Genomic DNA, 72,089 nt, shown 5'->3' on the forward strand with positions numbered 1-72,089 from the left:
AATTCAATGTGTTAAACGCATTGAAGTTCTCTGACGAAGTAGAGCCTTGTCAACCCATTAGCTCAATTCAACTATTTGAGGAAGAGGATGAAGAAGTGCACCAAGTTTGTGAGGTCCATGCATCGAGTAAAAACACAAGGAAATTCAAGCCACTAAGTTTGGATGAGCAACAGTCAAAACCAACGCTTCTATCTCTAAAAGAGTCGCTAATGCTTGAACTCAAACCTCTTCCAGATCACTTGAAATATGCTTTTCTTGAAAACAATAATACTTTACCTATCATATTTTCAGCTATACTTTCTCATTTTAACGAGTAGCTTTTGTTGCAGATACTAAAAAAGCATATATGCGCAATTGGATGGAACCTGGTTGATATTCGAATGATCAACCCAACTTATTATATGCATAAAATTAGATTGGAGGAAGAGAAAACTAGATCGATTGAGCCCCAATGCAAGCTCAACCCCATAATGAAAGAAGTGGTGAAGAAAGAAATTATTAAGTGACTCGACACAGGGGTGATCTACCCTATTTCTGATAGAAGCTAGGTAAGTCTAGTTCAATGTGTGCCAAAGAAAGATGACACAACTGTAGTAGTCAATAGCAACAACGAGTTCATCCCATCCAGAACTATTATTGGGTGGCATATTTATAAGGACTACATGTAACAACCCCGCCTCCTAGGTCTACTAAAAAGGGATCATTATTGCATGCATGCATAAATATTTGCATTGAGGAAAATAAAGTAAAAATAAAATAGAATAATCGTGATTTTGAACTGCTTTAAGTATGTAAGAAACTGTTCTGCCATTATCTCAAGATCTTAAATCATTCAACCTGGGTAACCTTTTAACATGAAATAAATTATATAAAAAAATTATAATAAAATCAAAACATGAGAAAACATAAACGTTCAAATGTGGAAGCAGTTTTAGTTCCTTTGGCACTGTCACGAATTCCTCTTATCAGTCGCCCGAGTATCCTTGCCCTTTCTTGAAAAAAAAAATAAAGATAAAGGTTGAGTATAAAATACTCAGTAAGTGATCCCATTATCGAGATCAGGCTAATGCATCCATGAGTAGATAATGATAGCTCGTGGCTCATACAGCTACATCGATTTTTTATGATGAAAGGAAAACCAAAAGACGTACTATCTTGCCTTGATACGCATGTCTAATGGCCCGTAGGCACACCGTCAAACATGAAAATAATATGAACGTGCACCTTTCGACTCACGCATGTCTAGCGGCCCGTAGGCATATCGTCAAACATGGTAATAACATGAACATAAACTTGTCAGCTCACGCATGTCTAGTAGCCCATAGGCACACCGTCAAACATGAAAATAACATGGACGTAAACATGTCAGCTCACGCATGTCTAACGGCCCGTAGGCTCACCATCAAACATGAAACATGAAAAAAAAATAACATGAACGTAAATCTATCGACTCACGCATGTCTAGCGGCCCGTAGGCACACCGTCAAACATGGAAAAATAACATGAACAGGAGCCTTTTGACTCACGCATGTCTAGTGGCCTGTAGACACATCGTCAAACATGAAACTAGACCTGTAGGTCCTCTGAAATAAAACGAGCGTCAAGGCGAGACGATAAATTGCCCTAATCTATTCATGCATCACATACATAATTTCAGTACTTATTAGAAATTCGAACATGCTTATAATACTCATAACTGTCATGCAACAAGTAAAACATAATGACAAAAATCATGCTTCGAGAGTCCATTAATAAATTTATAAATCTAATCTATGCCGTCTTGAGGAGAGAGAGAGAGAATAAAGAAGAAGGGGGGTCACGCGGTCTTGAGGAGAGAGAGAATAAAGAAAATCTATTTTATTTTTTTTTCTACCTTTCCCACATGCATATATAAAAAAAAAAAAAAAAAAATTAATCCTTTTCCTTTTCCCTTTAAAAAACAAATTCCCCAATCCTTTTTCAAAATATATATACTTATATATTTTTTTTCTTTTAAAAACTCCAACAAACAAATTTAATTATCTCCATAGATAATCAAATCTCCACATGCAAGTCAAAATAAAACTTAATTAATTCCAAGTAATTAAATCATATTTTAGCTTAGCCAAATACTAAATCTCATATTCCAATTTATCCAAGTAGTCCAACATAAAAAAAAATAAAGCTTAATTACAAAATAAATCGGGATGTTACATTCTACCCCCTTAAGAAACTTTCGTCCTCGAAAGTTCTAATCCTGAAAAAGCTTGGGATAATGTGCCCTCACATCGTCCTTGCACTCCCACATTGCTTCCTCGAAATGATGATACTACCAAAGGACCTTCATCGAAGCTATCTCCTTGTTGCGCAAAACTTTCACTTCCCTAGCTAAGATTTAAATGGGCTTCTCTTCGTAACTCAGGTTCTCATTCAAATGCAAAGGCTCATAATCCACAACATGAGATGAGTCTGCTACGTACTTTCTCAACATGGAAACGTGGAAAACATTCTGAACTGCAGAAAAGGATAGGGGCAAGGCCAGCCGGTAAGCCAACCCGCTCTAGGATCTTCGTAACTCAGGTTCTCATCCTATTTTGTATGCGTCCAAGACACTCAATGAATCCCAAGAACATTATACAACTACTGAAAAGGAAATGTTAGTGGTAGTGTTTGCTATAGAGAAATTCTGAGCTTATTTGGTTCATACGTCAGCAACCATTTACACCAATCACTTCGCTATTAAGTTCTTGATGGATTAAAAGCATGCAAAACTCAAGCTCATTCGCTAGGTACTACTACTTCAAGAATTTGACCTAGAAATCAAAGATAGAAAATGTATAGAAAATCAAGTGGTTGACCACATACGAGATTGGAGAATAAGGAAATGCAGCTGGGTCAGGCTAAAATAGAAGAAGAATTCCTTGATGAATGCCTGCTTATGGTTGAATATAGGGAGATGTGGTACGCTGATATTGTTAATTACTTGACGACAAAATAGCTTCCAGAAGAATTCAACGCCTATCAAAAAAATTGGCTTATGCATGACAATAAGTTCTACATTTTGGATGAGTCATTCCTCTACAAACAAGGCCCAGATCTAGTTATGCAAATTATAGTCCTCTTAAAGTTAGAATAAATAGGATCTTTAGTGATGTATACGCACTCATTATGAAGGAAAACGCATGAAATTTCAAATATGTAGTAAACTCATACAAAAGTATCCTTTTTAGTAAAAGGCTACTTCACTAACGCATTTTAACACATGAATCAGAGAAATTTACTAAGTTTTTCTGTGAAAGCCAATGCAAGGGTATGTGTCTCAGACTGTTTGACGCATGAAGGATGCAGTTGGCTCGTACATTTCATGTCAAATCACCACTTGTAGGCATAGGCATCTGACTGGCGGTGTCTGAGCAATCCAGAAGTGGCAACCGGCTGTTTCAAGGTATGGAAATTAATGCAATCAAATCACCAAGTTGTTGAGAGATAGCCTATAAAAAGAGAAGTCACCTGTAGAATCAAGACTTAGACATTTTGAGCTTAAACAGTTAGAATTTTCATAAGAAGCCAGTAGTTATAGTTCTCTGCCGTCTGCAAGAAAGAAGTAGGAGGAAAAACCACCATTCCACCGTTGATTAAGAGGAGCTGCCAGAGAGAAGCTCGAGAGAGATACCTTCTTCAACTCCTCCACCAAGTTGGTCATAGCAAGAATTGAAAACAAGCCAAAGAGGACAAGAGATTGAACTCTGCAGCTTGACTTCTTCCTTTTCATCTTACATTTTCATTCATCATTTTATTTCACTAAGTTGAGATTGTTTGTAAAAACATTCATTATCTTTAATTCAATATTATCTTCGACAATTCATCACTTCTCCATTTGTTTATTTTCAAAGTTGTTCTGTTTGTGAACTTTCTAGCTTGATAAGAGCATGAAAACTGTTGCTTAAGTCTTCTTGATCAGTTAAAGTAGTTAAGTCACTCGAGAGAGCAGTTTAACTATTGAACGCATCAAGTTAGAGTGTGAAGTAATTTTAGAGATAAAATTGCTCATGTCTTTTGTCTGTTCTTTGTAACTAACGCATGCACCCTAGAGATAGGATTTTGTATGGCATTCGCATCAAGAGATGTGAACTTAGCATAAACTAAAGAACGGAATTCCCAATGCATAGCACAAACACTTAGGTTGTAAACAAACATTTGCACCATCTTCATTATGCTCATATAGGCTTGTTATTCTTGCTAGGAAGTCAATGCATACCACTTACACTTAAAATTATTTATACATAAATCTCTCTCTCCCTCTGAACTTTTATTTCTTCTTGCATGTGTGCCATTAGTCTAGTATAAATAACTAATGCCTCACAATTAATTAGGAAACCTCTGCATTAGATATGAGAACAATTCCCGCGTTAATACATCCTAGAGTCCCTACATTCAACCTTGGACTTACCACGAAACTTAGGTTAGATTTATACTTAGGTCTAACTTAAGAGAACTTGTACGCATTAACAAGGTGTGCACGCATCTATCACCAATGCATTGCCTATTTTCATATCAAGAGATAGATCAATCCTTCATCCATCTTCACTTATCATAATCATTCATCACCATTTTCCTTCATCTTCATAAGCACAATTAAAACTTAAATTATGGTCAAACAATAGAATACATGTATTCTAATTGAAATCTATCAATGATATCCATCTGTCATTGATAGAATTCAATCAAGACATGTGTAGTTTATCTGTGGTAGAAGTCTAACATTGATAAACTACATGCACAAGCTTTATATTTTTCCGTGATTCAATAGGTGGAGATGAAAAAAGCTAAATTCAACAATGCGACAATTTTTTTCATAACAATTGTTATAATTCTATTGTCTACCATGAATTAAACTCTAGGAAGTTTAACCACGATTTCAAATTATTGCAAAAAACAAAAAAAAGAAAAAGAAACATTATGTGGGTTAATTATATCGATAGTTGACTATTTATAAAATTAAATGTTATAGTATAATATATCAATGGTAGACTAATGTTAATTTTTAATATCAGTCTATCAATGATAGACTTTATTCATATATTCAATTCTATCATTGATAGAATGATATCCATCTATGATATTTTAATAGAATATCATAATGATAGAATGTGCATGTGTGCGCATGCACACGTGCGTGCGTGTGTGTACGTGCACGTGCACGCGCGTGTGCATGTGCATGTGTGCATGCGTGTGCGTATGTGCGTCGTGCATCGTGCATGCACGCGTGCGTGTATGCATGTGTGTGTGCGTGTGCATATGTGTGTATGTGTGTGTGCGTGTGCGCGTGTGCGTATGGGTATGGGTGTGGGTGTGTATGGGTGTGGGTGTGGGTGCGTGCATGCGTGCGTTTGTGCGTGTGTGTGTGAGAATTTGGAACTAGCCAAAATAAATTCTAAAAAAATAACCCTTTTTATCTCACACAAAAAAAAAGGATAATTTAGCAAAAATGCCAAAGGCACTATTATCTAGAGCATATAGAATCATATTTAAAGCTTTAATCTACAAGGTGGTGACATATTGAAAAATAATGATTGGAAATTTGCTTCTTGTAATTAAAAGAAATTTTAGGATTTTTAAAAAGTAATTTTAAGACCTTTTTCATTTTATTCCTATGCTTATAATGTTGAAAATGTATTAACTTTCGTTCCTATGCTTATTCCTATGGTTGTGATATTAAAAAGGTACTAATTTTTGTTCCTATACTTATTCCTATGTTTATATTTTCTTCATTGTGGAATTTATGTCATATTAGAGATATTCTTTGTATAAATAAAAACAGATTTTGTTTATTCTATATCCAATTGCAATTTTCTTTTTAATTTTATAGAAAATTGTAAGACAAAAATAAAATGAAACAAAAATTGAATCAGTTCAAAGTTATAAATGAAATTATAAATTAAAAATTAGGGAATATTTTCTTTTTTATTTTCTGTATGTACAACTATTTTTATAAAGATTAATTTTACATATTTACAACTATTCTTTGTATAAATAAAAACAGATTTTTTTAATTTTATACTCATTTGCAATTTTCTTTTTGGTTTTACAAAAAATTGTTAGATAAAATAAACTAAAATAAAAATTGAACCAATTTAAAATTATAAATGGAATTATAAATTGAAATTTATATATTAAAAATTAAAATGAACCTCAAACTATTTACAACAAATCAAAGTCCACAAAGAAAAAAGTCTCCAACAATGTTAATATACAAGTGAAAAAATACAAAACTTTCATAAACATGCAAGCCAAAAAGATGCCCAAAATGATGGGAAGCTAAATCAAAACAAAATTATCCGACGAAGTATAGAGCAAACAACAATCGAGAAATCAAACCTGCACGGACGAATTGGTATATGAGAGAATTTGAACGAGAGCATATAAATCTTAAGCAATAAATGATAAAAAAAAAAAAAAAAAAAAAAAAAAAAAGAGTTAGTTCTAACAAATCGTTTATATCTACCAAAAAAAAATAGTTAGATCTACCAGAAAAATAGTTAGAACAACAAAAAAAAAATAGATCTACCAAAAAATTATTCATATCTACTAGATCTAAAAAATAGTCATACAAAAAAAAATCGAAGAAGAGAAACACAACGTCTAGCAAGAAAATGCAAATATAGAATGAAGTTTGAGGAGAATACAACCCATACGAGTCAAAAAGAGAAAGAAGAGGCGAGATAAAGGAAGACAAATCGAACAATGAAAGAAGAGAAAATGAGAAGGGAGAGAGGTGAGTAATGAAAATACGTGATGGAAAGAGAGAGAGGGAATGGGGGAGTAATTAAAAGAAAAAATAGAGAGAAAAGGGCTATAGTAAAACAATGGGTTCACAACCCATCATTTTCTTTTAAACGGCCAACAAACACAAAGCCCACCCAACCCAACTCAACTCTGTTGAGCTATCAAACAGCCCCTTAGAGTTTCATTGATATGTCGGTCAAACTAGGGTCTAGGATAAAAGTCTATCACTAATAAATTTAATTGATTATAAATTTACATGATAAATCAATGATAGGCTTCAATCAATGATACATGTACATGAAAAGTCAATCATTAACGACATAAAAGTCTATCACTTAAAATGATAGTTCATCAGTGATAGATTTTAATATCTGCCTAAGGTCTATCATCAATAGACTGGCATCACATATAAATATGAGTCTATCACTAATTTACTACAAATATTTTATTTAATAAGAATTGTTTAGGTTGAAAAAATTCACAACTCGAATAATTGGGCTAGGTTTAAAATGTGTCTCAACTAGAGATGTCTATTTTCTTTGCAAGAGTGAGGCTCCGCAGGAACCTATTCCTAATATAGAGAAGGGAATGGAAGGAAAAACTCTTCGTAAGCTAAATAGAGATAGAAACGGAGAATATATAATTTTATTTTAACATCCTCTAAAACTCGTCGACAAAAATTAACACAAATCAAGAGATATCTTCATTCCTACTAACTGTGACCATTTTGACACATTTTTCTTTAAATTATGCTTAATTCTTCGAAGAGCCTTAAATTCAATAGAAGAAAAATAAACACCATACACATCAATAATTCATAAACACTTGGTAATATACACTAAGAGAATATAATGAAATAAAATGAATAAAAAAAACATGCAGGCTGTGGGGTTCGAACCCACGCGCACTTATGTGCAGAAGATCTTAAGTCTTCCCCCTTAACCTCTCGGGCAAACCTGCCAACTTTAGTATAAAAGTTTAATATGTAATACCAAAAGTCTTTTACCTTTTTTTTTTTTAGGACCTGTCACTATTTTTCATATAATTTACATAATAAGAAAAAGATTATATATCATTTTGTCACTGTTAATTTGGGGGGAAAAAAGATTTATTGCAGAAGAAATTTTATATTATAGGAAAATCCATTATATATTGCAAGGAAATCTTGCTTGAATATGCATTATTGATCTTTAAGAACAAGAGTAGTTTTCATTTAACATATCATGAATTAATAATATTTGCTCCTAAATCCAACAAAAAGGTGTTGGGTTGTTCTTCTTTTTCCACTAGCTTCCTTGGAATCTCGTTTGAGTTTTTTAAACTTGATTCTTCAACGTTGACAGATTAGATAGAGTTTAATTATACTTATCCCAAATTTACTTTTGTGTTAGTTTATTTTTTTCTGAATCTTTTTGTGGATGTTTTTCCTACGTCCAAAATTAGATGTGTTTGGGAGCGATTTTGAAAAAGTTAAATGTCATTTTCAAAATTACTCTAAACATGTTTTTAATAAGGGGTTTTCAAAAATAGAAAAATAAATAAAACTATTTACATAAGATAGCAAAATTTAATTTTCTTCGATAGAGACTGATAGAAGTCTATCGATATCTATCAGTGATAGAAACTGATAGAAGTCTATCATTAATACTATGTGATAGATATTAATAGAAATATATCAGTATTCATCAATTTTTTTTTTTTTTTTTTTTTTTACTATTTCTATAAATAATTTGACTTTTTTTATTTGTGAAAATTTCTTTTTCTAATAATCCAAAATTGATTTATATGGTATGAAATCACATTTAAATTTTGTGGAACCAAACACTAAATTGGATTTGAATTGAATAATTTTCAATACAATGAAAATGATTTAAACAATGTTAAATTCACTCACACATTAATATTTATAATTAATTATAACCACATTTTCATTATTAAAAAAAAAACAAGCATCTCTAAATGGCACTCATGTCATTTCCAAAAAAAAAAAATGGCACTCATGTCTTTGATTAACAATGCTTAATATAGTAAAGAGTAATGATTTAAATAATCATTATAAAGGGTGCAATTAAAGTTTAGAGAGTGTCAAAGTCAAGATAACAAATATTTAAACAATTACATTTGTCTAACCTTTGGGAAGTCTTAAACAAATGTCTTAGCTTTTAAAATTACATAAATAATTAAAACTTATTTGTGAATTTGAGTGCCCACCTTGCTTCCATTCCTTGACAAGTATTGCTATGAAAGCAACTTATGGTCCACCATTCAGATTCAAAACAAATCTATTGGGCCCCACAAACCTTTTTTTTTTATTTTTTTAACTTCCAAAAGACATTCTTACCCTTTCTTCTTCCCAATTTTCTTCCCCTCTCTTTTCATTATTCTTTTTCTCTCTTTTTGTTTGGTGAATAAAATTTTCTCATTGAACATGTGAAGTACTTTTATTCACATTTTCCCTAATTAAAATAATGAAGATAATATCTATGAGTAAAATATATAATAATTTCTTGTCAAGTATGCTATTTTTCTCATTGAAATTAATTCATTTTTGTGAATTTTTTTTTTAACTACATGATTATTATAATTGATATCTATCCATGTGTTGTGTTATATTATTTTATTAAGATGCACATGAATAAGACTAACAATATAAAAGAGTTATTGAATTTCATTAGTTTTGGTGATTAAAAAGTTTTTAAAACTAGAATATAATTTATATTATGGTGGTTGTCTTCCATCCGTCAATCGAATATATTGGTAGAATCTAATTGCTGGGAGGTAATCACTCTACTGAATGATGCTGATGTGACTTTTCTGAATTCTCTTTCTTTATTAAGGAGGTTAAGAATAGAGGCAGAGAGCTGGGAGTCGTCTCATTTCCTCAGATTCATCGTAGTCAGAACGTGTTGACACGTTGTATTGCACATAATACTTTGGAGAATCGAAGGTCTTCAATTTTTTCGACTCCTTATTCTGAGTGGTTCACACTGATTATGTCTTTTACAACATAGTTGTTTGGTTTAGGTTATATTGTCTTTTATCTAAAAAAAAGTTTAAAAACTAAAATATAATTAGTTTTTGTATTAAAACGTATTTATTATATGGGATATATGGTAATTAATAAATTTATCTTTGTAATCATTTATAATATCATATAATTTAATTTAGAATTTAATTTCCTTTCTATTATAAATAAATTTTATAAATTTTTTATTAATTTTAAAAACAATGTTTCAATTTTATCCATTTCTTTTGTATCTCGTTAAGAAATTTATAATTGTCAATAAGAGCATAGTTCAATTAGTATAGTATTCATATTTTTAATCTCGTGGTTTGAGGTTCGACTCTCCACTCTACACTTTAATTACAATACCTTTAAAAAAATATATATTTTTTTTTCACATTTAAGAAGTTGTAATGGATTTTATAATGAATTTCATTTTAAATAAGTTAGATTGAAAAAAATAAAAGTATTTTCAATTATAAATTTACAGAAAATGTTGAACGTGGACATTGATATAATATTTTTAAAAAAATAATTAATAAAAGAAGGATAACCTATTTACATTATTACAAGAGCAAAATAATATCATACTAATTCTCTTCAATAATGTCATTCAATGCCTCAAAATGATTACAAAGAATTTATTTTTGCATCATACAATCGTTTTTAATATTTTTAGAGTTAAAATACTATTATAATCTTCATATTTTTTTTATTTTATTCTATTTTATCTTTTGTATTTTTTCTAAAATTGTTTCAAAATTAATAATGATTTTCATCTAAGAAAAAACACATGGTATATGTTAATAAAATTTATAAAGAAATACTAATAAATATTATTTTTGGAAAAAAAAAATAAAGAAAAGCTAACAATAAACCAACATAAATACTATTCTTAAGATTTATTAAATTGGTTAATTTAAAAGTACAAGAACTAAAATATGATAAATATTGATATAGAGGAATCAAAATGATATTGATTTTAAACACCTCGTTAACGTGAGTATATTTTTCAACCAAGAAACTAGATGTTCGTATCTCTGACCCTGCATACATATTGTTGAACTCGAAATAATAATGATAATAACACTACATCTCATATTTGAATTCAAATGATTTTATAGGTTTAAATACTATTTTTGTTCCTATAGTTTTGGTTTTAGTTCTTTTTGGTCTCTATATTTTAATATTTTTATCTTTGTATAATTAATAACGGTTTCGATTATTATATTTGTAAAAAGTGATTGTTTTGGTTTCTTCGTTTTCATTTTACTATATATATATATATAATAATCAAAATAGTATTTAAACTATTTTTATAACAGGGACATATATATTTGAGATTAGAGGTTGAAATTATAGCATCCCATTAATTTACATTAAAAAAACGTAAACAACTTCCAAAATGAAAGGCATGAAATAAACATATTATCCCAAAGAAAGATCATGATCACATGGGAAAAGAGAGAGAGAACAAAAAGGGTGATGTGCCTGATTTGCATTTAGTTACCAGATTTAATCAATGATTGAGGCTAATTTGGGTGAAATCGGTTATTTTAGGGTTAGATGGGAACGAGATTGAAGATGAAGATGAGGATGGTGACCCATTTTTGCATTTGAAGAACAGAACAAACAGGTGTAATCCAAATTTGGTGAGTTGTAAAACAGAAACAGCGAGTTTCCAAACATACCCATTTCTCTCTATTACCCTTTTCACCAAAATTTATCTCTCATTTCTCAGTCGGCGCTTTTCTGTCCTTCTCCTTTCTGGGGTCTCGCAAATCACTGACCCCATTCGTTTTCCTTCACACACTTTGCCTTCCCTATTGCTCTCCCACCAAGAAAGATATTGATCCCTTTTCTTCTCTTCTGTTCTAGTTGAAACTTTTGTTTTAGAGTCAAAAAGTTATTCCCCCATCAAAAGGAACAGGAACCCACCATTTTTCAGCGCGGATTTTGGTCTCCTATTGGTATGAAACTCTTGGGTTGCTTTGATTTTGTGTTTTCTTTCTGGGTTTGGATTGGTTCATCGTGTTTGTAATGGACGGGAGTTGGTAATGATACGAATGTGATTGTTTTGAGTTGTTGTGGTTCTGTTTTTATGATCTTCTGTTTGTGATTCTTCGAGAAATTTGTCGACTTTTTAAATTCTCTATAATGGGTTTGGTTTCTTTTTGTGTTCTTATTATCGGAGGATTTTTTATTGTTGTTTTGTGATGATTTCGTCGATATTAATTCGAGTTTTTTTTTTCTTTTTTCTTTTTGTAGGATTGATTAACTCCACATTTAAGATCTGTGGAGATGTCTAGTTTTGAAGGCGTTTTAGTTTCTGACCAGTGGCTTCAAAGTCAGTTCACCCAAGTGGAGCTTCGAAGCTTCAAATCCAGAGTAAGCTTCAACGTTCTTGGCATTCGATCAATTACCTCTGAATTTGTTCTTCTGATGTTCAATTGTGTAATGCACGATTTGTTGTAGTTTATATCGGCCAAGAATCAGAATGGTAAAGTGACGACCGGGGATTTGCCACATATAATGATGAAATTGAAGGCATTTAAGGAAAGGCATAGTGAGGAGGAGATCAGGGGAATATTGAGCGAGTCAGATCCTCAGTTGAGCGATGAGATTGATTTTGAATCCTTTCTCAGGGCAAGTGTTTTCTCTGTTTATATCCTCTTTTAATTTTTTTTTCTTTTTTTTTTTTTTTGGAAACAAGTATTTGAATATGGTACTACATGACTTGAGTTTATATTTTTGTCGTTCTCAAGCCAGAATGGAGAATTTGCATTTGGCCTTGGTCGGATTCAAGAAGGAATTTGAGAATTTATTTCGATGCTAAAATGTTTGAGTATGTGAAACGTGCAGGCATATTTAAATGTTCATGGTCGATCAGCTGAAAAAGTGGGTGGTGCAAATAACTCTTCATCATTTCTCAAGGCCAGCACAACCACCCTTCTCCATACAATCAGTGAATCAGAGAAATCACTCTATGTGGCTCACATAAATAGCTATCTTCGAGATGATCCATTTCTAAAGAATTATCTCCCGTTGGACCCCTATTCAAACGATTTGTTTGATCTTGCAAAAGATGGAGTTCTTCTCTGGTATTTGTGTAGGGGTTGCTGTGCTCTGTTTTTATAACTTAAAAAATAAGCTCTATTCTCCTGCAGTGGCTCTGACCTAATTCAATGACAATGCAGTAAACTTATCAATGTTGCTGTACCTGGAACAATAGATGAACGAGCAATCAATACCAAAAGAGTTCTCAACCCATGGGAGAGAAATGAAAACCATACTCTTTGCCTCAATTCTGCCAAAGCAATTGGCTGCACAGTGGTTAATATTGGTACACAGGACTTGGTTGAAGGACGAGTATGTTATATGCCCATCATCTTTATTTATTAGTGTTCTTGTGTGTTATGATCGCCACAAAAGTTTGACCGTAAGTTCATCTCTTGCAGCCGCACCTGATCGTGGGATTGATTTCGCAAATTATAAAGGTTTTTTTCATTAGATTTGGAATTTTGCTTGAGCTTCTGGTTTCAAGAAGTGATTTAAATGACTCTTGTCTTGTTTCATTGATTTGGCTTGTTATGGAAACTTCAGATCCAACTATTGGCCGATCTTAACCTGAGGAAGACGCCTCAGCTCTTGGAACTGGTCCAGGATAGTGGGGTAATGGGTATAGATTTGTCTTGTGATATTTTGTTGAAATCTAATTATCTGTGCTGTTGCATCACCCTTTACTGTGTGCTTTCCAGGATATTGAGGAGCTTATTAATTTGCCTCCAGAGAAGATTCTGTTAAAATGGATGAATTTCCACCTTCAGAAAGCAGGATACAAGAAACCTGTTTCAAATTTCTCATCTGATTTGAAGGTATTATGGCTGCTCTGCTCATGTTAGTTTCATATGCATTGCCAATTGGTGGGAGTAGTGTTATACTTTGGTTTTGTCCATGAACACCAGTAACTTGTCTAAGATGGTATCTGTCAGCTGGAACTGAAGTCCTGGAATTATTCTCAGTTTCAGCATTTTTCTTCCTAATTATCTTTTTGCTTTTTGTTTTTTGTTTTTTTTAACATTTCTCTGATTCTTTTACATTTCTTTTTTATTTTTTATAGCACTTGGCATCATAAGTAATACCTAGTGATTAGACTTCTGATCGGACTTCTGATCATATCACGCAGGACGGAGAGGCTTATGCTTACCTGCTAAATGTTCTTGCCCCTGAGCACTGTAGTCCATCCACATTGGCTACTAAGGATCCTAATGAAAGGGCAAAGCTTGTACTTGATCATGCAGAAAGAATGGATTGTAAAAGATATTTGACTCCAAAAGATATTGTTGAGGGTTCATCCACTTTGAACCTTGCTTTTGTGGCACAAATATTTCACCAACGGTAAAGTCCTCAAGTCTTAGTAGGATATTTTACGTTTCTTTCAATGTTTTGCCTGCCCTGGATTATATTTCAATTATTACGTTTCTTTGATCCTGACTTGTATAGATGTTAACAGAATTGGGGAAAATATGGTAAATACTGCTATAACATGTCAAAAATGAAATGAAAGAAGAAAAAAAAGAAAAGAAAAAAAATAGCAGCGCCTTTGTCTCTCCATTGTTTCCTTTTCCTTTCTTGAAACTTGGGAGTTTCAATTTTATCAATGATGCAATTTCTTTTTTGTATGCATTGATATGTATGTACTTTTAGTTGGATTGTTAGATATAGTTTTGACACTCCCATCCCCCCATCTAGTTTATGCTAATTTCATGGAAAGGTTTGCCCGTTTTGTTATGCAGGAGTGGTTTTGCAGTAGATGGAAAAAAGGTAGCATATGCAGAGATGATGACAGATGATGTACTAACTTCTAGAGAAGAAAGATGTTTCCGGCTCTGGATTAATAGTCTTGGCATTGTTTCTTATGTTAATAATGTCTTCGAGGATGTCAGGAATGGGTAAGGATGGCATGCTTGTTTATAGTTGCTACTTCTGAAGATTTTTCCTCCATGTGGGAAGTAATAATATGATTTTGAGAGGAAAGAGAATAAAAATCTCCACAAAATTCTGTTAGATACCTCTTTTGGGCTATCTGCATACAATAATTCAATTTTATAATCTTATGCAGATGGATACTGTTAGAAGTGCTCGACAAAGTTTCTCCAGGGTCAGTTAACTGGAAGCATGCATCAAAACCCCCTATCAAGATGCCCTTTAAAAAAGTTGAAAATTGCAATCAGGTTGTCCGGATAGGGAAGCAGTTGAAATTTTCATTGGTTAATGTGGCCGGAAACGATATTGTACAAGGAAACAAGAAGCTTATCCTTGGTAATCCTATATCATGCATTGTGTAGTTCTGATCCACTTATTGCACTGTCCTGAATGGACTTTTGAGAAATGCCCCTTGACCCTTCTGCATGATCTATATCTAATATCCTTTTTACAATTTTTCATGAAGTTAGTTGGGTAAGTTGGAAGGTATCCCCATTCCTGCAAACCCAAGTAGTTTGGAATAATATAATATTTAAATCCCAATTTTGGTGGTATGAATTGACTTTTGACAGTTGACTTCAAAATTTCTTGGTTGAACCCACGTTTTTAATTAACAAGACACAACTTAACAGCTGGATGCTTTTGTAAGCACCCTTTTTTCTTTGAAAATCTTCTAAAATTGACTTTTAATTTCAACTTCAACTTTTTTCATTTGGATATGTTTTTGATGTTCTGAAACATATTAGTCTTCCAGTCCATACTGTCTGAGAGTCCTCCAAATGTTCATTATAGCGATTTTTTTAATATGATTGTTTCTCGAGTGTCCTTGATATGATTGTGATGCCTAATATTTTATCCTGTTGCATTCAGCTTTCCTATGGCAGTTAATGAGGTTCAATATTCTCCAACTTCTAAAGAATCTAAGATCTTGCTCTCAAGTAAAAGAGATGACAGATGGTGACATCCTGAGGTGGGCAAACAACAAAGTGAAGGGCACTGGAAGATCTTCTCAAATCGAGAGTTTTCGGGTATGAAGCCAAAACACGTTATATTTACTGCTTCAATTTTATTTAGAGAATAGTATTTGTAATTTGGAAATTTTCTTCAGGATAAGAGTTTGTCAAATGGATTATTCTTCCTTGATCTTCTAAGTGCTGTAGAACCTAGAGTGGTGAACTGGAACCTTGTTACCAACGGTGAAAATGGTACATTTTATTGCGACTTGATTAACTCCTACTTGCGTTCTTGAAGTTGAACTTCTCTTTTATCTCCTTAATTCCACTCCTTTGAAAATCCTCTCTTTTTTTCTGTAATGACAGATGATGAAAAGAGGTTGAATGCTACATACATTATTAGCGTCGCACGAAAGCTGGGTTGTTCCATATTTTTGTTACCTGATGACATAATGGAGGTAAAATCCAACTTCGATTGGGTTAGGTTATTTTATGTGTAGAGAGAGGATGAGAGTTGATCTGCCTGCATGTCTTATGATTATGACTATTTGTGTTCATGTTGTGGCAGGTGAATCCAAAAATGATCCTCACATTAACTGCCTCCATTATGTACTGGAGCCTTCAACAGCCTGCTGAAGAAATGGATATCTCTCCTTCTCCTGCCACAGCCAGTACCATCACGGATAGATCGACTACCTCGTCCATCAATGGTGAGGATGAGAGCTCCTCTCTATGTGGCGAAGTTTTGAACTTAAGCTTAGACGATACTGCCTCTGACACCACAGTCTCATCCGTGGTTGAGAATGAAAGGGATCTCATGTGATGGACGAGACGAGTCATTGGATTATGATGCTAGAATCTTTCTTGCATCAACTGGAAAATAAATAGCAAATTTTATGCTGTTCAAAGTGTGGTTACATATCGCTCAAATAGATGCAGCAAATCCACAACAAATGAAAGAAAACACTCCTGTGAAGAAAAACAATAAAATGAAAAGAAGAAAAGGGTTGGAACACCAGATCATCAGCAAATTTTATCCTTCCGAAGTCAATTGGTGGAGGGAATGAAGGATCAATAATGGATTGAGTCCCAAATTTTTCTTGAACTGGTTTTATCCAATGTAGATAATAGGGAAGTTGGTATTGAGAGAGTAATGTTGTTGATATATGACAAGTTAGGTTTAGTTTTACATATTGTAAGATTAGTAGTTTCTCTTTGGTGTTGAATCCCCTTCTGGTTTACCTCTTAAAGTTTGAATCTTTATGGAAAGTCGGTACATAACTGCTGAAAAATAATGTTCCTTTAATCTGCAAATTGAATAAAATTTATACTAAATAAACACATGAAAATAAATTTTGGTCTGGTGGTGAGAATTTAGGGGATATTACCCTTTCATGTAGCCTATTTTGATATGAAGTTGAGCATTTAGGGAAAATCATTAGTTGAAAACAAGAATTATCAAATTGCAAGGTTGCACGAGGACATAGAATAAATGGATCTACAAGCCATTGATTTCCATGTGGATTCTATTGCCATAGCTACTAAAGTAGAGCAGAATAATGAAAAGAAGAAAAAAAAATCACTCTATGGACTGAAATAGGTATGCCTATATGGCTTTAAACAATCATATTTTCGATTATTCCTTATTTACTTTTGAGGAAAGGAAATGTTCGATCTGATTCTGGCGAGGATTGAAAAACTTGCAATCCTTGAGGAATATAATATATTACGTAGTTTGAATTCCAATGCGGATGTGTTTTATCGTTTTTTGTCTTTAAATTGGGATGAGAAAATTACAAAATTGAAGCTTAAAATAAGGTTAAACATGAATTTTCATAGTATAAAAAAGATAACTTCTGAAGACCAATTCTTCAAAAAAAATTCTCGACATGATCTCTTAAGAACTCGAACAACAAGACACCACCATCAGTGAACCCTACTATGTCTCAGGAGAGAATCAAGGATGGTGGGATTCGATTCTTCTTTGGCAAAGGAATTAGTGAGGATTTTGATAGGAGTTGTTTTTTAGAAAAAACTAGAGAAAGTTCTTATGTCAATCAGTTTGTTTTTGTATTACATACCGAATATAACGCGAGGGGAAATAACTCCCCTCACCCCACTGTCACTCCCCTCCAACTGTAGGGGGGGTCATCTTTTAAAAATCAATTAGTTTACTTATTTAAGAAATATATATTAAATCATATATAATATATAATATATAATTAAATAAATATTATTAATTAATCAATATAAATATCACATATTTATTCAATATTGCATTTAAATCATATAACCTATAGTTTTAATATGAATCTCATTCATATTAATTTTACTCTATAGTTTTAATATGAATCAAATTTATATTAATTTAATATATGAATCTTATTCAAATATTATTTTCTCATTTTATTCGAAATTAGCACTTAAAGGAACTACCTTTTTTGAAGATAAGAATGAGTGAATTTCATCTTGTGGTGTTATGTTCCCAGCTCCCTACTTGGACAAATCCCCAAAATAGTAGGCTTATTAAGTTGACGACATGAGTCACTCTCACCCATACAAATCAAAGGATTACCCTCATAGACATGAGTCTATAACTCACTCAGAATTGAGATCATGGTCCGATCTTATACAAACTCTTTGTACAAGATACCCGACTCACATATCTCCACATGAACAATTTGGATCAAATCGTTTGTAATACTTATAAATATTGTAACATTTACAAGATGGGTCATATCTGTAGTGTTACCAGGATAAGGCAACAACCTTATCCCTATACTATAGACTTTTTTGGTTATTACTTGAATACGATCCATTTGTACGTCTACCACATGCTGTTCAAGTTACATTAATTAACCTAGGATCTTAATTTATTGGATTGAATTCATGCAATCTAAATGTCGAATAAAATATTTCTTATTTTATTAAATAAATAATTCGTTAATTACAAAATACAAACTATGAGGCCCACGAGATTTAGAGCACTAATCCCAACAATCTCCCACTTGTCCTAAAGCTAGTGGGATGTACAATACATATACAATATAAAGAAAAGTACATAATACAATAAACTAAGGCATACTTTATACCCCATAATACTCCCACTTGCCTTAGACAAGATGATGCAAATCCCGTAGACCCAAACTCTCCACGTATGTGATCCTGAAAAACTTTAGCCATGAGAGCCTTCGTAAATGAATTAGCAATATTATGATCCAAAGCGATCTTCGTGATGATCACATTTCATCGTTGCACTATCTTCCGAATGAAATGATATTTGTGTTCTATATGCTTTCCTCTTTTGAGGCATTGAGGCTTTTTGGAGTTTTCCACAACACCACTATTATCATAATATAGGGTGATTGGCATTGACATATTTGGAACTGATTCCAAGTCTCTCAAAAACTCCCTAATCCAAACAACTTCTTTAGCAGTTTCACAAGGAGCTACATATTCTAACTTAATGGTAGAGTCAACAATATAGCCTTGCTTGATGCTACGCCATATTATAGCTTCTTCTTTAAGAGTGAGTACTGATCCTAACATGGATTTCCTAGAATCCTTATCAGTTTGAAAATCAAAGTCAATGTATCCTATAATGATCAAATCCTTAGCACCATACATAAGCATATAGTTCATCGTTCTCCTGAAATACTTAAGGATAGTCTCAACTGTAATCTAGTGATCAAATCTTGGATTGGATTGATATCTACTGACTATTCTTACTGCATAGCAAATGTCCGACCTAGTACACAACATGACATACATCGAGCTACCCATTATAGATACATAGAGAATTTGTCTCATCTCCTCAACCTCTCAAGATGTCTTAGGACATTGTTCCTTAACCAAGATAATTCCATACCTGAAAGGTAATGAATCTTTCTTGAAATTCTACATTGAATACCTGACAAGTATTTTATCTATATACGATGTTTGAGACAAAGCTAGCGTTTTGTTCTTACGATCTCTAATAATTTGTATCCCTAGAACAAACTGTGTTTCACCAAAAACTTTCATTTGAAATTAAGCAGCCAACCATTTCTTTACATTAATCAATAAACTTACCATTCCCAATGTGTAGGATATCATCCACATATAATACTAAAATTGTTGATGATCTTCTTTTAGACACAGTGTTCTGTTGGGAATGTCCTAGAACTCACAGTTCGTAAAATTCGTGTTAAAACATTCTATTTATCAGTAAAATATTATTGAGTATCTTATTCGATAAAGTTGTTGATATTGCATTCTATTATGAAAATCCAATAAACATATCCATGGCTATAGTATGAATATTTTAACTTTATATAGTGACATAAACAGGATCAAGTTAATAATATATAACCTAAATGGACTATAAGTATATGGATGAAATTGGTATCTCATCCTGGCAACACTATTGGATGCGGCCCATTTTGTATGTAATACAAATGATGTGATCCACAGATCATTTATGTAGAGACATGTGAGTGGGGACATCCTATGCAATGAGTTTGCATAAAGACTAGACTACGAAATAGTCACTTTTCTTTATAACGACCGTTTACTGTTAAAATTGACTATTTCATACTAAAGTAACCTAGGATAACTCGATCTTAATCCTGAGCCAGCTATGGACTCCTATTTATTCGGGATTGTCCTTTGATCTGCATGGGTGAAAGTAGTCTAACAACACTACTCAATAAATCTTCTATTTTGGGGATAAGACCAGATAGATAACCGGGGACATAGCACTACGAGATAGAATTCACTTCTACCTGTTTTAGGGTTGGCAGATAGGTTGTTCACTTAAGTGCTAATTCCAAGTCTTGACAATTGGGGCCCTGCCTTCTCATGAATCAGTTGTTCATTAGAGGGTCAGTGAGAGCTTAGGAAAGAAGATGTATTTACAGGGGTAAAACGATAATTTTGACCCAGCTGTAAATACGAACAACCTATGAAGGATCAACTTACTGATTATGGTTAACATGGACAGAAATACATCTATAGTGAAGAGAACGCAACTATCGAGCTATAATGGTGTGTCTTGATAGTTAACGAAAAGTAATTAATTCGGTTTAAATAGTTTAACCAATTGATTACAAATCGTTGGAGCTTATGATATATAGGTCCAATAGGTCCCTCTACTAGCTCATAAATTGGAATAATGAATTGAGTATGAATTGGATGAATTTTGAATTTAGGTTTATGAATTTAAAATGTTCAAATTCGGTTTTAGGGTTTTTCAAGTAATTGTATACAATGCAATTAAAAACGTTTAAATTAAAATGAGATTGGAGAATCAATTAATATTTACATTATGATTTAAATAGTGATTATATGAATTTGAATCATATTGGTGGAATTGATGTTTTATTAATTTAATATTAAGATATTAAATTAATTAAATTAGTTTTATTTAAATTGATTTTGAATTAATTATATAAAACTAAAATTTAAATAAAATAGTTTTATTTAAAAGAAAAATCAATCTAATTGAAATTGATTAAGAGTTAGTGGATTTTTCCCAAAAACTGAAAAAATCCATTAACATCATTTATGGTGTTTTATCACCAAAATCCACCATGAGTTCTTCAATTAATACCAAGTAAGAGCTGCCCTACATGAATTAAGTCTATATAATGAAGCTTCATGCATGGAATTGAAGGAGAACTGAGTTCTTTATCCAAGTTGCTGTAAAACCGAAATCCTACTACTATCTCTATAGTTCATCTTCAATTCAGCTTGATTAGAGTGTTTTCGCCACACATTCCTTCTTGAGCATAGTGGAGAAGATCTTGTTGGTGGTCTATTTGAAGAATCCAGCTCAAACTTGTGGAGATTCTGCTGAAAACGTGAAGAGAACTACAAAGGTATTGTCATGTTCAAACCCTCTTATGAAAACCTCATGAGTAACATGTTTAAAACTCAAATTAAATGTACTTTAAATGCTTATTGATTCTGAATTCTTCCATTACATGTTATATTACTCCTTCATGTTCATCAACATTCTGATCAAAGCCATAAGACTTGATTGCAGCATTAAATCTTATATTTCAAGATTGTTTGTTTCAATCTATAAATGGACAAATTAAGCTTGCAAACTTTTCACCCTTGACCTTGTTCAATGAAACCCTCTGGCTGATTCATGTAGATAGTCTTATCAAGATAACCATTTAAAAAGGTAGTCTTAACGTCCACTTGTCATATCTCATAGTCATAATATGTGGCAATGGATAAGAAAATGTGGATCGACTTTAACATGACAACAGGTGAGATAGTTTCATCATAGTCGACTCCTCGAACCTGGGTATAACTCTTTGCCACTAATCTAGCCTTAAAAGTTTACACCCTATAAATTTTACCCCATCAGGTTGATCATCAAGATCCTAGACATGATTGAAGTACATAGACTTCATTTCCAGATTCATGGCTTTAACCCATTAATTTTTGTCCACATCATCTATTGCCTGGTTATAGGTCAATGGATCCTCGACGTCATCTTCTAGTTTGAAGCCTAAGTTTCTATTAAACCCAAATAGCGAGCAAGTTTGGTTATAATTCTTCCAATACATTGAGGCACCCTCAACTTTTGGAAAGGATGTGCTTAACTAGATGAACCAACATCTACAACTCTGGTTGAAGTGCTAGTTTCTTCAACAACTCTTGTTGAAGTTCCAGTATTTTTGTTGGAAAGCTCATTCAATACTATTTTACTTCGTGGTTTATGCTCCCTAATATGGTATTCCTCCAAGAAAGTAGCATTTGTCGATACAAATACTTTATTCTCTTTTGGATCAAAAAAGATACCACCTCTCATTTCTTTGGAGCAGCTGAAAAATAGATGAAGGAACTCGTTTTGAAGAGAACCTATGGGCAGAAGCAGATCGTCCAAATCTCATTTCGGTTGAAATAAACATTTACAGTAAAACAGTACATATTATGCATCATAACATAAATTACAACATGCTTTTGAATAATAACAAGGGTTTAGAGATTATACATTTGAAGAACTCTTCTTCAAGTAAATCCCTCGAACAATCACGATCTCCTCAAACAGCAATGAACTCTCCTCGAATAAACATCAACCAAAAATACTCGAACCAAAAGTGTAGGACACTACACTTGGTGACCTTGGTATTCTCGGTGTGAGAACCCAGGAGTGGTGGGCTCTGGCTATTTTGGTTAGGAGGAAGTTTAGGAGTTGGAAGAGGAAGACGATTGAGGAAGAAATTCTTTATCGCATAGGAAAAACTCTCAATCGTTTAGAGTGCAAAGTTTATCGCATAGGCTCTAAGTTAATCGTGTAATCTTGACTCAAGTCGTGTAACTCTTATTTGGAATAACAAAATCTTATTTTATTTATTTCATTTATCATAAAAAATCAATTAACTTTGCACTAAGGTGGTTAGAGAGAAAAAGGGAATTAATTATCCAAATAATTAATAATATAAATAAATATGGTAACCAACTTATCATATATATTTATAACATATAGTTTTAATATTGCATCATATACAATATACAAATCTAGTTCTTTTTCTCTATTTTATGGCATTTAATATAAATCATATTTATATTAAATTTAACAACTATAAATCTTATTCATAGAAAATATATTTGAATCATATTCAAATATTTTTCCTCCAATTAAATATTAATGTATCAAATACCTTATATCAATTATATCATATATAATTTAATTAATTTAATTATATTATATATAATTAAATTCCCTCTTATTAATTTGAACATTTCAAATTAACCCAAAAACTGATTCTCAACTAAATCCTTTTGAGCTACCTAGGGGACCTTATGAACCTGTCGCTTGAAGCTTCAACGGTACATGACTAATTAATTAAACTCTTTAATTACATTATTCACCATCTGTTAACTATCGGGCACTCTACTAAAGACCGACAGTTACACTCTTCGCACTACAGATATATTATTGGTTTGTTGTTGATTGCGTTAATGAGAAAATAAACAAAATGCGGCAGATTTGAGAAAAGTCAGTTGTGTGATAGATGCACTGAGTATGCGATGAATGGGTTGAGAAGATCTTTAGCTAGCGTTACTTGAGAATGTGTCAGACTATGCGATCACGCTACCACCATGCACAGCAAGTCATTTTCCAATGCAAATGCGATGCTCCTAAGTCTAGGACGCATGTGTTGAATGCAAAAGTGTCCATAGAGCTTATCCCTAAGTCTCTACTCTTGTCCTATACAATGATGCAAAATGCATAAAAGCAAGGTGACCGCATACAATCATATCCTATCTCTAGGATGCATGCGATACGTTGATAACAAATAGTGCTCATTCTTATCTCTTGATGGACACAATTTAACATGTTTTATCAGTGCAATCCAACATTGTTTAAGAACTTAGCACTATGATAACGTACATTTCTGCCCGTTATCATGATGCAATTGATCATAGTGATCATATCCATCTAGAGTTTGCTCTATCCCTTTCCATGCAAACACCTTCCTTAAGGGGACGCTCCCAGAATGCGAGGCCGAGCATGGAAAAACGTTACGAACCAATGAAGGAGATCGTAGGATGTGTTGACACACATCCTTCTCCCACTTACTATAAGCACTTTCTCCATTCACCCCCCGCATGGATCTCACAGTGTGAACTTTTAGGGAGAACATTGGTGGAAAATGACATATCATATACATCTTTTTCCTCCCACTAGGTGTTTTAGAAACTAGGGTTAATCCTACTTTGGTAAATCCGACTAATAATTTATCTAAGTTATTGTTAACTTGGCCCAATATAACACTTATATTGGATAATTAACAATAGGGCCTTTTTTAAATATTAAAAATTATTTATACTTTATAGCAAAAATTTCAAAAAGTACAAAGCACTTTTGGAACTTTTTGCTATAAAATGTAAATGTTTTTGGAATTTTTCTATTTATAAGAAATTCCCTTAATATAAGGAGTCCTTTTAAATATAAAAAAAAAATATTTAAAAATATTTACACTTTATAGCAAAAAGTTTCAAAAGTACAAAACACATTTGGAACTTTTTGCTATAAAATGTAAATATTTTTGGAATTTTTCTATTTATAAGAATTTTCCTTGATATAATCAAATTATATTGATTTAATTAAAAAGCAAAAGAATTACTAGAAAAACAGGAAAAACCACGCTGCTAAGGCTCGAATCTATGAACAGAACATCATGTTTAAATGCCTCTTCAATTAACAGTGTTATACAGAGAGAGATTAAATATTTTGTAGCCTGGTCTTATACAAACTCTTTGTATAGGGTACCCCTACTCACATAAGGCACCCAACCTTATCCCTATGTTACAGACATTTTAAGTTATCACTTATTAAAATATACTTGAAAAACTATTTTAAATGATTGCCAAATAATTCAATTTCTTCCAAAATAACTTATTTTTGTAATTAAACACTTGAAAATACAATCCATACCACCCTTATTCATGAGATTTTAGCTTTTCTAGTTTTGATTGCTCTAATATATATACTAAGATTTTGGAAGTGTCTATTTCTAAAAGATTGCCACCTTAACATATATATAAATATATTATATATATTAATCGACTCATTCCAAGAAAGATATGATATTAAGTTTTTTTTAATGAGTGAAAGTGTCCCTTTTAAAATATCAAGAACCAAAAAGATCTACCCAAATTTTTTAATGATTAATGTTTACTTAATTTAAAACTTTCATACACCAAAGAGACACTACCGTAATTTTTTAAGGATTCATATTTGTTTTTTAGAGTAAGTTTGTAAACATCAAATTATAAAAAGGGGATTACGTTTAAAAGAAGAAATAAAAAGCAATGAATTATTAAGAATATATATATATATATATATATATATTAGAAAATAAAAAGGGAGTGATGAAAAATTGAGCGAGATAAAACAAAGTTAGATGTGGGAGAGAGATTTATCTTTTTTGTAATTGAAAGATAATTATTTTATAGGAAAATTAAGGCTAAAAAGTTTTAGGGAACTAAATAGTTAATAATTAAAGAAAGGCTACACAAAGAAAAAAAAAATTAAAGAGCCAAATTAAGAGGAACAATTTTGTTTGAGAAATTATCCAAAATAATTCTCTAAAATTTTTCTCTTACAAAAATAGTATAGTCTTCTAAAACTCGATAGGGATAGCTATATCTTAGGCGGATCGATTTCCAAGATTATAGTGAGACAATACAACTTATATTTTTTATCTGTGAAATGATCAAAATACCCCCGATTCAAAAACTTTAACGTTTCCCTTCATTTTCCTTCTTCTTCATGATATTTTCTTCGATTTTCTTCACATCTTCAAGTGTTATTCTCTAATACTCGCTAATTCTCCAAGTATCGTTGCATCAGTTCGCTTGATTTCAAAATTCACTATAGCAAAGGTAGCATTATCCTTAGTTGTTGGTTTCATAAAAGGTTTGATTTTTAAATTTGTAACTTTGTTAGGGTTTAGAAACTATATGAAAATTTGAGACAATCTACCGCGCTTTTTAATGATTTTTACATGTTTTTGGATGTTTTGGTTTTATTTGTTGTATTTCATTGTCTAACTGGAGAAATAAGTATTAGCACATCTAGGAAGAGGTCAAATCTAACCTGAGATTACATGTATTCCACTTGAAAAGGCATGTATCTCGCCTGATATTCTAATAAACCCCCTATAATTAAGAAATATGAAAGGAAACATAATAGGAAGATTAGGAGGGAGGGCACAAATGTAAATGAGGAAATAGAAGGGAATAAAATTAGTGAGAAAAGGAAGATTGTGTGGGGGCCACAAGGGATGAGTTTGTTACCATTTTGGGTATAAAGTTAAGGAGAGGGAGTGAGGCAAGGCATCCAAAATTTGATCTGAAAATAGCTCAGCGAGCTTGTGTACGGAGGGAGTCTCGGCTTCCTAGGCTTATTTTAGCCAAAATAGAAAATACATGACCGAGTTCTATCAATTTGGTATAAGAGTCATTCCTCCTTAGGGGTATGGTGAAGAAAATGGAAGCAAGAATGATAGCATTAGAGGAGCAACTGACCTTACTACAAGTGGGGATGGAGACCCAGATGGACCAAACATTCGTGGAAATGCAGCAGGTTACCGAACACGCCATGGCTGCCAAGATGGAAGCACTGGGAGAGACGCTCAAGCAAAATATGTTGTGGGCATTGGAGGTTTGGTCAAAAAAGATAGAAGTTCCCGGCAACGTGGAGTCAGGCTCGTCTGAGCGAACTGTGATGGACAAGGGGAAGCAACCGACGAAGGAAGAGAGAGCAGGGAAAGGAAAGACGTGCTACTGTTCGATATGAGATTGAGGAAGTTGGAGATTCCCATCTTCAAGGGTAAGGTAAGAGAAGATCTGTTGAGGTGGTTTCATCGAGTCAAAAAGTACTTCGTGGTGAACCGACTGACTGAGAAAGACAATTGCAATCCTGTGTCTGGAAGAAAAAACCCTCGAATGGCACTAATGGGAAGAAGAACGAACGTTGATGGACACATGGGCTAAGTTTAAAGACCAACTACTATTACTATTCTTACCGGTCAAAAAGGAAGATCGTTGAGCTCAGTTCCTCAGGCTGAAGCAGGAAAGCAGTGTCCGAGCATACCGACGGTGATTCGAACAGCTTTCTGAGTTGCTGAAAGATCTTTCGGATGAGACATTGGAAAGTAAATTTGTTAGTGGGCTTAAAGAAAATATACAAGTCGAAATGAGGATGTTTAAGCTTAAAGGGATTAAGAAAAAAATGAGAATGGCCCAAATTATTGAAGATACAGAGGAGGCTTGGAGAAAAAAATGGGGAGGGAGTGGCCCAAGCCCATCGAAGCCAACTGGGTCCGAGGCGACAGCAAGCCTCAACGCAACTATGGGTCAGACTGGCACAACCCAGACCATTTCACTTAACCCGAGCCACGGCATAGGTACGTCCTCTAACTCTATAACCTTGAGGGATGTGAACGGAAAACCATTTACCGTCGGTGCGTTCAAACGTCTGTCCGATAGCGAGATGCAGAACTGGAGAGATAAGGGTCTATGCTATCACTGTGATGAGAAGTACACCCTGGGCCACCGCTGCAAGAAGAAGGAGTTAAGTATCCTGTTACACCATGATGAGGAAGGAGACGAAGGGAAGTCGGAGTAGAAGAAGAACCGGGCAAACCCAAAGTAGCACCTCCGGAAACCTTAGAATCTATGGTGGTCGATACCACGGAGAATGAAGTTGCAGAATTATCACTCAATTCCTTAGCCGGAATCGACTCACCAAGAACAATTAAAGTTAAGGGGGCAATCGAGGACAGAGACGTGATTGTACTGATAGACAGCAAATCATCCCATAACTTCATTGATAAGGAGCTGATAGCGGTCCTCGAACTGCCGCAAATGCCTACGACAAGCTATGGCATGATGCTGGGCACGGGGAGCTCTGTCTGGACGACCGACATCTGTAAAGGTGTAATATTAAACCTTCCAAACCTTACTATCATTAATGACTTCTTTCCCTTACATCTGGGCAGTGCGATGTAGTCTTGGGGGTCCAATGGTTGATGATGTTGGGGCAGGTAGAATGCGACTGGAGTACATCTGAAATGGACTTTCAGGTCAGCGATTGGAGAGTACACCTAAAAGAAGACCGAAGCTTAATGAAGGCCCAAATATCCCTTAAATCCATGTTGAAGCTCGTCAAAGAAGAAGGCCAAGGTATTTTACTAGAGCTAAATTCACTCCTGACTAGAATAGAGGAAGGGAGCCATCCCGATATCCGAGAGGTTCTACAAAGATTCCAATCAGTGTTCCAGACCGTGGAGGGACTTCCTCCAGTGCAGTGCCACGATCACCACATTGAACTGAAACCCAGAGCCAGCCCCATGAATGTCCGACCATACTGATACCTCCAATTCCAAAAGGATGAAATCGAAAGACTAGTGGAGGAAATGCTAACGGCTGGAGTTATTCAGCCCTACACGAGTCTATTCTCTAGTCCGGTGTTACTAGTGAAGAAGAAAGATGGCAGCTGGCATTTTTATGTGGACTACAGGGCCCTAAATCAGGTGACAATACCAAACAACTTTCCCATTCCGGTTGTAGATGAGCTACTCGATGAACTAACCAAAGCAAGGGTTTTCTCTAAGGTTGACCTGAAGTTAGACTACCACCAAATCAGGGTAGCACCCACTGACGTCCATAAAACAGTATTTCGACCCCATGAAGGCCACTATAAATTTCTGGTTATGCCGTCCGGATTGAGGAACGCCCCATCGACATTCCAATCGGTAATGAACAATCTCTTACGGCCTTATTTACGTAAATTTGTGTTGGTCTTCCTTGATGATATCTTAATCTATAGCCCATCGATCCATGATCATGTTCAACATTTGTCTCTTGTGTTGCAAGTTTTGAAGGACAACTGGCTGGTGGCCAATCTCAAGAAGTGTACATTTGCATCCAGCCAAATTGAATATTTGGAACATATGATTTCAGCTGAGGGAGTAGCAGCCGATCCATAAAAAAATTAAAGCCATGGTGCATTGGCCAACACCGACCTCTATGAAACAGTTAAGGGGATTCCTTGGGCTGACCGGGTATTATTGCAAATTTGTAGCAAACTACAACACCATCGCATTTTCACTGACTCAACAACTCAAAGGGGAGAATTTTCGATGGAATGAAGAAGCTCAAGCGGCCTTCGAAGCATTAAAGCAAAGAATGGCATACCTTCCTGTCTTAAAACTTCCCAACTTCAATCGAGTGTTTGTGGTAAAAACAGACGCATCAGAGGTAGGCGTTAGGGTGGTACTGATGCAGGAGGGTCGACCGATAGCCTATTTCGGCCGAGCACTACCCCTAACACATCGCCTCAAAGCCGCGTATGAACATGAATTGATCGCGATAGTCATGGTTGTCAAAAAATGGAGACCTTACCTATTGGGCCGAAAATTCACCATGCACACCAATCAGAAGAGCCTCAAGTTCTTGTTAGAACAACAGATCATCGTCGGGGAATATTAGAAATGGGTAGCCAAATTGATTAGGTATGACTTCGAAATTGAATACAATAAGGGCTTGAAGAACTCAGTCGCCGATGCACTGTCCCAGTTGCCTTCCTCAATGGAGCTGACGTGTTGAGTATGATCGACTCGCTTAATCCAGCCGTGTTTAGTAGCCAAATTGATCAAGACCAGAAGTTACAAGGCATTTGAGAGAACATCCGCAAGGGTACACGGTCAAAGAGGAACTCTTGTTGTACAAGTAGCGGATCGTACTACCACCTTCATCCCCAACAATCCTACTACTACTCTAAGAATTTCACAGCAGCCCGATTGAAGGTCACAACGGAGTAGTCAAGATGTACCAATGGCTCAAGAAGGAGTTCTTTTGGAAAGGAATGAAGGCCCGGGTAAGAGAATTTGTGGGTGACTATTCGGTTTGTCAACAAGCCAAATACTTGTCTCTAGCACCAGTAGGGTTACTACATCCATTGCTAATATCAGAACTTATTTGGAATGACATTAGTATGGACTTCATAGATGGATTGCCAAAATTCGAGGGACATAATTCTATCTTGGTGGTGGTAGACCGTTTGTCCAAATATGTACACTTCATCGCCCTTCACCATCCATACACCGCAACCATAGTAGCGGGGATATTCCTTCGAGAGGTCGTTCGATTACATGGAGTCCCCCGGAGCATAATATCAGACAGAGACAAAATCTTCACTGGCCTGTTTTAGGAAGAACTATTCAAGCTAATGGGTACTCAGTTGAAAAGAAGCATGTCATATCATCCACAAATAGATGGGCAAACCGAAATGGTTAACCGTGGATTAGAAGCTTACCTCCATTTTTTTGCCATGGAAACACCATCAAAATGGTCTAAATGGTTGGCATGGACGGAATATAACTACAATACATCATACCACACAGCAATAAAAAAATCACCTTATGAAGTAGTCTACGGTCGACTGGTGCCCCCATTAGTCTCTTATGAGTCGGGAAACGCAGTGGTAGGGGAAGTAGATGTGTTATTGAAAGACAAGGATGAAATGCTCAAACAACTCAAAAGCACATTAGAAGCTACTCAACAAAGGATGAAGGCATTAGCTGATACTAAAAGACGAAAGGTAGAATTTGAAATCTCCGATTGGGTGTATGTTAAGCTCAAACCATATTGCCAAAGTTCCCTACTAATTCATAAACACCCGAAGTTGGCACCCGCTTCATCGGTCCCTTTCAAGTCATTCAAAGGATCGAGCCAGTCGCATACAAACTAGATCTTCCCCCCATTATCAACATACATCCAGTACTTCACATTTCGCAACTAAGGAGGCTCGTAGGTACTCTGATGCCTAGGATTTCTACTCCACTGGCATGGAAAAAAGAAGGGCAAACAAATCCTCATCCAATGGCTATTTTGGGGATTAGAAAGATTGGCACCATTAAACTATCACCAACTGATTTTGAGGTACTTATTTAATGGGAGGGAATGCCAACCGAAGATGCAACTTAGGAAAACGGAGTACAAATCGCCAAACAATTTCTATATTTTCACCTTGAGAACAAGGTGGTATTTTGGGGGAGGGTAATGATAGACCCCCTATAATTAAGAAATATGAAAGGAAACACAATAGGAAGATTAAGAGGGAGAGCACAAATGTAAATGAGGAAATATAAGGGAATAAAATTAGTTAGAAAAGGAAGATTGTGTGGGGGCCACAAGGGATGAGTTTGTTACCATTTTGGGTATAAAGTTAGGGAGGGAGAGTGAGGCAAGACATCCAAAATTTGATCTGAAAATAGCTCAGAGAGCTTGTGTACGGAGGGAGTCTCGGCTTTCTAGGCTTATTTTAGCCAAAATAGTAAATATATAACCGAGTTCTATCAAATTCATTCAATCTCACCATTTGATATCAAATCCGTTGAATACTCGTCGTTGATTGTCGGTTTACTCTCTCTCAACGATTCTCTATCAATCTGTGATTCTACGTTCATTGTCAACTCAACCTCTGTGGGTCATCAATGTTGATTCGTAAGTGAATTACTATAAACGACATTAACATTTGTCTCAGATATATTCATATTTTCTACACTAACATCGACATCGAAATCCATTGACATATCTACACCAAAGACCAGCTCCCTATTCAACAACTCATGAGTATCATCTCCCAATTCTAGTGGACTCAAGGATCACACATCATTCAAACTCATGTGGTATTCAAGAATAAAATCAAGGTGGGAGAAAAATAAGGGTATATTTTGGGCCACTTGGATTGGAAATGACGATACCTCACTCCTAACGTTTTGCACTACTATTGGTAATTTAGACATTGAGGCACATCATTATTAGTTAAGAAGAAATGGATGTCTTCTTGATTACTAATCATAAAAGCAAAAACATTCAACCTAATATTATACAGACATCTTATAACAAATTCAGCAAAATTTATACCACTTATTCTATACACTAGGCGTAAAAAAAATTCAAAAGTTACTCTGATATCTACAATCAAACGTTTCAACTGGTTCCTACATATTCTTTCTCATTATCTTTTAATTTGCCACCAAAACAAATAAATATGTGAGGCATCCTAGAAAAAGGAAAACAAATATACAAAAAGTTACAAAAATCTATAAAAATTCAAGGGAGAATGATGAATCTCAGTCCAAAAATTTCAATGTCTCGCCTGAGATTTAGTCATTTTAGTCAATCTTGGGGCAATACGTATGAATCTCGGGCGGGATAAATGATTTTATACCGAACGACAAAACACTTCTTTTAGTCAAAAGCATGAGTGTTAGAAAACAAACATATTAAATAAAAAGAAAGCGAAATATATAGCTTTTTCTTGTGATTTTTGTGCAAAACAATGTGTTCAAAAGAGAGTGAAACTAAAAAATATGAGAGGAAATTTGAGATCCTAAATTTGTTGAGCAAGCCAATTGGTGGATTTCTAATTAACTCGGTTCACAATAATAAAATAATATAATAATTGGGGACATAATGGTGAAATCAAACTTTTATTAATAAATCTAGACATGTGATGGACTAAAATTTCGAACTCATACCAGATGGTTTGAGAAAAATACTATAACAAATTTTAAATGTGCTTTTTAGTAGTAGGACCCACCAATTCTTTGGATCAAACAAAGAGTGGAGTTCACAAGTCATACTTTCCAACTCCTTCAAAATTTATGAAATGACAAATTTTGAAGATTTATTTTGAAAAATAACAAAAAAAAAGTTTCAAAATTAGGTAAATAGCCAACTGATATTCAGGATTAAGGGAAAATACCTGATGGACTCCAAAAATCTATATTAATCTGAAAATACAAATAGAAAAAGATTTAGTTGGTATCAAAGACATTAAATTTACATTTTTTTCACGAACTTATCAAATCAAGTAGAGCTGATTTGGTAATTCAAAAAACCTACAAAATACACTGTACTAAAAAACATTGTATTGGAAGGAACCAGATAACCCATTTCAATATGATGAACCAAAATAAAAATACAAATAACTTGTATTCAAAGTAACTATTAATCTTCTAATACTAAGCCCCATAAATACAAACAAATATAATTTATTTAAAGAAATTGGGCAACCAATTTTAACATGATCAATTACACAAATACCTTGTATTTGTATGCAAGTAGAAGATTGTGCATTGACACCATAAGTACGAGTATACACCATCTCCTGTGTGATGGATCCAAAAATTTTGTTGACGGGGCTTTATATGATTTAATAAAAATAAATGTAATGAGTAGGGTTTGAACTTAGGTTTAGAAGGGTTAAAAGCAAATTACCATTGGGCTAGTTAATTATTTTGATATTATACTAGTTGTATAGAGAGAGCATAAAGTTGAAGGGAGCTCGGCTTATACTAAATTCACCCTTATCTTCGGTGAACTATAACAAATGTATAATAAGTGATGACACTCAAAAGAATGGTCAGACCAAACTTCGTAGGCTCCATTTGCAATTGTAGAAGGTGATTTTGAGAAAATCTTAATCGTCTTTATTGTTTAATAAATTAAATTATTAAATAATTTAAGAGAACCACTTTTAAAATTCTAGCTAACGGGTGAAAGTGATAATAGTAGCTTCTAGATTCAACTTTCCTAAAAATATGCTAATTTCTTAACTATTTAAATAAATATATTAAAATACTACTCTTCCATATTAATATATTTTTTACATATATTTTCAAATTTTAATTGATTCGATTTTTTATAATTTTTTTCTTAAACTTTTATCAAATAATTATAAAATTTTAAAATATATACAATATAATAAATTATAAATTAATTAATAATGTGAAAATAATTAAAATGATAAGTCTAGATACAATTAAATAACTAATTTAGTATTAATTTATCTAACAATAAAAACTACATCAACCTCAATTGAAACCAATAACTGTATGCAAGCCCTCGAATCGAAATTCTGAGGGGGGAACCCTCGAGCACTTACTGGGAACTAACTTCTCCTCTTCCAAGTTGCAAAGATTCGAGAGATTGAGGTATGACATTTTGGGTCCTTAAAATTTGTTTATCGAAAATTCAACCGGCGCTATGATTCTTCGTTAAAGCTGCCTTTATTACTTTATTAGAAGCCCGATAACCCCAATCCACTTTTTCGTTTATTACAATTTTTTATATTTACTAATATAATTCAAGAGTCAAAATATTAGCAAGGTGTTTGGTATGTGTTTGTTAAATATATTAATAATAAAATATATTAATAATAAATATATTAGTCAAAATTTATTAAGTTAAGAAACTAAGTGTGTTTGGTATGTGATAAAAGTAGAGAGTTGAGTAGGTTGGAGAGTTAAATTATCATGGGAGTTAAATTGTCTGGTAATTATTGTCTGTGTTTGTTGTGCAGAGTTGAGTTGAAGGATGATGCAGTTTTTTTGTGAATGAGATTAGTTCTATTTTTTTTTATTTGTTTTTTTTTATTTCATTCTTTTATTTTTTATTTTTTAGTTTTATGTTTTGCTATTGTTGATTAATTTTCAAATATACACGTATTTTCTCAAATCATTTATGAAATAAACTGAACAATCTCAAAATTTTTCCTCAATTTGTAAAACATATTATATTATTTTTCATATATTCTTTTCAAAAACTGTATTAATTATAATTCTCTTCAATCGATAAAACATACCAACAAAATATATTTCATATTGCTGCTCAATTAATTGGTATATTGTATATTGTATGTAAATATATATTGAATGTATGTATATATATATATTGAAGGTAATTATCCCAATTACTAATTGATATATTGTATGTATATATATTGAATCTTCTAAGTTAACTTTATTATTTCACATATCATACAATTTATTTTTATATAATATGGATAGTATATTTGGGGATCCAAACAGCAAAGATGAGAGAAGAGAGAGAAATGAAAATAGAATCCAAAGGTTTGACGATAAATATATATATATATATATATATATATATATAGATCCAAATGGCAAAGATGAGGGAAGAGAAAAAGAAATGAAAATGTATTGATTTTTAGGGTTAGTTTTGAGGGATAAAAAATGAGTTTTGAGTGGATAAAAAATGAGTTTTAATAACCCATAAGTTTGACAATAAAATAAAAAATATGAATCCAAACAGCAAAGACGAGAGAAGAGAGAGAAATTAAAATATATTGATTTTTAAGATTAATTTTGAGGAGATAAAAAAGGAGAGTTTTGAGTGAGAAAAAAAGAGGTTTTAATAACCCATAGGTTCTCTTTATGGGGTTAACAAACATGGGTAATAAATATCCACCCAACCCAATAACTCATGCCCATTTATCAAACACTAATATTAATATCTAGTAATGAAATTAATTTGTAAGAAAACCCATGTTTTACGAAATTTCTAGATAATAATGTGGAGTTTTTAAATTACAATTAAATATTTGTTTGATGAAATGGCAAAACCTAGGAAACAAACCATGGTTCCTTGCTAACAACACCCCTATTTTAAAATGAGTCATTTCTACAATCAAAATATTAATTTTAGCAATGCAAAAAACACATGGCCCAAGTGTTTTAGCTAAAAACCAACTCAACCCATTCATACCCCAAAATACAAATTCACATCAAAAGTATAATTCACATAAAAAACAGGTGAGCAAAAAGGAAAATAGCGAAGAATACCAAATATGGTTCAGCATTTTGCTATGAATTTTGATTGCTAGCTTCAACCTAACAATAAACTACTAAAGCATTATGCATAGAATCGCTAGAAATTGACGCACAAATGTATTTGGAAATCACGAAACATTATCCTTAGAATACATGTTTACCACTGACACTGATTATACAACTAAACATACTCTGATGCAGTTTGAAATCAACTTCATTTCTCAATTTCTAGATCCTCATTCCTCTGCTTGAGGTGAACGGCTGCAACACACCATAAAGCATGAACGCAGGCATAAGATGCATTATAATTGGAAAATGAATCAAGAATAATAATATAGTAATAATAAAAAAAACAAATTCAAACTACAAACCTGCCATATCCCCGATGCTTTGGGCTCTGAGTGCCACCATAACTGGGGCTCTCACCGGGTTCCACTACTGTATTCTGCTGCTGATCATGACCATTGTCAGGGTTTGACGACCTCTCTCTATCACGAGGACTATAGCTAGTGCCACGTCCATCAGTAGGACTCCCCCTCTCTCTCCCATAAGGACTAGGACTTCGGTTGTGGACTCGGTCATCATTTGGTCTTTCCCTCTGATGGGGAGGACTATGGCTAGGGGCCCTAACACGGTCACTTGATCTCTCTCTCTCCCTCCTGTAAGGACTATGATTGGGACTACGACCACGGCCATAATCAGGAGAACCCCTCTCTCTCTCTCTCTGATAAGGACTTGGACTACGACGACTTCCATAATCAGGACTGGCCCTTTGTCTCCTGTATGGACTGCGGCTAATACCATTGCCATAATCAGGGCTTCCTCGCTCTCTCCTATAGGGACTAGGTGATCGCCGTTTTCTATCAGGAGACCTATCACGATTCCTATCAGGACTATATCCATTTCTCTTATCGTCATCATCTCGAACAGCATATTCCACCGAAATCACTCGATCCATCAATTTGCTGTACACAATAATAATAGTTATAAGGCATAACAATAACTGATGGCCTATAACAAGTCAAGTAGCAATGTAAATTTTCCTTCAGATGGTCTCAGTGCAACAGGGGCAATGGGAGATTAATTAATTAAACCTTCAAACAAATGACCCTACTACTCGCACAAAATGTCTATGCAATTCAACGAAGAAAAACTCACACTCACCTCATGTTTGTCAGCTCCAATGCTCTAGTAGCATCCTCCTGCAGTTCATACTGGACAAATGCAAAATTCCTTCTAATCCTTACACTCAATATCTTTCCATAAGGATCGAAGTGCCTCTCCAAATCCCTTGTCCTAGTATGATATGGGTCAAAGTTGATAACAAACAAAGTCTTTGAAGGTCTTGTATTAGTAGAGGATCTCCTTGAACCTCCCCCACCTCCACCTCCACCTCCAACTCCACCTGGTCTTCTAATCCCACGCTCTTGCTACAAAGCAAAAGAATGATTGATCGAGATACAATTTGAAGGTACAGTAAATAGAATCAAATAAAAGTTCCACAAAGAGATGGAAAGTAAAGAGTCCATTGGAAGTTGTGCCATATCAATGTAAATTACTTTGGTCCACTCAACACGTAGTCTGCGGCCTTTTCGGCCAAATTCTCTCCGATCAAGTGCACGAATGGCATCCTCAGCATCTCTCTCATCCTCCATATAGATAAAAGCAAAACCTGTAAAGCAATCAAACAAAACAGAAAAATATAATTATGGCATCTGTGAGACACCAAATAATTTTCCCACTAAGGAATTCCTCAAAATGCAATATTAATTTTCTCTCTAATGAAATATTCAACAAACCACAAAATTTCTTACCATAAGAAAGAAATATTCGCAACCTTCGTGAAATCTATAAACTAAGTTACCAGTGAATTAAGCAACCGACCTTGTGTATGAACTAAGTGGTGTCAAGGAGCAATAATCCAAAACAGGATGTCTCATGGTAGGTCTACAAATAGAAAGTGCCTTCTCCAATATTCTGCAGCCTCAGCTGAGGTTGACAATGTTTCAACCTTGAAACAATGTATGGATTGTAGGCATGCAAAAGTCATGAGGAATGGAAACTGGAAAGCAAAGTGTCGGAGGAAAATGTAAGATGGTGGTGCCATTGAGGATCGGTATGAATCTTCTTGGAAACAAGAAGAGGACGCTTTTCCGAGGCGGAACACTCAATTCTGAAGAGCCATCTTTATCCAAGAGGATTATGAATATGCGAAGAAAATCCTGCACCAAAGAAAATTCTGGCCAAGGCGGTTTAGGATTTAAAAAATACTCTCTTCTTTTCTCAAATAATTTTTTAGAACCCCCCATCAAAAATCCAACAAAAGTCAGCTTCTCTGGTTTCGATATGCCGGATGATGCCAAATCGTACCGCAAGGCACCAAATGCAATGAGAATGACCTCTACTCTGGGGGAATTTCCAACAGCTGAATTGTCTTGCCAACGTTGTATCCAACACTTTCTTGGTGGGTCGTGAATAACTTTGTCAGTTCAGTATATTGCATAGATTCAAAATTTGCAAGTGGCTTGTATCGGCATGATACAAATTATACGCAAATTTGTAATGAATTCAAGAATCATAACAAACGTCCTCCGTTGTGTTTCTAATATACGTCTGATAATTTTCTTATTTAAAAAAAATAAAAAGAATCCAAACACAAAAAGATGCTACAGATAGAAGCTCACCAGATTTCATATCTACTCTATCAACTTTTCCATATCGACTAAACAGTCTTTCCAAATCAGGCTGTCGAGCATCATACTCAAAGTTTCCACAAAAGATCGGCTTCATACTACCTGAACAAAAATAGGGAAAAAAATACAACATTTAATACATCGCTCTCACAATACAAGGATAACAATAAAATAAACATTCAATTGCAACATCAGAGTTCAAGAAACCTAATTTCAACCCATCAACAAGAAAATTATTTGAAACTAATCTTAAGAGTAAAGAATATACTGAAAGATCCGCAACAACGATGCACTTACCGTTTCAAAACAAATCGACGAGTTTATGTCCAAACTCTTTTGTGGCGGTGAGTTGCAGGCCGCCGTAGATGGTATCCTGCCGTCGGAGAACGACAACACTGTGGATTCGCCGGAGAGGCTGAGAGTGAGAAGCAGAGAGAGGTCTGCGGCTGTGGGAAAAAATGGGCGCTTTTAGGGTTTTCTTTTCTTAACCCTAATTTTCATTTACGGAATAATTTCAAATATGGAATATGATTCATTTCTTTCCCCGAGTAAAGAATACAAAACTAATTTGGAAAATAAAATGAGTTTATTCTGTTTTTTAGTTCAACGAATCACTCACTTATTGCAAGGTGAAATTAGTTCAAGAGTGCAAAAAAAAAAAAAAAAAAAAAAAAAAAAAAAAAAAAAAAAAAAAAAAAAAAAACCGCAAATTCAAAAAACCAAACCAATCTTACCGATGGTTTAATTTGGTTTTTTAGCATATAATTGGACATATAAATTTATTTGCAGAGAAAAACCAAAATGTATCGGTTGGGATTATTTTTTTATTTGAAAAACCAATCAAAATCGAAGAAGATATATATATACCTTACAAATAAACTATAAAATTAGGTATCTTTTGGTATCTTAAATATTATGGTGCATGAATATTTATTCTTTAAAAAAAAATTCAATTATTATGGTGTATATATGTTTTTCTAATCCAAGAAAAAAACAAAAAGGTCAAATATTAATCTATAAAAAGAGACCCAATTTATATTTTAGCAAAAAGAATCCATTCAAAAAATGTGCAAATAAGAATAAAAATTTATTAAAAAAATATCAAAAATCGAGAACAAACGGACAATAAACCGAATGAAACAAAGATTAATCCATTGATTTTGTTCTTTAATTGAACATTGGTTTGGATCTATCTTTTGTAAAACCATTAGTTTGGTTTGGTTCTTACTTGGTTCCAAAATTGACAAAACCAAACCTCCTATCACTCCTATTTAATTTAATAGTAATTGTGTAATCTTTCTCGAGATTAGAGGTTTAATCTCGTAATTTTTTTTTTTTTTTTTACAAAAGTATTGTAATTAAATTGTGGGGTGAGGGAATCAAACATCCGATCTTAAGATTGATAGTATAAACACTATGTCAATTAAGCTACGTTCTTGTTAGCAAAATTATTAACTATAAAATAAAAATTTAAATAGAGAATTAAATTATATATGATACATTAATATATCAATTAATAAGAAATCATTAATCTCGTAATTGGTGTACTGGAAAATCATTCGCTTATTACAAATGCGTGAATAAGAATTTGAACATTAAACCACGAAAGAATAAATAGTGTGCTCCATTTCATTTTCCATGGTTGCAAAGTTCCTCAACTAATTTCGCCGGGATCTAAGTTTCTGTGAGGAATTGTCTCTTTTTTTATATAAAGTATCAATCAACTTAAATAAATTGTGTGCAAAAGTTTTAATTAATTTATTTTCCATAAGAAATTTCCATTTAATTGATTAATTTCACATGGAGAATTAAAAATTAAAGAGAGATTACTTAAAATTTCTAATGAAACAAGATATTTACTTATTAAATTATCTATATTATGGGTAATTGTTTTAAATGTCAAAAATGTTTTAAACATCTATTACTGTCAATAACAGACATTAATAGATGTCTGAATGTATCACGGATAAAAAGTGACATTTTATTATATTTATAAATAAGTTAGCTCATTTTTCTATATTTGAGAATCGATATATAATAACTTATATGAAATGTAATTACTTCTAAAACCACAATTAGAATAGTGATAATGTATCTAACGAGACGTAATTACTTCTAAAACCACAATTAGAGATCGCTTCTTTCAAGTTTTTAGTGTATATATGTATGACTAAAATCACTATGAAAATACATCTTTAATCACTAAAAAACAATTTAATATTTGATTTTACACTTTAAAATACAATTTTCATAGAAGGAAAATTATTTTAAATGACAAAATTGCTAAAAGTATCTAATACCAAAATATCACAACCTATCCTCGATAGACTGCGATAGACTACACTATGTCTATCTGTATCATGATAGACACATAATAATCTATCATAAATAATCTGTGATATTTTGTTATTATTTGTAAATATTTTAATTCATTTTCCTATATTTGAAAATAACTCTTATTAAAAGCATTTTCGAAGTGATTTTGTAAATAACAAAAGTGATTTTAATCATACTAGAACCACTCCCAAATATGCCATTAATTAGATACAAATGATAGCTAATTAGAATTTTAAACTTATTATCGATAATGTATTATCTATCTGACCAATCCTTCCTTGAAGACTCGAACACGAAAATAAATTGTGAAGACTGATTTTAAACTACTTTTAGAAATCATTCCAAACTTACTCTTAACTCGACTCAATCAAAGTCTTATTACCCACAAACAAACAAGTCCCACAACAAGCATGTTTCACCATTTTTAAAGTAGGTAAGCTAAAAAGAACAAAGACTGTCAAATATGGATCAGAGTGCTACGTATTTTGATTGCCAACTAAAATCTGGTTATAACAGCATATCCATATAATCACTAGAAACTGAAAAAGCACAAATGTAAAGAAATCACAAACTTTATCCTTACAATACATGTGTTTACCACTTATACTGACTATACAACTAAACATAGTCTGAAGCGGATTGAGATCAACATCACTTCCGATTTTCTAGATCATCATTCCTCTGCTTGAGGTGAACGGCTGCTGCGAAACCATAACACAAGAACACAGGCATAAGACGAAAATTTCAAAAAAGAATCAAGAATTCTAATAGTAATAACAATATCTCAAACTCGAAGAACAAACCTGTTATATCCTCGATCCTTCGGGCTCTGAGTGCCACCATAACTGGGGCTCTCACCGGGTTCAAGTTCTGTACTCTGCCGCTGATCATGACCATTGTCCGGGTTTGACCTCTCTCTATCACGAGGACCATAGCCAGTGTCACGCCCACCAGTAGGACTGCCCCTCTCCCTCTCTCTCCCATAAGGACTGCGACTTCGGTTGGGGACTCGGTCATCATTTGGTCTTTCCCTCTGATGGGGAGGACTATGGCTAGGGGCCCTAATATGGTCACTTGATATCTCTCTCTCCCTCCTATAAGGACTATGATTGGGACTACGACCACGGCCATAATCAGGAGAACCCCTCTCCCTCTCTCTCTGATAAGGACTTGGACTTCGCCGACTTCCATAAGCAGGACTAGCCCTTTGTCTCCTATATGGACTGCGGCTAATACCATTGCCATAATCAGGACTTCCTCGCTCTCTTCTATAGGGACTTGGGGATCGCCGTCTTCTATTGGGAGACTTATCATGATTCCTATCTGGACTATATCCATTTCTTTTCTCATCGTCATCTCGAACAGCATATTCCACAGAAATCACTCGATCCATCAATTTGCTGTACAGAATAATAATAATTAAGGCATAACAATAACTGAACATGTACACGCTGGCCACTAACAAGTAAAAATATCCACGTAATCTTCCTTCAGATGGTCTCAGTGCTGACGGGCAAAAGGGAATTGATTCAATGACTTTACTACTCACTTAAAAGTTAAAATGTAATTCAAAGAAGAAAAATTCACCTCATGTTTGTAAGCTCCAATGCTCTAGTGGCATCCTCCTGCAGTTCATACTGGACAAATGCAAAATTCCTTCTAATCCTTACATTCAATATCTTCCCATAAGGATCAAAGTGCCTCTCCAAATCTCTTGTCCTAGTATGATATGGATCAAAGTTAATAACAAATAAAGTCTTTGAAGGTCTTGTATTGGTAGAGGATCTCCTCGATCCGCCTCCACCTCCACCAGGCCTTCTAATGCCACGCTCTTGCTATAGAGAAAAAGAATGATCGATCAAGATACAGACTACAGCTGAAGCTATAGTAAATAAAATCAAATAAAAGTTCCACAAAGGGATGGAAAGGAAAGGAAAGAGTCTGTTGGAAGTTGAGCCAAATCAATGTAGATTACTTTGGTCCACTCAACACGTAGCCTGCGGCCCTTTCGGCCAAATTCTCTCCGATCAAGTGCACGGATAGCATCCTCACCCTCTCTCTCATCGTCCATGTAGATAAAAGCAAACCCTGAAACCAATCAAACAACCAAAACTGAATAACTAATTGTGGCATCTGTAAGACACCAGCGATGATACAAGACGTGAATTTTCCCGCTGAAGAAATCCTCCAAAAACAACAATACTTTCCTATAACATATATTTGACAAACCACAAAAAATTCTTACCATAAGAAAGAAATATTTGCAACCACCGTGAAATCTATAGACTAAGTTACCAGTGAATTTAGCAACAGACCTTGTGTTGTGAACTAAGTGGTGTCAAGGAGCAATGAAAAACAGGATGTCTCATGGTAGGTCTACAAATAGGAAGTGCCTTCTCCATTATTCTGCAGCCTCAGAGCTAAGGTTGACAATGTTTCAACCTTGAAACAACGTATGAAATTGTAGGCAGGCAAAAGTCATGAGGAATGGGAAGCAAAGTATCTGAGGAAAATGTAAGGTGGTAGTGCCATTGAGGATTGGTATGAATCTTCTTGGAAACAAGAAGAGGAGGCTTGTCACAGGCGGAAAACTCAATTCTGAAGAGCAATCCTTATCCAAGAAGATTATGAATATGCGAAGGAAATCCTGCACCAAAGAAAATTCTGGCCAAGGAGTTTTAGGATTTAAAATATATGCTCTTTTCTCAAATCTTTTTTAGAATCCTCCACCAAAAACTCAACAAATGTTGCCTTCTCTGATTTCCATACACTGGATGATGCCCATTCGTATTGCAAGGCACCAAATGCAATGAGAACTACTTCAGAGGAATTTCCAACAGCTGAGTTGTCTTGCCAACGTTGAATCCAACACTTTCTTAGTGGATAGAAAGTAACTTTTTAGTTCAGTATTTTTCATAAGATTATCAGCAACTTTGCAAACTATAATTTCTTTTTAATTTTTTGCAATTGGTATGGTACATATCTACATGGAAAATTGGAAATTATACACTACTTCAAAACAAATTCAAGAACAGAACAAAAACGCCCACTTCCGTGTTCCTAGTATACGTCTTATAAGTTTTTTAGATTTAAAAAAAAAAAAGAATTAAAACATAAACGGGCATGCAATGGCTAGAAGCTCACCAGATTTCATATCTACTCTATCAACTTTTCCATATCGACTAAAAAGTCTTTCCAGATCAGGCTGTCGAGCATCAAACTCAAAGTTTCCACAAAAAATTGGCTTCATGCTACCTGAAGAAAAATTGGAAAAACAATACAACATTTAACATATCTCTTGCATGCTAAAACACACACACAAAAAAAAAGTACAAATACAAATACAAATACACATAAAGCATCAGAATTCATGAAACTTAATTTCACCGCATCAACCCGACAACCATTTTATTTTAACAAACAAACTTCTCATTGATATATGGGGAAAAAGAAAAAGAAAAAGAAAAGTTTCAAGGATACAACCTCCCTAGGAGGGAGAGAAAAAAAAAGGCTAACTGGAAAGGGGAACCATACATCTACAAGACAACTATTTGAATATAATCCTGAGGGGAAAACATATAAATCATTCATAATAACCATGCACTTACCTTTGGCAAATAAGCCTGTGTCCAATTTTACAAAATAGCATAAAGATATTGCATTTTTAAACATATCAGTACTTTTATATTTAGGGAAATTCTTATAAATAGAAAAATCCCAAAAATATTTACACTTTATAGCAAAAAATTCCAAAAGTAGCACTTTTGGAACTTTTTGCTATAAAGGGTAAATATTTTTAAATATTTTTTTATATTTAAAAAGACCCCCTATATTATATAGCATAAATATGCTATTGTTACTTTTGTAAAAAAATTTAAAAAAAGTAAAAAAAAAAAAATATACATACAAAGGCATCAGTGTTCCTAAAACCTAATTTCACCACATCAACAAGAATGTTATTTGAAACTAATTGTAAAAGTGAAGAACGTAATTAAGAATCCACAACAACTATGCACTTAAGCCGCAAATAAGTTACCAAGCCTGTGTCAAATTGTTTCCTAAAAAAAATTGCTTTTTACAAAATAACATTTATAATAGTGTGAGATTTTTAATATGACATGTGATATGTAATCATTTAGTTTTTAAAATTAAAAAGGTCAAAATTCTATTTTGATCTTTCTACTTTGGATTTCATTTCAGTTCATTTCTGTACTTTTAAATGCCCAAATATAATCCTTTTACTTTCTAAAAATCATACAATTAGTTGTTATAGTTATTAGTTAGTTGGAAGTTAAAAATTTTATCGTCTTGGTTAAATAATAATAATATTTTTCATTTAAGAAAAGACACGATGTGAATGTGTTTTAAAAAATTATAGAGGTAAGGTTAATTGAGACTTAGGAGTTGACACTAAATTGAGACTTAGCAACAAATTTGGACATTTGAATGTCCAGTGACCAAAATTGTATATTAACGAAGTAAAAATGTTTTTCCATGTAATATTTTTATTTTTCTATTTACTTAATTCCACATAGAAGAAAAAAGAAAAAGAAAAAAAAAAAAAAAACTTCTTGTTTATGGTTAACCGAGCCCAGAACTGAAACCATCATCAAACCTTTCAGGTGTTGGCCATCTGGGTAACAATAACAGTTTTAGTATCTGAAGTAGATATCATAAGTAAGGACCCATGATTGACAGAGAGAGAAGGGAAAAAGCAAATAAATATTTGTTAGGAACCCTCCTAACAAGAACGGTACTAAAAGATATAGAAAAACTAAAGGACAATTCAATTATAGAAATATAGGAAAATGTATTGAAATATGCTATAAACTCACAAACTAACAAGATAAACCCTAGCATTTCGAGAGGGCTAGTCTCTCCCAAATTTCCAAATGGAAATTCGCACCAAATTCTTCACACCCTCCTACCACTCCCACTCCTTCTACTTATAGCCATATTCACTAACTAACTTCCTATCTAATTACTCTTATACCCTTACTAATACCAATACCAATATTCTCCTAAAAGTCCTACTATTTCTATACTAGGGGCCTTACAGTACTCCGCCCTTCGAAGACACCTTGTCCTCAAGGTGGACTTACAAAACACAATCATAAAATTGGACAACTTTTTTTTTTTCCAAAACATAACCCCAGGAATCTACTCTTCAATCTTGAAAGAGGAATTCTTTTCTTCAACTTTGGAAAGCTGATCCAATTAGTTCCCTTAACTTCAGCCCATAGCCCAAAATCATCCTTCTTAAGCCCATAGAGCAGCCCAAGACAAGAAGCTCCCTTCTTCCTCAGCTTTTGACATGCGCTAAGCCCCACAATTAGAAGAAAATTGTTCCACTTCAGCAGCATAAAAAATTCTGCCCTAAATTACTTCTATAGCAAACAAGAATTGGGCTTTTTTCCCGATTCCCAGCCCACAATCCCAACCAAAATTAATGCTATTTCTCCAACTGCTGGCCCATCGCCTTCCAAAGAAATTCCTGCATAAAACGAAATGGGCCCAAAAGCCCTTGCTGGCTTGCAGAAAATATTGGGCTTCTCCCACCAGCACATTAACCCACACCTTTTCAACCGTTGGTTCCACCCTCCAAATCACGTGGGTAAAAGATTCTTCTTCCATCTCACCCTTTTTTTCCTTTTCCCGAGCCTTATTCTCTGCCCATGGTCTTTCGACTCCCTCGGCAAATCCCGACCCATCTTTCGTGAAGACTTCCCACCTCACTTGCTTCTTCGCTGCCACTCGCATTCCGACGACCGCCATTCGTGCACTTGCTCCTTGACCTTTGTTGCACAGCATCTGCTCTTCCCGAGAATGGTCTCTCCGTTTACACGTCTTCTTCTCCCACCACCGCCGCTCGTCCTCTTTGGCCATATACATTATTTCCGTCCTCACTTTCCCATTTTCTTCTCCTGGCATGATCAAAAATGATTTTGTTCGTCGGACTTTTTGCCATCTCAACCCATCCTCCGCCCACGTATTCTCCGTCCTTCGCTTGCCATTTCGTTTATTAGAGTAAGTCAAATCAGTTAAGTTTGTACCTCGCCGTTTCTCTGTCTGTACGCCACCACGCCGGTAAGTTCTTCTTCGAGACTTCTTCTTTCGCCGCACCCATTCTTGTCGTTGGTAGTGATCTCCTTCGTTGGTTCCTTCATGGTTATACCTTCCCGATCCCTTCTCTCGCTTTTCTTGGAACTTATATCGGTGCTTTTTAAGAAACTTCATCTCTGACCCTGCTGATTTGTGACGCTTCCTCTTCCAGTTGCCCTTTTGTCTTTTGGTTTCTCCTTCCTCTATTCATCTTCGCCTTTCGATTCATTTTCTCCCTGAACGTGCTATCGAATTTGTTCTCTCGGACTCCCTGATCCTTACCTCCTCTTTTATTGTTTTGAAATTGTTCCCTTCCAACAAGTCTGATCCTAGGCCTCTATTCTGATTTTGTCTTTCCCGGTGATACCTCTTTCTTTCCTCCCCTCTTGGTTTGTCGATTGACTCTTCCTTGCTTTTTCGGAGGTGTTCTCAGGTACGATCGTCGCCTTCCAACCACTCTTCGAACTCGTCTTAATAGTTTCCGAACAAGGTTTTCCTTCTCTATTTGGGTGACTACCAGCCTTCTCTCTTCTCTTTCTCTAACTCTTTGCATAGACTCCTTGATCCTTTGTTGTATTGCCTTAATTTCTTCTTGTATCTCCAACAGTCTTGACTCTAGCCTCTGACCACGATCCATAGCAAAAACAATTCTCCAAGAAAGAACGGCTCTAATACCAATTTGTTAGGAACCCTCCTAACAAGAACGGTACTAAAAGATATAGAAAAACTAAAGGACAATTCAATTATAGAAATATAGGAAAATGTATTGAAATATGCTATAAACTCACAAACTAACAAGATAAACCCTAGCCTTTCGAGAGGGCTAGTCTCTCCCAAATTCCCAAATGGAAATTCCCACCAAATTCTTCACACCCTCCTACCACTCCCACTCCTTCTATTTATAGTAATATTCACTAACTAACTTCCTATCTAATTACTCTTATACCCTTACTAATACCAATACCAATATTCTCCTAAAAGTCCTACCATTTCTATACTAGGGGCCTTACAATATATGACCTTTTGGTTCATACAAAAGGCTTTTGAAGTTTGCCCAGCGATATCCAACCTTTTTTTTTCCAAAGAGGTGCAATATGAAGACTTCCCAAGTGGTCACCCAATTTAGTACTATTCTCGCCCAAGTATGCTTAACTACGGAGTTCTGATGGGATCCGGTGTATTTGAGGTCCTAACTCCTGAGTTCCAAATTTTAACCTTTGGGAACCCAACTTAGTACTACTCTCGTCCAAGTACGCTTAACTGTGGAGTTTTGATGGGATCGGGTACATTTGCCGTCCTAACTCTTGAGCTTTGAATTCTAACCAGTTACAACCACAAGTTTGTGTTATAAATGCTTTCTGGAGCCTAGAGCTAAACACCAGGGGCAATGGAATATCGCAAAAAGATTGAACCATTAGGTGGTCAAATTAAACTATCTCATTGATCATCATTACAGAGGTATCATTCTTCTAAACAGCTAACCATAATCATCCAATGGACTCCCATAATTCCAACTATTAACCACCAAACAGCTAGCAGAAAAATATATAATTTGACATTAGCGTATTCTAGTTCTACTGTGATAAAAATGAAGAAAAAAAATTGTGTACTTTCCCACACACATCCAAGCACACAATTCACATAACAATTTGACATGGATGGGGGCAGTTTAAAGTATACAAATAAATTTAAGAGTGTCATACAATCAAATAATCCTAAAATGAGAACCACTTACTATGGTCCTTAATGCGCTTCAATTCCTAATGGTTCGAATTCCTGAAAACGTCGCTGCAGACTTGAATCTTGCGGAATCGTAACTGAAGGAGAACTGAGGCAGTGAGTTAGTTACCGTGAGTCTCGATCGTCGCCGGAATGACTTCCCGCCGTAGATCGGGCCGTCGCGCTGTGTCTGTAGCAGATCCAGCGACCCAAAGGTTAGGTCGTTGCAAATCCCAGTGTCGTTGCGTAGGTGATCAAACGCCGGAGGTGGGAACTATTGCAGATCTGAGCTGGGTTGCGCCGTCGCCTGGTCGTGCCCCCAGAGCAGTCGCATCGCCGTCGCAGTATCCGGTGTCGGAGAGGGAAGGGAATTGCGAGAGAGCGACAAGTGCGTACCCCTGGGGTGCTTTTAGAGTTTTTCTTTTCCTAATCCTTAATTTTAATTTACAAAAATATGATTTGGGATTATTTTATCTTTTTCTGAAATTATTTTTATTTTTAGTACTGGGAACATTTTAATTGCTTGGTCAAGATTTAGAAAGAAAATCTCCATTTTATATCCTAATTTAAAAATCCCCTTGTGAATTATTTTTTCCAAAACAAAATACACTCTTAAGATGGATCAATTTAAATATTAGTGAAAATTTTATAAGATTGACATTTGAATAGGCCTACATGTAAGAAATAAATGTCAAATGGAGCTATGTATATATTGGCAATATAATTTAATTAATGTTTGTAATGCATTAACTAATTACTTAATATCTAAATTTTTTAACATATGAAACGAGTATAGCTCAATTAGCAAACTGAGTGTTTCGTTTTAATAAAACTATGAGTATTAGTATCCCAATAAATGAATTAATATCTCAATATACTAACGGTATTATGCATTTTTAATTTTTTTAGATTAAGAATAGTGGTATTAATGAAACATTTGTATTTTTTAAACAAAAAATTAGACATGTTCATCCATATACAATTTTTCAAACCCAACTGTTGGTTTAAACCCTTAAATTTCAGTTTTCCATTTTGTTTTCATGGGAAAAAAAATTCCACTCAAGGGTCCAAATTTCGGAGGCAATTTTTTTCTTTCGTTTCTGGGTCTTTTTATATAATAGAAGGTATGTTTTTCATTTTGTTATTTCATTTTTTTTTTTTAACATTATTGTGTTAGTCGCGTAAGGTAGCATTTTTTGGTATCTACATTTCTCATTTCAACAAAGCTTTCCATAAACTTAGGTATACAAGAAGGTCTCAAAGAGGATTTTGGAGATGAAGATGAAAACTCTAAATATGATGAGGAGAGAAGAAAAGGAGGAAGATCATGAATTGAATGATGGATATGATGAGTAAGATCATAAACTGGATGAAGTAAGGTTAGATGACGACGATGGGCAATGGGAACACTGTTGGGATTGATACCCTAAAGTCTTGTGTCCTGTAGTTTGTAAACAGTATGTACGAACACTTGTGTTGTTAATATATGATATTTACTTCACATCTTGTATTTTGCTCGATTAATTGTTTTATTTGCTTTACCACAAACCAATAAACATAAAATCCCTAGTTATCTGTATGTGACTCAAGCATGTATGTGGTGACATACAAGTGGATCATGTCTTGAGTAATAACCAAAATGGTCTGTAGTATATGGATATAGGAAGGAAACCTTATCCTGGTAACGCTACGGATGCGGCCTGCTTTGTGGAATAGTCACAAGTGTTGTGACCTATCACGATGGTCTGATCCTGATCATTCGTGTTGGGGACATGCGAGCGGGGGCATCCTATACAAAGAGTTTGTATAAGACCTGACCACGAAGTGTTAACGTCTCGTTATATAACACCGTTCATGACAGAGACTTCACTTCACTAGGATGACCATAGGTAACATGACCTCAATCTTGAGTGAGTTGGGAACTCCTGCCATTGAGGGCGGTCATTTGATTTGTATGGGTGCGAGTGGCTAGGTCGCTAATTCAAACCTACCATTTTGGAGATTCGTCTGATTTGGGAGCTGGGAACTCAGCTACATAAGATGGAATTCACTCCTTCCCCGAGGCAGAGGTAAGTAGATAGATGGCTCCCTTAAGGGCTAATTCTGGGGCTTGAACGATGTGGTGCCACACACCTTCTCCTGGCCCGAGAGGTGTTAACACATAGTTGGACTATGTTGTATTGTTCATTAAAGAAATGTACTTAAGGAGTGAGATGTAGCTACAGGGGCAAAACGGTAAATTGGCTCAGCTGTACTTACGAGCATCTGTGAAGGGTCATCGTACTCATGATTGGTTATATCTGATGGACATAGAAATATATATGTGGTAAGAAGAGTTCAACTGTTGGTCTTTAGTAGAATGTCTGATAGTTAACAGATGGTGGATCTCGTGGCTAAAGAGTTTAGTCAGCTATTCACGTACCGTTGGAGCTTCGAGCCACAGGTCCATTAGGTCCCTTAGGTAGCTTGGATAAAGTTGAGAACCAGTATTTGGGTTAATTTGAAATGTTCAAATTGACAAGAGGAAGTTCGATTATATATGATATAATTGGACTGGTTAATTATATGTGATATAATTGGCAAATGTATGAGATACATTATTATGGAGGAAATTAAATATAAATATGATTTATATCAAGTAAAGGAGAAAATATTATAGTAGATATGTGATATCAAACTATAGGATATAAATATAATATGATTATATTTATTTATTAATTAATTGATTAATTATATGATAATTAATCCTTTTTCCACGTTCGGACGTGGGTTAGTGGGCAGCATCGGTTATGGTAACCAATGAGTTAAAAATGAAAAAGGTTTTCATTTTGCGTCGTGTAATAGATATTCATTCTTCGGCCCAAAAAGATTTCGTGAAACGATCGCCCGAGAGTCTATACGATAGTTGCTTCTCTGCCTAAATGATCGTCCACCTTGCAATTTAACTAAACGATCGTTCAGTATATCCTACATGATCGTGTAGCTCCTCTATGCGATAAGCACTTATGCTATACGATAGCATTGTTTTCTCTCCTACTTACTTATTGCCTACACGACTCGGTTTTTCCTCCGTCCTCTACCAAATTCACCAAAGCCCACCTTTTGAGTTTTCACTCCGAGAATACCCGGGGCTCATTAGTGGTGGTGTCGTCCCCGTTGTAGCGTTCGTGTTCACATTGATTGTGTTGTTGCAGTCAACATTCTTGTCGATCGTTGGTAAATATCTTGTAGGGTTTTCGCTGTGTTGGAGTTCCGGAGTGTGAAGATAGTCTTCAACTGGTATGGAATTCTATCTCTTATGATTCTATTTGTTCTTAGCATGCCGTTAATTAGAGTTTATTTGCATAACTGTATGTGTTGAATGTATAATGTTATATTTCTGTCACGGTGAGATCGGAGCGATCCGAACGTGCTCATGGAACTCTCGGTATGAGATCCTTCAATTGGTATCAGAGACATGTTTAAATACTTCGATTTCATCTGTTGCAACGAAATGAACTTTTACATTCAAGGTGGGTGCATTTCTACGTTGTTTAATTGTTAACTCTGCTGTGGATGTGCCGGATTAATGGATGTTTTTGGGATGATTAGCCTCGGTTTGATTTAGATCCTTTTACATTTGCAATTATTTGTAAAGGCCCTTACGTTTTTGGGCATTAATAATCGTTATCAAGTCTGTATTCAAATTTTGTTTAGAGATTTAAGTCGTTCGTCGAAGTTCTAAACAAGTGTTGCGGCTCTTCGAGGAAGGAGGCGATCTAGGGTTGATCGCATCGTGCATAATAAGTTATACGTGATCGCTATCCATCGCATCGTAAAGACGAAGGAGTACGCGATCGTTGATGAACACATCGGTTAAACAATGGGGAATGTGATCAAGAGTTGGTCGCATTGGGTTGACGATTGAGTACGCGATTGTTGAGTATCGCATCGTGTAGACGATGAGATGCTCGTGGATCACTTAACGCGTGGGCGCGCTAAACAATCGTTTAGGTCAGCAAGCTTCATCACTTAGTAACTGACTAAACGATCACCTAGTATCGCAAGGTAAATCGTTTACCTGGTTGCACGCATCGTGTAGACGATGAGACGCTCGCGTATCGTTTAAAGCGCATGCGCTAGACAATCGTTTAGGTCAACAAGCTTCATCGCTTAGTAACTCAAGGTAAATCGTTTACCTGTCGTCGCGCTACACGATCGCATGGACGGTCAGGCTTCGCAACCTCGTCATCGTTTACGCGATCGTTTACTTATTCTTCTATTGTCTAGTGCGCGCTGAACGATCGTCTACCTGCTGAAATTTGCTACACGATGAAGGCCTCTTGGCGATTCAAGACCCGATTCGCCTGTGAACCAATTTGCTCGATGGAAAATGTAATAGATAGGATTTTTTCATTCCGGTTTTTATAAATCTCATCCTGGTCCATTAATCCTTTGTTTATTACATGCGATGTATGTTTTTTATATGTCATATGGTATGTACATATAGTAAATCCCACCTTAGGTTATGCAATAATCATGCATCATCCCTTTATTGTAATTGTTATAATTTAAAGAAGCATGATTTAATTATGTAAGAGCATGCTCATGCATCATATGATATAAGAGTTATATTTATGCATGCATAAAAAGCAGTGACATGCATCATCTTTATATTATAATTGTTATAGTATAAGGGTGAATGAAAGCATGTTTGCTTGATTGTTATGCATTATATAAAAGTTATATATATATAATGACCGGACATTGCATGAAATATGACACATAGGTTATTTTATCAATGTTATAAATGCCTCGTTGTGCGCAATGGTTTTAGTTGTTTCTTTTTAAAAGTTAAAGAGAAATTAGAACTAAAAGAAATAAGAAAGACATGCATGCTTACTTAGGTTTAATTCATGGTTTTAAAGTGTTTAAAACTCGGATCACATAGACCTAGGATCACGATTCTAATACGATTAGCAACCCTAAGGCTTTAATCTTTTAATCAGATTAATAGGATTAAATTGGCTAATAAAAGGTTAAAGTGTAGCAAATCTATCTATAAGGGACCTTTTGTCTAAGGCGAGTTTTGTATAGGCTGGGGTATTTAAATTGACGGAAACGTAACACCCCTACCTGGGAACTTACCTGGAAAGGTGAATTAGATAGATTTGATGCATGCATGTAAGTTAAGGAAAATCCATTAAAGTGTTTAAATGTGACTACTTGAGCTTGTTCATATTTTATAGACAAACATTGTTTATGAGCAAAGTTTAAAAAGACGACTTAGACTAATATCAGTAGTCGGATTGTCTAAGTTAATGAATCCCTAGATAGAACATTCAGTGAGAGGTACTTGGAGCATGAGATGTTTCACTTAAACCTTTCACTTTTCTCCTAAATAGTCTACACCGTGAGATCTATCCTCAGCCTCGCGGCACCTTTGGCGTGTCCCTCCAATAGATGGTGTTTAGGTAGGTCAATATCAAGGTGGATGGAAAGAATGTTCATAGTAAGTAAGAGCGAGAAGTGCGACAGCATATCTCTCGGTTTCCCTTATTAGGTTGAATAAAGTTGTTGCGCATCGCCTCGAGGCACCATGGTAGTGTCCCCCTAAAGGATGGCAGTATTGCACGTTTCTTTATTTGATCTCCTGTAAAAGGATAAGGTAACTTGGTCTCTTGTCCTAATATGTCTTTTCCCTACGGTAAGCGCATTAGGGCGAGACTCTGGCACCGAAAGCGAGGGGTTACACTTACGTGGAATAGTTAAAGGTTAACGATTATGAACCCAAAAATGATGGTTGTTAGGTTCAGTTCCAAGAATTGGTTCTGCCTAATGGTTGAGAATGTCTCATCCCAGCGAAGGGGCAACTGATTACCCCACCGATGGCGTTTGTCCTGCCTCACTGGGGCATCATTGCAAAATAGAAGTCTATAACTTAGGGTACTTGAAACTATTTTGCAAAACTGATTTGTTTAAAAGTGGTTTAGCAAAATCTAATAAAGTTTTGTTCGTATTTTCAGCAACATTTTCAAATGGCAACAACCACGTTATCGTTGTTAAGTGCTGAAAAACTTACTGGCGATAATTTCTCAACATGGAAACACATGATCACAACAATCCTAATCATCGAGGATCTCATGTTTGCTCTCACGGAGGCTTGTTCTCCTATTCTAGCTCCAAATGATGCTCGAAATGTTCGAGAGGCATACGAGCGATGGACAAGGTCGAATGAGAAGGCCCGAGCCTACATCTTGGCAAGTCTTTCTGAAATCTTGGCCAAGAAACATGAGCCTATGGTCTCAGCGCGTGAGATCATTGAGTCCCTACGGGGGATGTTTGGACAACCGTCTGAACAGCTTATGCATAAGGCTCTTAAATACATATTCAACTCTAAAATGCAAGAAGGTACCTCTATTCGTGAACATGTGCTAAACATGATGATCCACTTTAATGTGGCGAAGTTGAATGGGTCTACCATCGATAAGGGCAGCCAAGTTAGAATAGTCCTACATTTTTTACAGAAGAGCTTCCCGCACCTTGTTAGTAATGTGATTCTTGACAAAGTGAAGTATAACCTTACAACTCTCCTCAACGAGTTGCAGACATACCAATCTTTTCTGAAAAGTAAGAAGAGGCAGAAGGGTGAGCAAATGTTCCTTCATCCTCCAGGACGTTCCATAGAGGTTCGACCTCAGGAACGAAGTCTACACCTTCTACTTCTAACTCTGCAAAGGGGAAGAAGAAGAAGGGTGGTAAGGGAAAAAGGAAGGCACCTGCTAACCCACCGCCTATCGCCCCAAGGAGGCATCCACAAGTTACTAAAGGAAAGTGCTTCCATTGCAACCAATATTGACACTGGAAGAGGAACTGTCCTCAGTATCTGAAAGAAAAGAAAGCAGCCAAGGCTAAGTCCAAGGCTGATAAAGGCAATTGTGATTTACTTATGCCTGAAACTTGTTTAGTGGAGAATGATGATTCTACCTGGATAATTGATTCAGGCGCCACTAACCATGTTTATTCTCCTTTTCAGGGGATTAGATCTTGGGGACAGCTGGAGGCTGGTGAGATGACGATGCGAGTAGGCACCAGGCACGTTGTCTCAATTGTGGCAGTGGGAGGACTCCAGTTACTTTACATAATAGGTTTCTTTTTTAAATGATGTATATATTGTTCCTGAACTAAAAATGAATCTTATTTCTATAAAGTGTTTATTGCAATGTAAATATACTGTCTCTTTTGATGTGAATAAAGTGTTTATTCATAAAGATGGTGATTTTATTTGCACAGCAAATCTGAAATCAAATTTATATGTGCCAAGGCTGTTAGCCATTAATTCCCTTCATAATACTGAAATGTTAAGAACTATCGTAACTCAATCAAAACGTCGACGAATTTCTCCAAAAGAAAATGCCCAACTTTGGCATCTACGTTTAGGGCACATCAATCTCAATAGGATTGAGAGATTGGTGAAAAATGGACTTCTAAGTGAGTTAGAAGAAAATTCTTTACCTGTGTGCGAATCTTGCCTTGAGGGTAAGATGACTAAACGACCTTTTACTGGAAAAGGTTCTAGAGCCAATGAGCCTCTTGAGTTAGTACATTCTGACCTTTGTGGTCCTATGAATATGCGAGCCCGAGGTGGCTATGAGTATTTTATCAGTTTTATTGATGATTACTTCAGGTACGGGTATGTTTATCTTATGCAACGGAAGTATGAATCATTTGAAAAGTTCAAAGATTTCAAGGCTGAAGTTAAAAATGCATTGGATAGACGGATTAAAACACTTCGATCAGATCGGGGTGGAGAGTTTTTGACTCGTATTCCAGGACTATTTGATAGAACATGGAATCGTTTTCCAACTCTCAGCGTCGGGTACACCTCAGCAGAATGGTGTAGCGGAGAGAAGAAATAGAATCTTGTTAGACATGGTTCGCTCGATGATGAGTTACGCTTCCTTACCAGACTCGTTTTGGGGTTTCACAGTGGAGACTACGGTGTACATACTCAACTGTGTTCCCTCCAAGGGTGTTGCCAGAACACCTTTGGAGTTGTGGAACGGGCGTAAAGCTATTTTACTTCACTTCCGCATTTAGGGTTGCCCTACACATGTGCTTGAGGCTAATCCCTAGAAGTTAGAACCACGGTCGAGGTTATGCCTCTTTGTAGGCTACCCCAAAGGTACATGAGGGGTTATTTTTATGATCCGACGGAAAATAGGGTGTTTGTTTCAACAAATGCTACTTTCCTAGAGGAGGATCATATAAGGGAGCACAGTCCACAAATTAAAGTCGTGTTACATGAGCTTTCCAATGAAACTACTGAAACTTCAACAAAAGTTATTGAAGAGCCTGCTACATCAACAAGAGTTGTTGATGGGAGTTCATCCCGTAGGTCGGTTCCACCTCAAGAGTTAAGGGAACCTCGACGTAGTGGGAGGGTTGTGAACCACCCGTTCGCTATCTGGGTTTCACGGAAATCCTTGCTGTGGTAGCAGATGGCGACGTTGAGGATCCATTATCTTATAAGAAGGCAATGGATGATGTTGACCGGGATGAATGGGTCAAGGCCATGGATCTCGAGATGGAGTCAATATACTTCAACTCAGTATGGGATCTTGTAGATCAGCCTGATAGGGTTCACCCTATAGGTTGTAAATGGATCTACAAGCGCAAATGGGGTGCTGATGGGAAGGTACAGACCTTCAAAGCTTGGCTTGTGGCAAAGGGTTATACCCAGGTAGAGGGAGTCAACTATGAGAAGACTTTCTCACCTGTTGCCATGTTAAAGTCGATCCGCATCCTCCTATCCATTGCAGCTTATTATAATTATGAGATCTGGCAAATGGACGTCAAGACGGCCTTTCTAAATGGCAATCTTGAGGAGACCATTTATATGGTGCAACCCGAGGGATTCATAGCCCAAGGTCAAGAGCAAAAGGTTTGCAAACTGAATCGGTCCATTTATGGACTGAAACAGGTGTCTCGATCTTGGAACATACGGTTTGATACTACGATCAAGTCGTATGGCTTTGACCAAAACGTTTATGAACCTTGTGTCTACAAGAAGATCATCAACGCTTCAGTAGTCTTCTTAATGTTGTATGTAGACGATATCCTACTCATTGGGAATGATGTAGGTCTACTGACTGCAGTTAAGAACTGGCTAGCGACCCAATTCCAAATGAAAGATTTAGAAGAGGCTCAGTTTGTTCTAGGTATACAGATCTTTCGGGATCGTAAGAACAAAGTGCTAGCACTGTCTCAGGCATCGTACATTGACAAGATGTTGCTCAAGTACTCGATACCGGACTCCAAGAGGGGCCTACTTCCATTCAGGCATGGAGTCACTTTGTCTAAGAAAATGTGTCCTAAGATGCCTCAAGAGGTTGAGGAGATAAGACAAGTCCCATATGCGTCTGCCATTAGCAGTTTGATGTACGCGATGCTCTATACTCGTCCAGACATGTGCTACGTTGTGGGCATAGTCAGTAGGTATCAGTCTAACTCCGGCCAGGGTCACTGAACCGCATTGAAGAACATCCTCAAGTATTTTTGGATAACAAGGGACTACATGCTCGTGTATGGTTCGAGGGATTTTATCCTTACAGGATACACGGATTCTGACTTTCAAACTGATAAGGACTCTCGCAAGTCCACATCAGGGTCAGTCTGTACTCTTAACGGAGGAGCTGTAGTGTGGCGAAGCACTAAGCAGGGGTGCATCGCCGACTCCACTATGAAGGTGGAGTACGTAGCAGCTTGCAAAGCTGCTAAGGAGGCTGTCTGGCTTAGGAAGTTCTTGACAGACCTGGAAGTTGTTTCAGATATGTCTAGGCCCATTACTTTCTATTGTGATAATAATGGGGCAATGGCAAACTCCAAGGAGCCAAGGATTCATATGCGCGGCAAACACATAGAGCGGAAGTATCATCTGATCTGCGGGATAGTGCATCAAAGAGACGTGATCGTCACGTAGATCGCTTCGGAGCACAATGTTGCTGACCCATTTACGAAGGCTCTCACGGCTACAGTGTTTGAGGGTCCTCTACGGAGCATGGGTCTACTAGATCGCCCGTGGTTGGACTAGGGCAAGTGGGAGATTTTCTTGTTTTGGGCATTTATGCCCTTGTTTATTATACACCCCACTTCGCTTTAGGACAAGTGGGAGATTGTTGGGGTTGATGCCCTAAGGTCTCATGTCCTATAGTTTATAAACAGTATGTACGAACATTTGTGTTGTTAATATACAAACATGCAATCTTTTCTAATCTCATTAGAAAAATATAAAGATAATTTAAAATTAGTTTTATCTTTATCTAAGCAAGATTCTAATGGGAAATTTGTACGAATGACCAATTTTTTGGGTCCAAAATGTCAATTGACCTTCTGCTGACATCATCGCCATACCAAATTACGTAAATTACCCTTACCTCTTCATCTTCTTACCTTTTTACTGAAAACCAACCAAAACTAAAAACTCTTCATTCAAATTTTCCAAGTGTAACGGCTTCTTATCGCTCATAAACTAAAAACTCTTTAGAATCCATCATTTCGGCTTGCAAACGATTCCACTGCCGCCGACATCGAATCTAATCGGTAAATCTTTCAATCTGTGCCTGAAAATGTCTTAAACTGATCGGTAATGGGGCTTTGTGGGTCGTTCTGGGTTTAGAAATACTGTGAACCTATGGTTTTTTTTGTTTGTTTTTTTTTTGGTTTTCGATGTGTTTTATGGTTAAAGACGAGTATAAAGAGCTTGTGAGTGAGATAAGTATGAGTGAAATCGGTAGAGTGATACCAGAGAGAGCGACACCAGAAAGGGTAAGACGTTTTGAGGTTTAGAAATACTGTGAACCTATGGTTTTTTTGTTTGTTTTTCTGGTTTTCGATGGGTTGAAGACGAGTAAAAAGAGAGAATGTGAGCGAGATAAGTAAGTGTTACTAGATAGAGCGACACCAGAGAGAGCGATGCCAACGAGAGCGATACCAGCGAGATTTAAACAGAATGTTTTTTTATAATTTTTTTTCTGAAGGAGTTTACTGATTGAATCTTTATTTCATGCAGGATTGATTTAAGATGGAAACACGTTTCAGAATACCCGTAGCCGACCGATTTGATTGATTTAAGATGGAAACACGTTTTAGAATACCCGTAGCCGACCGATTTGATTGATTTAAGATGGAAACACGTTTCAGAATACCCGTAGCCGACCGATTTCCCGATCAACTAATAAGCTTGGCCCATATTGCCAATGCAAACAAGATTGTGAAGGAGAAGCTTACCCCAAGGTAGTTAGACATGTTCAAGAGAACAGTTTTTGGGCGATTTGTAGATGTTGACATGGTGTTTAATAGCCCAATTATCCATCATATGTTGCTGAGAGAAGTGAAGAAGACGAGACCTGACTCAATATCATTCTCTGTTTGTGGAAAGGTCGTCACTTTTTCGAAGGATGATTTTTTGTTGGTGACTGGTTTGTGGCGATCCCTAACACGAGTTGATCAGAATGAGCAGTCCTCGTATGAATTTGCAATCAAGTATTTTGGTAATATAATGACTAAGGACACCTTACATATCCATCTACTTGAAGAAAAATACAAGGAGTTGGAGTTTGAAAATGATGAGGATGCTGTGAAGATCACAGTAGTCTACTATACTGAGGTTACAATGATGGGAAAGAACAAACAGAAAAATGTAGTGGACCTCAAACGTTTTAAGGACGTTCAAAACATAGAGTATTACAACAGTCTTGATTGGGGTACTATTATTTGGGAGAGGACACTGGATGCTCTAAAGACTGCGTTGAATGATAAGAGTAGTCTATACAAGACGAAGGTGAATGGAAATAAAAATTACGTTGTGAAGTACTCTTTGCGTGGAGTTCCACAAGCGTTCCAAGTAAATTTACTTAACATAATAATCATGTTGTTTGATTTAACATTACTATTGTTCTTAAAATATGTTAAATTTTATTTAGGTATGGACGTACCTAGCTGCATCGATAGCTGGGAACATTGCGGAGGAAGAAGCAAGGTGGCTTTGCCATACATATTATGATGATCATGCTCTCATTCAGTGTCTTTCAAAGTACTCAAGAGAGAGATATTCGAGTCTAACAGTGTATGTTTAATCTATGCATAATATGTTTATTTAGTTATTAAATTGACACTAACTAGTTTACTGGGTTATTAATGCAGATAAAGGTTAAAGAGGGTATTGTCATGACAGATGCTGAGAAGGAGCTTTGGGATACCCTAGTGGATAGACGACCTATATTTGATCTAGGTGCTGATGATGATAGTGCTAAGAGTGGCAATAGGTCGAGTAGTGATGGGGGTAGTTCTGAAAGTGAAAGTGGCGGTGACGTTCATCATGGAGATGACAATGATGAATGTGGAAGGGTAGAGGGAAGGGACGAACACGAACATTTTGAGCACGAGGATGTTGAATGTAGAAGGGTGGAAGGAGAGACATACACACCTAGTGATGATATGTTTCATGATGTGGTGGGGGACGTACACGATGAAGACAAGTTGAACCCACCTTATGTCCATCTTGCGGACTCCCATAGAGAGTGATCTATGGATGAGGAGTGTCCTGAATGTGCTGCCCGCAGGGAAGGAGCCAATCTTGATGATTCTATTTATTCGTACCTGCCACAAATGGAATGAGAAGTGGGTCCATGTAAATGATCGAGACCTCGCAAACTCACAATCGAGGTTGGATGGCCGTGTATCGAGTTTAGATAGTCGTGTATCCAATATGAAGGAAAACATGACAGGCATGAAAGGACAATTGTTGGCCATTCTGTCACTGTTGCAGTCTATGTGCAAGGTTTGCATTTACTATCATTTTATGTCTTTACGCATTCGTGAACTCATTGTTTTACTTTACTAATTGAAGGATTCCACGGTGAATGAGGAGACGACAAGGGCACCCATCCCATCTCAGGATCCTGATACCACTAATGCGACTGCCTCTGATACTCCCATCCCCCTGTAGAGCCTCAAAATACCACCACTTCACCTACTCCCATCCCCCCTCTAGAGCCCAATACCACCACAACGTCACCAACTGATGTCGAACCTATAGAAGCCGATGTCCCACAAATAGAGCCTGGCATGTTTACCTTACTCACCATACCACATACAGAGGTCGACATGTCTGACATCCCAAAGGCCGACACTTCTGGTATTGTTACGACCACAGAAGAAGTTACATTGGTGAGTAATTTATTGATCAGTGATCTTTGTTTATATTTTTATATTTCTTGATGAGTAACTTTTTGTTATCTGTTTATGTAGGAATCTCAAAGAACTACTCGTAAGAGGAAATCTGTTGATAAATATACACCTCCAACTCAAGTAAAGAAGAAAAGTGTGGTTCAACATCCTCTCCTAGGTGTAACTACATCACTATCCAAAGCGATTGTTGCATACAACGTAGCACATGACGTTCCACACAATATCGTTATAGAAATGATGGGCTGGATCTCAGATGAGAATATCGACAACGAGGTTCGAGAGAATTCCTTTAAACCACTTGCCAAGAATTCTTCAAGGAATTGATTTCCTCGAGTTCGTGGGTTGAGTGCGATGTAAGTTTCCTAGTCTTGACTTCTTTACAGTTGGATATCTTGTACTTTTACTGACATAGTAATTTTTTGTGCAAACCATAAATACTTTATTTTATTTTATGAAAGAAAAATTTTATATTCGGCCTGACATGTGCATGCATAAGTTCACCATCTTGCCAATTGGTGTAACGGTAAATTTTGATATATTTTGTTGTGCAGAGTCATTTTACTATGGTATATTTCGTTATTTAACTTCTCATTTTATTTGGCAAAGTCACCTTAATGCTTGTGGCGAGGTATTTAAACGAATAAAGAATAAGACACTTCTGGAGGCTGCCTTAGCATGGGATTATGAAGACACGTACAAAGACTACATCACCGGTAAATTCGATGTCAAATGGACAGATGTGGATTTCGTTTATACGACAATGAATATCAGTGAGCATTGGATGGTCCTTGCAATGGACATTAACAGAGGCCACATATTCATGTTCGATTCACTTCCGTCACACATACCAATGACAAAACTGGTGAATTGGCTAGAGCCATTGACTGTCACTGTATCATCACTACTTCAATACTATGACGTGGATCGTTCAAAGCCAGGCCTATCCATAGCCTGTTGGAAAATCTCGTGACCTATGAACGTTGACATATAGCACGGGTCGCTTAATTGTGGCATCTTTGCAATAAAATTACTAGAACACTTGGTGACTAGTGCTGATCCGTTCATAATCACTCAGGAGAAAATGAGTGAATATAGGATGTAGTTAGCGTGTCAATTATGGGCGAATACTCCATATTTTTTATGTGTATAGAACATGTATTTTTTTATTGTATTTTTTGTGTATGTAAAAACATGTATTTTTTATGTATGTAAAACATGTATAAAATAATTTTATCAAAGTTCAAAGTTCAATATTATACATTTATCAAAACATGTATAATTGAGCTACTGCTCTTTTCATTATATCAATGGTATATAAAACATTATATCAAAGTTTAAGGTTCAAAGTTCAAACATTGAGAGAGCGAGATTTTGAGAGAGAGCGAGACTTTGAAAAAACAGAAAGTATGTTACAACATGAAGATTGCTATTATAGAAATACTCCAGCTTGTTATTGTTTTTTTTACAAGATGAAAGTATGAAGTATGAAGTGTTACAAGTATGAAAAAGTATGAAGTATGTTACAAGTATGAATAACTAGAAAGTATGTTACAAGATGAAGTATGTTACAAGTATGACGTATGAAAAATTGATCAATAGTATTTATAACAAATGAAATGTTATAAGTTAGTTATAAACTAAACTAGATGAGAGGTGTTTATGTCACAGTTTCTGGCATTTTTAGCACGTTACACGGTTGTGAGCGGTTCGCTACAATTTTGGCAGTTGTGCCCATAATTCCCACATCGACCACATTTCATTTATCTGCGAAATTTTCCTCTGGATGGTATTCTTCTTACTCTCCGTCGCCCGGTTTGTGCCACAAACTTCGGAGGAAGGATAATCTTTTCTACATATCCAGGAGGTCTCTTCCATTCAGATATGTGGCCAAGTGGATTTATAGGCTCTACATTCGCAGTCATTAGAGAATCCACTGTATAAAAGCGACTGCAAAGATTCTAGATGGGTATATTTCATTCCTTGGCAGCAACAATTGCATGCAAACACGGGATACCAAGTGAGTCGAAGTCCTTACACGTGCATTCCTTCGTGTGAAGATTGACAATACTGTCCAATTGATTACCTCGCACGTGGACTCGATAACAATCAATAGGCTCAACCCGATATCGTCTGCCCTTATTGGCCTCACTTGCCTATCGGGTTTCAAGTAGTCAGAGTGCATTGTCGTTCGAGATGCCCAGTAATTTTTTTTTTTTTTTTTGTAGAACCATGATTGGAGCATTCCTCTAACATGTTCAATCAAGCATACTATGGGCAATAGTCGATACTTTTTAGTTAACGAATTGAAATACTCTGCACTGTTGGATGTCATGTTATCAAATCTTCGTTCTATTTGGTTGTCCACTTTGAAGACCGATGTCTTCCAGATATTTCATGACAGCACCGTCTCGAAAACTACGGAGTTCGTCCCATTTTTTCTGGAACTCTGTCATACGAAATGCCCTTGCTGCATCTCTAAATATCCCAACAACTGTGCTATCCTTAAAGTTTGTAACAAATTTTTTTTTCTATGTGTCATGTGCACAATCCATGAAATGTCGTGGGAAAAATGCACGAATAGCATTGCTGATAGATACCATCCGATTAGACATAAACACCAGATTATCAGGTTCTTCGATACTGCATTTCAAGTTTGACATAAACCATTTCCATGATCGATCGATTTCATTGTTCATTATTGCATATGCTAGTGGGTATAATTGATTATTCCCGTCCATAGAAACCGCAACCAACATGGTGCATTTGTATTTTCTTTTCAAGTGCGACCCCCATAAATAAGTATCACACGCCGACAGCTTGCGAAACCTTTAATACAAGGCCCTAATGCCATAAACATATATTTGAAATGCACCTCATCTTCAAGTTTGATCTCAAAGACTATACTCGGATTCTCTATTTTTAATGCTTCTCCATGAGCATGTCGTATGGAGTATGAGTATTCTGGAGTACCTCTAGTGAGATCATACACGGCTTCCCTTGCATGCCACGTTTTATCATAACTTATGTTCATACCATAATATCTCCTCATATGCTCAATGATATGACAAGGTTTATAAATATGCCCTATTCCTGTGAACTTATCTTTAATCAACTGACCAACAACCGTAGCAGTTGCTTGTCTATGGTCGTGATTCGGAATTTCAATGAAACATGTGTGCAAACTGCAGTACTTCGTACTCTTGAATATATCAGACCCTTCCATTTTCACTGCACGAAGCCTCCACTTACAAGTCTTCCCAATACATTTGACAGTGAACAGAGATTTGGTTGACTTCCTGACTCTAAATTCAAAATGTTTGTTGATGGATAAAATAGATAATCTCATTTTCAACTTCTTTTTGCTCAAAAATAGTTGACCAACTTCAACGTCCTCTATCCCAGATAAGAGGTACCATGCATAATCAATTCTATCCTATGACTTAAAGACACAAATGGTGGAACCACTGAAACTGCTGTAGAACGACGCACATCTCTATGATTACGATCCATTTCATTTAATCATTTTGGTTGCTCATTAACATCCACCGAAGGACCACAACTTTTCTCTTGATGACCACAATCCATAAATCGAATCTATATGGTCTCTCATTACCAACAACTGAAGTACCGCCCAATTCTGAATCCAATCTTGCTTTATTAGTGTGGTTGTTGTCTAGTGATAATGTGGATGGTACAGTGTTGGTAGACAATGGAATATCATCCTCTTTCTGACGAAACTGATATGATTCCTCGTATTGTTTGTCCACAGTCGTTCATCATAACTCACATTTCCAAACCCCATTCTAATGTTTTCGTCCTCATTCGATTTCAACGTTACAGATAACTGAAGTTTACTAAGGTCTTCTAGGAAAAGATGGAAGCGAACATCATCATCATTTCTTATGTATTGTGGAGGGGCTTCATATTCAAGCTTATATTTAACTCTCAGTATAAGACAAAACTCTGAAGAACTGACATTTGTAACCCTGTAAATATGAGATTTAAGTTCTTCATACTTCAATGAAACAGGCACATTCCTGTCAACTGTCCCCCAATATACGAACTTTCATTTTCATCCCAATCACCTTCATATAAAAAAAGTAGACACTTTTCTGTCATCCTACAAAGTAAGAGAATATTTGTCATTAAGTTGTACAAGCAATTGAAATGTACTCTCGCTCTCTCTTAATCTCACACTCTCTCTCTTAATCTCGCTCTCTCTCGTAATCTCGCTCTTTCTTAATCTTGCTCTCTCTCTTACTCTTTCTCTTTCTCACTCTCGTTCTATCTCTCGCTCTCTCTCTCCCAATACAAAATTTTGTAATGCTACCTTTCTAGAAATAACACAGCAAAAATAATTAATCAGACTCAAAATAATGAAACACCTTTCTAAACAACCTATTCCGTTCTGAAAAAGCCTCATCTTGAAAATCCCCGTTTGAAAAATCTCCGTTCAAAAAAATACCGTAAAAAACCAGATAAGTAATCACCGTTGAAATGGAGTTTAGAGCTTAAAGAAATCACCATTGTATTGTGTTTAGATATTATTGATTTGAGACTTCCGTCGTGAAAATTGTCAAATCATTCATACACTGACGAGTAATCACATCAAACTAGGGAATTTCAAGCAAGAGCGAGACTTACCTCGTGAGGCTGGTGTAAGGGCAATTTATGTAATTTGGTATGGCGATGATATCAGCAGAGGGTCAATTGACATTATTTTTTAAAAATGGGTCATTTGACATTTTAGACCCAAAAAATTGGTCATCCCTACCTAGATTCTAATCCTATTAGGCAAGCATGCAATCTTTTCTCATCTTATTAGAAAAATATAAAGATAATTTAAAATTAATTTTATCTTTATCTAAGCAAGATCCTACTCCTATTAGGCAAACATGCCATCTAATATAATCTCATTAAAAAAACTATAAAGATAATTTAAAATTTAAACTATTTAAAACTAAACTAACAATTATCTTTATTTAAACATGCAATCTTACTTATATTCTTCTTTTAATTATACAATATAACAATTATATTTTAATTAAAGAAGAATCTCTACATGAATCCCTACAAAATATAACACTTATACTTAAAAAAAAAAAAAGAATCTCTACATACATATAATTAAGAATTATCCTAATAAATTATATACCAATTATATTTAAATAAAATATATGATATGTTTAATTTATGGTGGTATTTTAATCTAAACGACATAGCAACATTCAAAATTTTAATTTAAATCATACATCTCATGTATAATTACACTAAACAAAATAGCAAAGTTGATCAGCTAGAAAATCAAATAAAATTTAAAACCTTAGATTTTAGAAAATTTTAAAAGAAAAGCTTTTGTTTGGCAAAAAAAATTGCTTCTGTTTGACGGCCATGGTGGATAAACCAAGGCTCAAAACGACAATCCAATCGTTCAAAACGAGACCCTAAGTGTCCTAAACATACTGATCAAGTTTCAGCATGATCTAACGTCATTCTACACTTATCGCAGTGGCCATGTTTGAAGGATCTCATATCGAGAGTTCCATGAGCGTGTTCGGATCGCTCCGATCTCACCGTGACCGAAATATAACATTATACATTCAACACATACAGTTATGCAAATAAACTCTAATTAACGACATGCTAAGAACAAACAGAATCATAATGGATAGAGTTCCATAGTAGTTGAAGACTATCTTCACACTCCGAAACTCCAACGCAGCGGAAACCCTCCAATAGATCTACCAACGCTCAGTGGGAATGTTGACTGCAACAACATGATCAATGTGAACACGAACACCACAACGGGACGACACCACCACTAATGAGCCCCGGGTATTCTCGGAGTGAAAACCAAAAGGATGGGCTTTGGTGAATTTGGTAGAGGACAGAGGAAAAAACGAGTCGTGTAGGCGATAAGTGATGCGTTATTTTATGAGGTGAAATTATGGAATGAGATTCGGTGATGAAAATGCGTTGAGCAACAAGTTTTCTCAGTGGAATCCAAGTATAAACCCCACTGAGTTTCCTGGTAAGTCCAGGGTCGAACTCAGGGACTTGGGAAAACAGTTTGTGGTGGTAATTTTCAAGAAGACTTTGCGGTAACCAAATAATCAAATAGTTGTTTGGATTGTTGTTTGTGGTAATAAAAGTAAACAAATGCGGCGGAGTTTCGAAAAGAGTTGATTAAACGTAAGATGCGATGAGTATGCGGTGAACGGGTTGAGAAGGGTTCGGCTAACATTTCCTAGGATGCGTTCATGTTATGCGATCATGCAACACACATACAATAGTAAACCATCTCTCGACGCGAATGCTACAGCTTCTAATGCTAGAACACATGTGATATATGCGATGAGTTTATAGGACCTACACATAAGTCTCTATTCTTATCCATGCGATGACAAAATGACACACACACAAATAAGGCGATCACATAATATCATAACCTATCTCTAGGATGCATGCGATGCATGTTGGCAAATAGAGTTTATCTTTAAGTCCCTATCTTTTGTTTATGCAGCTCTAATCTTGCTCTCTCGAGTCTAGATTCTAACCTAGCTCTTTCAAGTCTCAGGTTCTTTCTTTAGACTCTCTCTCGAGTAGCTCTAAACGGGTGTTGGGCACAACAAAAAACAAGATAATCACATGCAATGAAGGTCCTAGGTCATGTTAGCTCAATTCTTCTCAATCCATTCGATAAGTTTAGCTACTCATGCATGCTTTCAAGAGAGTGAACAGATGTAGAATAAGAACTTCCATTCTATAAATATAAAATTGAAATACAAAATAACAATGCAAGAAGAGAATAAAGAGCCTGGTAGCAATCTCTTGCTTCCTAGGCTTTTACACTGTCTTTTCTACTTTGTTCAAAAGATAATCTCGCTCTTGCGAGAGTCGACCTGCTCTCTGCTTTCCACACCTCCAATTCTCTCTCGAGTTACCCTAAGCAATCTTTCGACATCTCTTCCCTTCTCTCGCTCTGCCTTCTTAAAAATAAAGGAAACTATGAACAAGGCTAAACTATGAACAAAAACTTGCTGAACTAGCTGAACTCCTTTTCTGAAGGTTTCCTTTAGTATTTATAGAGCTTCAGGGTGAAAGGCGGCTTCTCTCTTATGCATAGATGGGATGGCTTTAATTCTCTAACTGATGCGCCGAATATTTGTCACTGAAAAGATGAGTGTACTTGTTATCGTTAGCGGCTTGTCAACTTAATTCGGATCAATAGTCATTGGCTTTTTGTCCCATCGTGATTAATTATGCTTTTCACCCAGATGCACCCACCAAGTTGCACCGACTCTATGCGGCAATCCTTCTTGAGCAGATGTTTGCAAGCACAAATCATCGCAAAGCCTTGCGGTAATGCTGCGCTCGACCATTCATTTCTTGTAATCGCACTTTCTGCCTTGCGTCAACGCATATTCTGCATAAAAATACCAAAGTTAACTGTTTTTATGCAATGAACGCATGCGACCGCAATGTTACAAACTTAATGCTTTTTGGATGCAATCTAACATATTTTAACAACGAAAACCTGCATTGTTTAGTACCTTAGCACTGTAATAACGTGCATTTTTCCCCGTTATCACACTCCCAATTTAAACAATGCTTGTTCTCAAGCATAAGCTAAAGATTTCCTTTAGAAAGTCGACCACATTCTCTTTCCTAGATTTCTCAAGGATACTTCATTCAAATCCTATACACCAAAATTTCCTTAATTCTTATTCAATTCTCTTCTTAAAATATTTCTAAGACCTAGGGACCGCAAGTTTATCCTTCAAAAAAACTTTACTAGATTCCAGGACATCGCATGATTTATTTCAAAAAAAAAAAATCTTTTCACTAGGGTGTTAAATAAGCACCTAAATCCTCACTAACCCAATATTATGCGATTATTCCGTGCCAAAGTGTATATTTGTAGCTATCGCAGGAATCAAACGCATGCGTTTGAAGCTAACAATCACAGAAAAATGCATGCGCTGAAGCCAGTCTACCGCAAAGACGACGCGTACGACAATCACATGCGTCTAACGCATGGAAGTTGCGGTAAACACATGCGTCTAATGCATGGAGAAAGCGGTGAACAAATAGAGAATACGACCACGAATTGACAACCATAATAGAAGATCGCAAGATGGGTAGAACGCGTTGATAACTTCAGCTAAATTCAACTCAGACGCATACCTTGGGAGTATCAATAAGATAAGGCGATGTGACAATGCCCATACCGCGACAAAAGCAGCAGTGAGCCATACCTTCATCATTACAGCTGTCGGCGTCTAAACTCTATAAATAGCCCTTGAGACCTTCATTTTAAGACATCCGAGCTTTTGTCTCAAGGCAGAAGTTTGTGATCACAGATGAGAGCCTGAAATAGATTTCTAGTGAGAATTCTTCATCTCCATAACCTAAACCGAGTGATGATCGGAGCATTCGCCGGAGATAGATCTTGAAAGAGACATATCCACCATTCAATCATGGCACCATCGGCAGCCTTGACGCAGAGTCCTTCATCTCCCATCTAATCTCTGTATTGTATTACATTTTAGCTTGAGATATTAAGATATTTTGTGATCAATGCAAATCTTCATTCCTTCATCGCCGTTTTCTTCATCATCTCTATCTTTATCATAGTTTATCTTCAGCGTTTATTTATCAAAGTCAATCGCATGCTTAATCGTGTAGCCTAGAGATAGGACGCATGTAGCAACCCACCGAGAGGTATGCATTGTGCGAGTATAGTGAGTTAATCCTCTTTGCTTGATGAAAGGGTGTGGCAACGCCTGTTTATGGGATGTTGCATTGCTTGTCTATAAGTTAAGTAGTCGCGTCCAACTGTCTGAGAAGGTAAGGGATGGAACGCACTAAGCAAGGTTCGTATTGTTCCTAGAGATAGGCATAAACTTATGCTTGACACAACCATGCACTATAGAGATATAGTCATGCGGCTAACCACTGAGAGATGTGATGCGTTAGTGCAACGAGCTGGGATTACTCGGGCGATTTAAGATAGAAAACATTACTATGCATTATTAGTTGTTGTGTTTCTACTTATTCTCATTGCAAATCTTCTATTGCTCAATTTGTTTAGTTATGAGTAGGAGTAGTGTGTAAAACATTTAAATCTTCTTCGCTTTATTTTTATTCTTATTCATCGTCTCAAACGCATCACTTCACAAATATTATTGAGTGACAAGTCCCTGTGTTCGACCTCAGATTACCCGAGAAACTTGCGTTTGTGTTATACTTGGCACAAGCTTAAGAAAACTTGTGATAGGAATGTGTGGTCATTGCATGCTAAGATTAATGCATCATCATTCCAATGCATGACCTCGGACGCATGGGAGCAATCGCATCAGTTATGTCTAACGCATGATTTCATGTTCAAACCCATCAGTCCTTAAATGATAAAAATAAAACAAAACAAAACGCATTCCTAAAATATCCCAACAATTTTTATCCATCATATTTTTGACATTGTTATTTATTTCTGACCTTGCGCTGATCCAAGTGCCTCGCCTTTGTTTTGGCTTGCCCCCACGTGTGTCATGAGAACATCCAACTACAAACAAGACACTCTTTCTCAGACTAAACTCATACTTGCTTGGCAGCGGAGTTGTGGTCATTCATTTATGCGTTGATCCTGGCGACTTACTTTCGTTTTGGCTTGCCCCCACGTGTGTCATGCAGACATCTAACTACGGGTAAGTGCCCTTCACAACTTAACTTTTATCAACATGGGTTTCCCCATTGCATTGACAGTGGAGTTGTTATTCTCAAAATTTTCCTCTTTCTCTCTCTCTTTTTTTTTTTTGAACATAGAGCTAAAAATCGCAAGGCCGAAAATAAATACCTCACCCCCAAATTTAAAATGCGGCAATGTCCTCATTGCCAAAAGATTGAAAGAAGTCATGTAATTCTTAGGAAGCTTGGTAAAAGGTCAGTTTGAAGGAAAACTAACAGACCACTAACTTCTAGAAATATTTCATGAGGTGAATTTTCTAAGATTGATTTGACTCTAGTGTATACGAAAAAATAAAAGTATGTGTGTCATCATTGAAATCATAATTGGTAAAAAGAACTCATGCGGCGACTCACTAAATTTATCAATGTTAAATGATTGCGATAATAAAAAAGGATGCGG

At 35.6% G+C, this 72,089-nt stretch overlaps 4 protein-coding genes and 1 non-coding gene across 20 annotated transcripts; 2 read left to right on the forward strand and 3 right to left on the reverse strand.

Moving 5' to 3' along the window:
* Nucleotides 1-7,642: 7,642 nt before the first annotated feature.
* On the reverse strand, nucleotides 7,643-7,725 carry TRNAL-UAA (transfer RNA leucine (anticodon UAA)). The gene has a single exon. It is a non-coding gene; the product is annotated as a tRNA-Leu (tRNA).
* Nucleotides 7,726-11,194: 3,469 nt separating this feature from the next.
* On the forward strand, nucleotides 11,195-17,000 carry LOC120091263 (fimbrin-1-like). The gene is made up of 15 exons (XM_039049215.2): nucleotides 11,195-11,739; nucleotides 12,038-12,157; nucleotides 12,245-12,415; nucleotides 12,632-12,870; nucleotides 12,967-13,138; nucleotides 13,228-13,266; nucleotides 13,373-13,441; nucleotides 13,528-13,644; nucleotides 13,956-14,167; nucleotides 14,566-14,721; nucleotides 14,892-15,091; nucleotides 15,626-15,783; nucleotides 15,864-15,960; nucleotides 16,075-16,166; nucleotides 16,277-17,000. Exons 2-15 carry the CDS (start codon nucleotides 12,071-12,073, stop codon nucleotides 16,529-16,531), a joined length of 2,064 nt encoding a protein of 687 aa, XP_038905143.2. The 5' UTR covers nucleotides 11,195-11,739; nucleotides 12,038-12,070; the 3' UTR covers nucleotides 16,532-17,000.
* A 13,508-nt stretch (nucleotides 17,001-30,508) lies between these two features.
* On the forward strand, nucleotides 30,509-30,970 carry LOC150032433 (uncharacterized). Its single transcript, XM_090306907.1, has one exon. It carries the CDS (start codon nucleotides 30,509-30,511, stop codon nucleotides 30,968-30,970), a length of 462 nt encoding a protein of 153 aa, XP_090163033.1.
* Nucleotides 30,971-35,860: 4,890 nt separating this feature from the next.
* Nucleotides 35,861-39,237, reverse strand: LOC120091117 (serine/arginine-rich splicing factor RS41-like). Of its 3 annotated transcripts, none has more exons than XM_039048962.2 (7): nucleotides 38,852-39,218; nucleotides 38,546-38,656; nucleotides 37,746-38,100; nucleotides 37,421-37,533; nucleotides 37,026-37,291; nucleotides 36,233-36,826; nucleotides 35,861-36,122 (listed from the first exon to the last, which is right to left on the reverse strand). In XM_039048962.2, the coding sequence occupies exons 4-7, from the start codon at nucleotides 37,514-37,516 to the stop codon at nucleotides 36,098-36,100; spliced, it is 981 nt and encodes a 326-aa protein (XP_038904890.1). In that variant the 5' UTR covers nucleotides 37,517-37,533; nucleotides 37,746-38,100; nucleotides 38,546-38,656; nucleotides 38,852-39,218; the 3' UTR covers nucleotides 35,861-36,097. The 3 variants fall into 3 exon arrangements, with proteins under 3 accessions (XP_038904890.1, XP_038904891.1, XP_038904888.1); XM_039048963.2 differs by having other exon boundaries at nucleotides 37,746-38,083; nucleotides 38,852-39,145; XM_039048960.2 differs by lacking the exon at nucleotides 37,746-38,100 and having other exon boundaries at nucleotides 38,852-39,237.
* A 2,116-nt stretch (nucleotides 39,238-41,353) lies between these two features.
* Nucleotides 41,354-49,184, reverse strand: LOC120091118 (serine/arginine-rich splicing factor RS41-like). 14 transcript variants are annotated; one of them, XM_090306773.1, is made up of 8 exons: nucleotides 48,843-49,184; nucleotides 48,729-48,769; nucleotides 44,036-44,146; nucleotides 43,207-43,555; nucleotides 42,867-42,979; nucleotides 42,479-42,726; nucleotides 41,695-42,291; nucleotides 41,354-41,592 (listed from the first exon to the last, which is right to left on the reverse strand). In XM_090306773.1, the coding sequence occupies exons 5-8, from the start codon at nucleotides 42,960-42,962 to the stop codon at nucleotides 41,565-41,567; spliced, it is 969 nt and encodes a 322-aa protein (XP_090162899.1). In that variant the 5' UTR covers nucleotides 42,963-42,979; nucleotides 43,207-43,555; nucleotides 44,036-44,146; nucleotides 48,729-48,769; nucleotides 48,843-49,184; the 3' UTR covers nucleotides 41,354-41,564. The 14 variants fall into 14 exon arrangements, with proteins under 14 accessions (XP_090162899.1, XP_090162904.1, XP_090162905.1 ...); XM_090306778.1 differs by having other exon boundaries at nucleotides 41,354-41,589; nucleotides 48,843-49,136; XM_090306779.1 differs by having other exon boundaries at nucleotides 41,354-41,589; nucleotides 43,207-43,538; nucleotides 48,843-49,095.
* Between the last annotated feature and the right edge of the window lie 22,905 nt (nucleotides 49,185-72,089).

This window comes from Benincasa hispida, chromosome 11 (assembly GCF_027475165.1).
Source record: "Benincasa hispida cultivar pf3 chromosome 11, pf3_genome.v1.1, whole genome shotgun sequence".
NCBI lineage: Eukaryota > Viridiplantae > Streptophyta > Magnoliopsida > Cucurbitales > Cucurbitaceae > Benincasa > Benincasa hispida.

Coding starts and splice junctions, on each gene's coding strand:
- LOC120091118 (XM_039048964.2), bottom strand. CDS start 44,141: ATGAAGCCAATTTTTTGTGGAAACTTTGAGTTTGATGCTCGACAGCCT. Junction 42,292..42,478: donor TTGGAGCTTACAAACATGAG/GTGAATTTTTCT, acceptor TATTCTGTACAG/CAAATTGATGGATCGAGTGA. Junction 41,593..41,694: donor AAGGATCGAGGATATAACAG/GTTTGTTCTTCG, acceptor ATGGTTTCGCAG/CAGCCGTTCACCTCAAGCAG.
- LOC150032433 (XM_090306907.1), top strand. CDS start 30,509: ATGGTTAACCGTGGATTAGAAGCTTACCTCCATTTTTTTGCCATGGAA.
- LOC120091263 (XM_039049215.2), top strand. CDS start 12,071: ATGTCTAGTTTTGAAGGCGTTTTAGTTTCTGACCAGTGGCTTCAAAGT. Junction 14,722..14,891: donor TTCGAGGATGTCAGGAATGG/GTAAGGATGGCA, acceptor AATCTTATGCAG/ATGGATACTGTTAGAAGTGC. Junction 16,167..16,276: donor TACCTGATGACATAATGGAG/GTAAAATCCAAC, acceptor ATGTTGTGGCAG/GTGAATCCAAAAATGATCCT.
- LOC120091117 (XM_039048960.2), bottom strand. CDS start 38,651: ATGAAGCCGATCTTTTGTGGAAACTTTGAGTATGATGCTCGACAGCCT. Junction 37,534..38,545: donor TAGAGTAGATATGAAATCTG/GTGAGCTTCTAT, acceptor ATTGCTTTACAG/GTTTTGCTTTTATCTATATG. Junction 36,827..37,025: donor TTGGAGCTGACAAACATGAG/GTGAGTGTGAGT, acceptor TATTGTGTACAG/CAAATTGATGGATCGAGTGA.